Here is a 72,089-nt window from a genome sequence, read left to right as displayed (position 1 = left end):
AGAATGGCGAAGGTGCTCGATCGATGTGAGTTTGACCGAGTGCAGAATATGATGACTTGGAGGTTCGGCACGAAGTTTTTTGGAAACAGCGCGACTTGACGGGTGTTCCAGGAGTGCTGTGGTGGGTGTCTTTATTTTCATTCGCTTATGTCTTATGTTATTATATTTTGGCGTAATTCTTCTCATTCTAAAAGGATATTTCGGGAAAATCCATGAACCTCTTGTAGACCCCTGTTCGCGAGTCTGGGTGTTATGACATTGGCCTGTCAATACATATATTCCTTACTGTCGTTTCTTGTCAACAATGTTAGCTTATTCCCAAGAACTTCCTTAACTCTTGTGCAGAAAGGTGTGCACTGTACTGCTACATCCATTTTCGTTAAGCTACCAGTAGAATTCAAAAATTTTACCAGTAAACCACTGAAGAGTTTCCTCATGGGTCACTCCTATTCTGTCGAGGAGTTCCTTGAAAAATTAAGCTGTTTCTTGCTGTATTGTTGATTGTGCTTACTCAAACTTATGGCTTGACTTTCATCGGGTTCATAAACATTTTATTTTTACCTGTTGTTATTTTTATATTTTAATTTCATGTACTGACACGTCCCATGACCTCGGAGATTTGCTCCTCAATTTGGTCCTACGGAACTTGGCGTGTAAATAGAAAATAAAAAAAACGACCGATGTGGGAGGAGTGGTGACTGGTCCATCGTTTCCACATACTGCTCACATAAAGAGCAGCTGCCCGTGCTCGAACATAAACAGTCCCAGCCATCCATTCCGTAGGGGGAAAGTGAAAGTGTCCTAACGTACTTTCAATATGTGTCCTGTGGGTAGAAAATAGCCGAAGCCGCCTGAAGTCTGCGACCTATCACTGCTGGAAGGGGCAGTAGCTGTGCCACTTAAATGAGTTTTGATGCCATGTAGAGATTCAGATTTTTTACTGGTAGGTTTGATCATCACGCGAGTGTTACAGAAATGCTTCAGGAACTCGGGTGGGAGTCTCTAGAGGAAACGAGGCGCTCTTTTCGTGAATCGCTACTGAGGAAATTTAGAGAACCAGCATTTGAGGCTGACTGCAGTACAATTTTACTGCCGCAAACTTACATTTTGCGGAAAGACAACAAAGATAAGATAAGAGAGATTAGGGCTCGTACAGAGACATATAGGCAGTCATTTTTCCCTCGTTCTGTTTGGGAGTGGAACAGGGAGAGAAGATGCTACTTGTGGTACGAGGTACCCTCCGCCACGCCCCGTATGGTGCATTGCGGAGTATGTATGTAGATGTAGATTTCATACGTTACAGCTGGTTCAAATACCGGAGAAGATTCTGGCGCGTCATCATCAGCACAATCTGTAGTCGATAGACTGCCGCTGACGTTCCGCGCTCATACTTCGTAAACGTGACTCCCAAACATCATCAGTAATTTGGGGGGGGGGGGGGCAGCACACGGGCCGAGATCGTGCCCGATCCAATATCCAGCGCCGCCGACTTGCACTGCAAACTGTCCGAAGCCAGTTCATATCACTCGATCCAGTTTAGTACGCTGGAACGAACCAGCAGTTGCAGGTCGTCGGTGTACGACCTATAGTGGAAGGTGGTGTCCCGCAAAGTGACGCGAAATAGCCAGTGGTTGAGACCCCTGAGGAGTGGCTTGAGTCCGACTGCATGAAGATAAGTAGAAAGGGGACATTTTTTCGTGAGGTCTCTTGATGTGTATTGGGCCTGCCCTGTCGTCCGTCCCTTTGACATGGACCAGAGAGCTGGTTGTTGCCACAAGGCTCCGCAGGGTGTCGATGAGCTTGGGAGGTGTCGGTGAGCCTGGGAGGGTATCCCATACGTTCCATCATCCGTATTAGGAAGCTGTGATGCACTCTGTTGAAGGGTCCAGCTGCAATCGATGGAGACGATCGCCGATATTAGGCGGCATGTCCCTGCAGTCGCCAGTGGCCAGCAGTCGCCAGTGGCCATTTGAGCGTTGGCGTCTCTCCCCTGCGACGTCTGTTCTGGGCGATAGTCCTTGGCAAAGTGTACTCAATGCGGCCTGCTAAAAGCCTGGCAAAGATCTTGTAGTCGAAATTCAACATTGTTACATCGAGCCGCCTTCTACGCCGCGCTTCGTCAACGACTATATGTGAACTTTGATTCGGTGTCATTCTCGTCGCCTGTCCGGTGACGGGGTTAGAGCGTGGAGGTCCCTGAACGCAGAATAGTAAAAGTCTAGGGTCTGCCAGTGCACACAGCCGTGACGCTGCCGAAATGCACAAGTGTCTTGCCGCAGAGCAGACATCACGTAAAAGTTTATTGCTATCGGGAGCGACGTCGTTCACAGTAAGTCTGAGTAGCGGTGACTTGCCGACGGCAGTCCGGGCTCTGGAGGTACGTTACTAAGCCACACTTGTTGAGTGTGGAGATGCATCGTGCAGATGTAGCCACTATGGTCAGGAAAAACCAGAGGATATCGTTTGGCGGCCGCCACTCATAACACATATGCGATCCAGTATGCTCCCCGAATGTCTGGTAAGATGAGTGTGTCCAGAACTGTCGCCCTGTATCAGGTGTCGCACAAATGAAGATCGTGAATCACCATACCCAGTCCCGGGCGAGGTGTGAAGTGCGAGTTTTGGTCTTTGGAATGAAGGACCCAATTAAATTCGCCAGTGAAGACACTGTGATCGTACCGCACCAGAAAAAGGGGTCAACATCAGCGGAGTAGAATCAGGTTCAGTCGCTATGTTTGCTTGTGCCCAGTGGTGCACAAACATTAATGAATAGGCTGTCAAGCGCCGTGGCCGCTAATCCTCGGCACGGAGAAATGCGATATCGGTGGCTTCAATACCGTCACGCACTAAAATCGGCAAACCGGCGTCCGTAGAAGTACGTTGCCTAGCCATTAAAGTTTGGGAGTCTGCTTTTCAGCACGTCTTGCAAGAATGCAAAGTCGACTCCTGTGGCTCGTATTATTTTTCTTAGAAGTTGGATCTTGGCAGGAGAGCTTATCATGATCATATTCACATTGGTTAGGTGGAAAGCCTGTCAATGAGGTGGTTGGTGACGGAGGAGAGAAGCGGACGTCACGAGTGACGTCATATCCCGCCGACTGCTGCCCTCCCGCTATTGTTCAGACCTCAGCGGGCTCCAGATCGGAGTCCCGCTGAGTCTCAACGTCCTGGACCCACGATGTGAGCGCGCAAGTCTGCTCTTTTTCCACAAGGTGGTGGTAGTTGATAGGGAATGACCGTGAGGCTTCGCAGCCTACTATGGAACCTTCCTGTTGACCACTGTTCGCCTCAGAGGACTGACAAAAGGGTTCCTCCCGCTTAGTTTGCTGGGATGGAGTCAGTGGCAATGGCGACAATCTCGTGGTCGGCGTTCTTCAGGAATAATTCTTCTTTCTCCTGCGAGTGGAAGCTCTCGTGATACGACGTGGTCCTAAGGCGTCATTTTCGACCTTTCGGAGGTCGTTTTCATGTGTGGCCTTCCTTGCCGGACGATAGGACTGCCTTACTTCTCTTCTGCACAAAGGCTGCAGTTGGTGCGACAAGTGCGTCGATTGCCGTCCTGCCATCGGTGGTGCCTGCAGTGTCCGATGGTATCGATAGCACTGGACGGAGTTCTGCCACTGACCAGTCTGACTGATCGGCCAGGCAGTCCCGGTATTGCAACGTAGGTCTGTTGCGTCTGGACCAACGAAGACATCCACATAGGTTACTGGAAGGATCATCGGCGTCGGTGCAGGTGCCTCGTCCTATGATGGAAGCTGTGTGATCTGACTTTGGAAGCACTTGGACCGTAAATGACCTTCCTTGCAGCATCCGGAAAAATTTTAGGCTGGCCGTCATAAATCACTGTGGCCCAGCAGCCTCCTATTTGGCGGTAAGATGGCACTTGCCGTCGGAGTTCAATGCCCACCTAGCGTACGCATTTGGGGACTGGATACGTCTTACATTGGGACCACTTTTCTGCCAGGTGTTCGTGTACTCTACTGTAGGGGTGGAGCGCCGCCATGACATCGGCCACTGGGTGTTCAAAGGGCAGTTCCAACATGGGTATTGTCTGCGTCCCAGTCCGCAATGAGCAACCTCGACTTCGCCAACATTTCCGTCTGCGTGGCAGAAGCGTAGTCCTTGTCTTTTTGTTTCGAAGAACCGTGTTGCACGTTGCGTGTACGTTTCACATAAACCGTGTTACGATCGAAACGTGGATGCCGACGATGTCGGCAGCAGTTGTCTTAGCCTCTTCCTTCAAGAAAGCGGCCGACATCGACTGCTTTCGGTCTAGCAGAGTTGTTTCTGTAAGTGAATATCACAGTTGATTATCGGTATTGACTCGCATGATCTTGTAACGCTACGGCGTCACGTTAGTATCAGCCGAAGGAAGTAAGTAAACAAGGCGAGCTGGCCCGCAGTGCATGCGGAAACGCACAGCACGTCCTTCCTGCTCGGCTGCTAAAGCCATACTGTCCCTAGACAATGGGTGTGCAGATGGCCTACAGGCCATGAAATTAGTTTGTGGAAACAAGAAATAACCTCTGTATTTTACTAGTTCTGAGAATAATTCACACAGGAAGTACTGAGCCGTAGCATGGGATACAGGAAGTCATGATATTCATTAACGTATTTGTCTGGAAAGGAAGAGATTTTGGTTCTGAAGTTAAAACAATTTGCTATTTATCCGTGAATGACTTAAGGACTGGTTCTCAGTGTCCGTTTTATAAACAAGACAGATATGTACGTTAAGCGGGAAAACAAACACGACAGCGGCTGCTTCGTTCAGAGACAGAATCGGCACGCGATATTCATCGGTTTATGTTAAGGTAAACATGTGACGTCAGAAAAAGTTCCATATTTTAGTGACACATGTCAAATCTTCCGTGGCTACACTTGTGTCCCACCCTCACCCGCTACGACAGGTAGCAGTTTATCTGTACATTTTATTGTCAGACCAATATTCAAACGTGTTTCATACTGCTATTGACAACATATTTGTTAGAGAACCTGTTTTCACCACTGCCTTTACCGGCATCCGAGGCAATATTGCGTTCTAATGACTTTGTTCTTTGCAGCATTTGAAATCTGATTAGTGTCATTTGTAATCATACCGCCTCGTGACAATCATGTGCAGTTCGCCAATAGTGTGATGATTGGTGTTGATCTAATTGATGGCAGATTGTTCGTTGTGAGTGAAACAGTTTGTTTATGCCCAGAGTAGACACAGCTTTTGAAGGCCTTGGTCACCCAATATATGCAAAAAAATCTATCTGTTTCAGATCCTCAAACGATAGTGTGACTGACAGAATAGTAACTACTCTTATCAAATTTTTCATCAGCTGAAGCTTCTGCAAGGCCTTCATATCTGCAAATATAAGCAGACACTTACGAATAATTACTTAATATAATTCTATCATTCAACACGTCGTTCAGTGTGTACATATACTCTATGAGTATTTATGCCATTTTAACTTATATGTACCGTTTTTGCTCACATGTATTGTCTAATGCTTCCACAGTTCAATTTCTGGGTTTAGAGTTGAGCTGTACTGTCACCTCTCCATTCAACAGGCCTTCATAATTTCTTCCCAGGTCACCTTTTATACTTTCCGTATGTCACTCTCTACACAAAGTGGCCAAAGTATTTTATGAGAAGGAAATCGCAGCTAATGGGTTTCAAGGGTAAGAAATGTTCCATGTTTGAAGAAGGTCTCTTTTTTTAACACATTGAGATATTGATTCTAGAAGCGCCGACATACTTTCCTCTTGAACACTGATGACGGCAATGTAGCGAAAATTGCGGCGTGAAAGAAGGCCAGTCAGCCATTACTTTCAAAGTCATCTAAGGGAAGGGAACGTGAAAGGCCAGTAATGACATCTGAAGTTATCAGAGCTCTCATTGCGTGCCCCACATCTGGCGCACGTAGGTTATGGTTTTATTTTTTAAACCTAGTATTTCTTATTACACAAGCAGACTTACCTAACGGAACAGATATTTCACACTCATCCTACTGAGTAAGCTTCGCACATATTCCAATTGCAAGTAATTAGTGAGTAAGTGACTCAAAAGTGGCCTTCATTATTCCAGTCGTTCTATATTATAGCGGCAATGAAAACAAACTACTATAGCAACGTAAAACTGTGCAATGTTGCTAGTTTGAATAAAAATGTCAGTGATTAATTAGTGACTTTTTTACACAATTATCGTAACGTCAGACAAGGAATCAACAAGTTTGTAAACAAGTCTTGCAGGAGGAAATGTTTATCCTCAATCCGATTGGAAACCACTTTTCTTATTTCCTAAAGATATTCGTAACTCGTAAGACGTGAATTGAGACGTAGTATACTCGGTCTAGAAAGTCTCAAATTTGTTCGTACAGCCTTCTCGAATACTGTAAGATGGTCGGCTGCTAGTTATTGGATGATTAGCAGGATTGCTTACATTTACCTGAAATCATAAATGCTTCTTCTATTTCTGAGAAATGGACATCACTTCCTGGGCTTAGATAGAGGTCTGACAGTAAGGGTACGAGTCTACTTGCGCTACCATAGAAACAGTCGTTGTAGTGGATTAGAGCGCGATTGTTTTTAAAGTTCAAAGTGTTTTCTTACGCCATGACAAAGTATTTTCTTCTTCTACTACTAAAATAGTTCTACGTGTCGTTTTTCTCGATGCTGCTACGGTGTTTCTGCCTCTCGGCTAAACGCAAGGGCACGTCTTCACGTAAATGCACACGTATTTCCAGTAAGGTGAGCGTGCAAGTTGACACACGGCACGGCAAAGGATAGTCGGAGATCGATAAACAGTTTGGCACTAACACGCAAAGACAAATTCACTGCTCGCCATTAAGTCTGCGACACTAAGAAGCGTACCAAATAACGAAATTTTACCCATTGATGAGCATAGTAGTAAAGATACGTGACTAAATATGTAGGTGATGTGGGAAGCATAGAGGGTGTGAAATTTACTACACAAAGCCGCCACCTCTTTCAGCAATAATCCAGCTGGGCATCTGGCAGAACTGAGATTAGCTGACAGATATAGGAACGCTATTCGGTGCTACTTCACCTCTGCGGCAGAATTCATCACCGGTCGTAGCGTCTGAATGATGGTGTGCACGTCGTTCTGCATTTCGCGACTAGATGATTTCACTGGGTGAGAGATTTGGAGAACGTACCAATCTTTCGTTATCTTGTTGGAGGAATATGTGACGGACAACTGGGCAGCAGATCACAGTAAAGCACAATAACTCGCCAGAAACGTAACCCTGTTGTCCGAATTACCAGTTATGTGAACCACATGGAAATCGTGTTGTGTACCCAAAGGAAGCTCACACAATCTCGCCTGGTATTGCGTCCGTATGACGATGATGTACACGATCTGATAACTTGCTTTAACGCTGTGGCAGGTCTACCGTGATGTTGTAAGCAGAGCCGAGACTCGTCCGTCCCTTTTTACCGTTGGAGCAGTGCTTTCAGCGCGCCTCCTTCTGCTGACGCACCAAGACAAACCGCAAAAACGCTCGCCGTGATGACAGGACGAGGTGGTCCAGACGTAGTTGTGCTGTCCTTGAGGATACTTGCATTCATGAAACAAGTCAGTTTCCTTATTCAAAGCACGTGACGCGGTTTTTAATTTTCTTACTGGTTTGACTGATGCAGCACGCCACGAATTCCTTTCCTGTGTTAAACTTTCCATCTCAGAGTATCAGTTACAACATAGGTTCTCAATTATTTGCTGGACATATTCCAGCCTCTGTCTTCTTCTACAGTTTTTACCCTCAAGAGCTTCCTCTAGCACAATGTGTTATTCGCTGATGTCTTTACAGATGTCCCATCATTCTCCTCCTTATCTTGTCAATTTTTTCAGTACGTCCCTTTACTACTCTATGGAGAACCTTCTCATTCCTTACCTTATCAGTCCACCTACTTTCTAACATTACATCAGATGCTTCGATTCTCTCCTTTTCCAGTTTTCCCGCTGTCCGCCTTTCACTACCACACGATGTTGTACTCCAACCGTACATTCTCTGAAATTCCTTCCTCAAAGCAAGGCCTAGTTTTGATACTAGTCGACTTTTCTTGACCAGACTGTAATTATGGCCAGTTACAGTTTGCTTTTTATGTTCTTGGTCCGTCAATCGTGGGTTATTTTGCTACCTAGGTAGGAGAATTACTTAACTTCGTCTACTACGTGATCCCGCAATTCTGATGTTAGGTTTGTCGCTTTTCTCATTTCTGCTAGTTCTCATTCTTTTAGTCTTTCTTCCATTTACTCTCAATCCATATTCCGTACTAGTCGGCCCAGACAGTCCATTCAAAACCTTATGAACGTGTCTTAAGTTTACCACAGCCTTGCTTCCATTCTCAACCGGAACATCAGAACTGTCTGTCTGGTGCCTTCACATTTCCTGATCGTCGTCTAAGAGATCCTCAGTTTTCTTTTCCATTCTTCTGTGTATTAATGTTGTCCGCAACTTGCTTGGATGAACAGTTAAATGGCACAAATGGCTCTGAGCACTATGCGACTTAACTCCTGAGGTCATCAGTCGCCTAGAACTCAGAACTAATTAAACCTAACTAAGCTAAGGACATCACACACATCCATGCCCGAGGCAGGATTCGAACCTGCGACCGTAGCGGTCGCTCGGTTCCGGACTTTAGCGCGTAGAACCGCTCGGCCATTCCGGCCGGCGAACAGTTAAGCTGAATGAGTGATAATTCTCGCACTTGTCGACTCCTGCAGTCTTCTGAATTGTGTGGATGATATTTTTCCGAAAGTCTGAACGCGTAACACCAGTCTCATACGTTCTATGCACCAGCGTTAATAGTATTTTGTTGTTATTTCTCCCGACGGTTTTAGAAATTCGGATGGTGTTACGTATCCTTCGTGGCTTATTTAATTTTAAGTCTTCCAAAGGAAGCTCTTTTAATTGCCGATCTAGTACTGGGTTTCCTCTTCTTTCAAATCGACTTCACTATCACGTCATCACACAAGTCATTCCCCCCATAGAGTCCTTGAATGTACCCTCCCAAACTATCCGCCCTTTCCATTTAACAGTGCAATAACAATTGCCCTCTTAATGTTACTGCCCCTTACTTTTAATTGTTGCACTGTTGATGTTACCGCCCTTGATTTTAATTTAACGGAAGGTTGTTTTGAATTTGAATACGATGAGTCAGTTCTTCCGATAACCATTTCTTTTTCGGTTTCTTCACAGTTTTCATGCAGCCATTTTCCCTTGGCATCTCTGCTCTTCCTACAAATTTTATTCCGAATTGACTGGCATTTCTGTATTCCTGAATCTCCCTGAACTTTTTATGCTTCCTTCTTTCATCGACCAACTGAAATATATCTTTTGTTATCCATGGTTTCCCCCGTTTACATTCCTTGTACCTATGAGTTCCTTTCCCACTTCTGTGATTACCGTTTAAAGAGATTTTCATTCCTCTTTCACTGAAACCATAAGCTCAGACACCTTCAAACATAACCTTCATTCCTTAATATTTACGTATTCCACTTCTTTGTGGACTGATTCTTCCTGGCTGCTCTCCTGAATATCAGCGTATTCTTCATCACTACTGTAATGTGATCTGTGTCGATTCAGTATCTGATTTCGTATTATGTGTCTGACCATGCTGTAATCCAACAGAAATCTTCCCATGTCACCTGGCCTTTTCTAAGTATACCTCCTCCTCTTGTTATTCTTGAACAGAGTATTCACTATTACTACCTGAAATTTACTGCATAAGAGAATTAGTCTTCCCCTCTCATTCCCACTACCAAGCCTATATTCACTCGTAAACCTCCCTTCTCTTCTTCCATTACAACTGATTTCCAGCCACCCACATCTATTAGATTTTCATTTCCCTTTACGTACTGAATTACCCGTTCAGTACCCTCATATACTTATTCTGTCTCCTGATCTTCTGCTTGCGAGGTGAGATGTATAGCTGAACAATTGATGTCGATGTTGGTTTTCTGACGATTCTGAAGAAAACAATTCTATCACTGAATTGTTCACAGAAACACATTCCTTGCCGCACTTTCCTATTCATAACGAATCCTACTTCCAGTATATCATTTTCTGCGTTTGTTGATAATGCCCTGTGCCAACCGCGGTGGCCGTACGGTTCTGGGCACTTCAGTCCGGAATCGCGTGACTGCTACGGTCGCAGGTTCGAATCCTGCCTCGGGCATGGATGTGTGTGATGTCCTTAGGTTAGTTAGGTTTAAGTGGTTGTAAGTTCTAGGGGACTGATGACCACAGCAGTTAAGTCCCATAGTGCTCCGAGCCATTTTTGATAATACCCTGTAGTCCCCTGACTCCGAATAAATTAAGAGAATAATAAGGTACATTATTCATGCGTTCTGCCCTGCTTTATCGTGCTCTAATATAGGATTATATATCCTCTCCTACCTAAATGACACCCATCCCTCCCCCCCCCCCTCCCGCTCCCCACTCCCCCACTTACTTTTCGCATTTTTTGTTTTCTCCACTGTCTTTAAACATTGGAATTACAATTGTTTTTTATGTCTTCAATTTGTCACCTTAATTCCAAACACCACGAAATTTGGTTCAAATGGCGCTGAGCACTATGGGACTTACCTGCTGAGGTCATCAGCCCCATAGACCATAGAACTACTTAAACCTAACTAACCTAAAGACATCACACACATCCATGCCCGAGGCAGGATTCGAACCTGCGACCGTAGCGGTCGCGCTGTTCCAGACTGTAGAGCCTAGAACCGCTCGGCCACTTCGGCTGGCACCACGACATTTATTTTGCCTATTTTTGTATACAGTGAAGCTGTTCTTCGGAAGACGATTTCCTTTTAGTTTTTTTCCCGTTTTTCCTCTACTCGTTACACGTCATCTTCCTACTGATCTCCGTCCCAACTCCTTTATACTACTGTATTTCTCGCTTCGAAATACTGACGCGAATTATTTGTAGATGAATGTAGAGTCTGTAGAGCTGGAAGGAGCAGTCCGATACGACTGAACGTGGCACAAATAAACTGTCACACCGTGACACATAAGAACATACAACTTTCGTGAAGCACTGCTGCACCGTCAGGGTTTCCTCAATTGCTATCAGCCATTACCTGAGATCATACTCGATGGCCCTCCACACCATCACATCAGGAGAACACCGCCGACCGCTGTGGCCGAGTGTTTCTGGGTGCTTCAGTTTGAAACTGCACGACCGCTACGGTCACAGGCTCGAATCCTGTCTCGGGCATGTATGTGTGTGATGTCCTTAGGTTGGTTATGTAGTTCTAAGTTCTAGGGGACTGATGACCTCAGATTTTAAGTGCCATAGCGCTCAGAGCCATTTGAGGCATTTCAACAGGAGAAACCGCTGTGCGTCTCCAAAACAATGGAAATATGACACCTCTCCCCAGCTCGTAAACATATTCGCCTACGACGGTCACCCGTAATGACGTAGACTCAGGATTCATCGCTCAACACAGTGCGAGGCCATTCATCAGCAGGCCATGCTTCCCGAACACGGCACCGCTTCAGACACAGTCGTTTTTGTCGGAGTGTTAACGGCAGCCTATCCATGGGATGGCAATTCCCTTGTCCATCTGCTATTAGTCAAAGACCATAGGTGCAGGATGACACAAAACGTTCTATTACTTATTGTTAGATGGAATGTGCAGATGTGAAGTGGTTACGATGCGCTTGGTGCACAATATGGTGATCATCCCTCGTGATGGTCAGACATGTGTGACCGGGGCTTTAACGAGAAGTACAGCTTTTGACACCATTCCTCACAAGCGGCCTCTAACGAAACTGCTTGACTGTAAAGTATCGCCTCAGTTGAGAGACTGGATTCGTGATTTCATATCGGAGAGGTCACCATTCGTGATAATTGACCGAAAGCCAGCGTTTCCCAAGGAAGTGTAAAGGGCATGCAATGTTCCTAAGCTACAGAGCCCGTCAGAAAAATGTATACACACTTTATAAGGAACGAAAAGTATTAGTTACGTACATATTTTATATTTAATAATTGATCACACATGTTGTACAACTTCCCCTTTAGCACATTGTTCGCTTAAATGTTCAAAATGTTAACCGTTGACGGCTACACACAGACCAGAACGACTAGCTTTTGCCAGAACTACGTCTGTCAATGTTACAGTGAAGGTCGCTGCACATATTCCTTTAATCTCCTGGCGAAGTTCCTCCAGCGTGCGTGGCTTACGTCGATAGACATTATCTGTCACAGTTCCCCCCAAGTAAAAGTCCATTTGCGTTAGATCTGGTGGCCGTGGATGGAACTCAATGGGCCCTCTTCGTCCAATCCGTGCCCCGGAAAAATGTCATCCAGGAAAACTCGTAAAGCTTGGTGGTAGTGTGGTGGCACCCCGTCCCGTTGGTAGAAACCTCTTCATCAGTTCCATAAAGCGCACGTATACCTGGCAGAATTGATGGGTGTAATATTTCCAAGTACACTTCTCCAGTGACAGTAGCATCACAGGAGAAGGGTCCTATTGGATGTTAGTCCACACCACATATGAACATGCGGATTTTACGGTACCCAGTACACACTGTTATGCCGATTCACGATTCCAGTAAATTTAAATTTTGACTCGTCACTCCACACTAACTCCGTTTCAAATTGTTCGTCATCAGTTACCATTTGCTCATACCATTCGCAAAATTGCATTCGGCGATCAGGATCGTCATCATTAATCGCGTGCAGTAATCGTGGAATGTTAACTTTCCACTTTGCAGCTCTCAGAATTCTTCGTAAACGTGTACTGCTAACCATAACTTCACGTGCACATTGCGTAACAGACATCTGTGGAGAATTAGCAAACGTTTCCAACACGAGAGCCGACTAAACATGACTTGTAGCTGTACACTGTCTTCTTGATCTTCCTTTGTGAATGTCAGAAATCGTTTTATGAAAGTCAAACTTGTTAACTATGCGTTTAATTGTTAGGCGGATTGACGGTTCTGTTTCAAACTCCCGCCTCCACTGACGTTGCACTTCAACGCCATTATCAAACCTGAAAAACCATTTCACAATACATTTTCGGTGCTCGAATGTCAAGCGCGCTCCAGCCATCTTGTTTTCTCAATACCGAGATGAAAATACTAACAAATTACTCTGAGCACTATGGGACTTAAATTCTAAGATCATTCGTCCCCTACAACTTAGAGCTACTTAAACATAACTAACCTAAGAACATCACACACATCCATACGCGGGGCAGGATTCGAACCTGCTACCGTAGCGGTTCCAAACTGTAGCGCCTAGAACGGCTCGGCCACTCCGGCCGGCAAAATGCTAACATCTTTTGAGCAAAGAACCATACTGTAACACACTAGTAACTCTTGTCGAACGATAGTATCGATATCTTGATAGAGCCTGACAAAGAGTGTATACATTTTCTGACGGACTCTGTATGTAAATGTGCCAGGACACAAATGGTTCAAATGGCTCTAAGCACTATGGGACTTAACATCAGAGGTCATCAGTGCCCTAGACTTACAACTACTCAAACGTAACTAACATAGGACAGTACACACATTCATGCCCGAGGCAGGATTCGAACCTGCGAATGTAGACGCAGCGCGGTTCCGGACTGAAGCGCCGAGAACCGCTACGCCACAGCGTCCAGCAGTCAGGACACAACCCGAACAGCCCTCTTAGATTGTTTGCACACGATGCTGTAATTTACCGTTTCGTAAAGTCATCAGATGATCAAAACCTATATCGAAATGATTTAGGCAGGATATCAGTATCTTAGAAAAACTACCACCTAACCTAAATAGTGAAATCATCCACACAAGTACTAAATGAAATCCTTTAGGTTTCGCTTACATGATAAATCGCCCCGATCTAAAGGCTGTCAGTACAGCTAAACAGCTATGCACTACAGTTACGAAAAACTTGAACTGGAAGCGTCACGTAGTATGTGGAGAAGCCAAACCAAAGACTACCTTTTACTGGCGGAACACTCAGAAAATGCAACAAATACACTAAAGAGAGTGCCCACACTGCTTTTGCCCTTCCTCGGCTAGACTACTGCTGTGCGATATGAGGTCCTTACCGAACAGCTTTGACAGAGGAGATTGAAAAAGTTCGGAGAAGGGCAGCTCATTTTATACTATCACGAAGTAGGGGAGAGAATGTAATGGATATGATATGCGAGTTCGGATGGCAGTCATTAAAACAAAGCCGAGGTCTTTTCAAGAAATCACCAACATTCTCCTCCGAAAGTGAGAATGTTCTGTTGGTGACCACCAACATACAGGGAAATGACTGTCGTAATACAGTAAGAGAAATCAGAGTTCGCAGGGAAAAATTTAAGTGCTCCTTTTTGTGGGATTTGTTCGATAGTGAAATTATAAAGAAATAGCGTGAAGGTGTTACGATTAATCCTAAGCCAGGCACTTAAGCATGAATTGTAGAAGAGTCACATAGATGTAGACAGTGAAAATAGTATGCACTACATCTATTATGTTGCGATTTTCCCTCTCATGCATGTATTATTTATTTGGCATTCCATGTTAACCGATCGTCAAACATTACAACTACAGTTAGTAACACGAGAATCCAAAGCAACACGTCGTAACTGAATGAACCTCTGTTCTTGAGGGACACATTAAATGCATGACACATTAAATATGAAGGCCTTCTTCGTTCATTTATACCTTTCCTTCCTTATTAGGGACTCACCACTTTCTCTCACACTCTATCATCCGGAATTAACGGCTATCAACTAATTTTATACCACTGTGAAGTCGTAGCCTTCAGATCGTAAAAGGAAACGTATACAGTATTAAACGTCGTCGACTCAGATAACAAGACATGGTGTTAAATCTTCATATTTATTGACTTTCATTCGGGACCTTCGTCTACTCCAAAACACAATAAGTAGTAGATGAAGTTTTTAAGTAAATGTCATTACAGTCGGTTACAAATTCCATGTTTCCCTATTCATTTTTAACTTCAGCCCTTATTTTTTAAATGTAATAAGTTTTCATAGAACCCGGGGTGTATCTGCAATGCCCATATTTTATTGTAAAGGGAATACTGATAAATTGTCCTCATTCTTCTTCTTTCCATTAATTTCACTTGACAAGAAGTGGAATTATACTGATATAATGGGACGCAACATAAATTTATAGGTCTTTGAAGTTTATAACTCAGAGAAATGTAGGAAGAAATACAGCTTGAACGTCAGTCTAATACTGTATACGACATGAGGCTTCCAAAGTAACATGTACAGTTCATAAGCAATTAGTGGTTATATAAAAAGGATTAAGTAAAAAAGATCAACTGTAGCGAATTGGTGCTTCAAGTTTTCATACGAAAAATGAAACGTATTAACAAAGGATTTTCAAGTCTAAGTGGCAACTACCAGGCGTAATGTAAAAATTTTAACTATCAACACGAAATAACAATTTTAAACGCCGAATGACTTCTCGAAGACATTCATTGTACAAGTGTTCAGGAAACTCTCTCCTTTGAAACTAGACGCACCATCAGTTAGGAAAACCTGCAACGCATTGATTTCGCGGTTCGAAGAAGGAGAAAGAAGCTGCTAGTTGCCATATCGTGAGATTATTGAAGGGAAAAAAACTCGTCGGGAAATTGCTTCTATGATGGTTTCCCACTTTCGAGCATGATTTGTTGACACCTTAGCCATACCTTAGACGATGGTGGATGGGCTTTCACGTTTTTCGATTGTGATGAACCCATATGTTTTACAAAGAAATCCACATACACACTACTGGCCATTAAAATTGCTATATCACGAAGATGACGTGCTACAAACACGAAATTTAACCGACAGGAAGAAGATGCTGTGATATGCCAATGATTAGCTTTCAGAGTATTCACACAAGATTGGCGCCGGTGGTGACACCTACAACGTGCTGACATGAGGAAAGTTTCCAACCGATTTTTCGTACACAAACACCAGATGGCCGGCGTTGCCTGGTGAAACGTTGTTGTGATGCCTCGTGTAAGGGGGAGAAATGCGTACCATCACGTTTCTAACTTTGATAAAGATTGGATTGTAGCCTATCGCGATTTAGGTTTATCGTATCGCCACACTGCTGCTCGCGTTGGTCGAGGTCCAATGACGGTTAGCAGAATATGGAATCGGTGGCTTCACGAGGGTAATACGGAACGCCTTGCTGGATCCCAACGGCGTCGTGTCACTAGCAGTCGAGATGACAGGCATCTTATCCGCATGCCTGTAAAGGATCGTGCAGCCACGTCTCGATGCCCGAGTCAGTAGATGGGGATGTTTGAAGACAACAACCATCTGCACGAACACTTCGACGACGTTTGCAGCTGCATGGACTATCAGTTCGGAGACTATGGCTGCGGTTACCCTTGACGCTGCATCACAGACAGGAGCGCCTGCGATAGTGTACTCAACGACGAACCTGGGTGGACGAATCGCAAAAAGTCATTTTTTCGGATTAATCCAGGTTCTGTTTACAGCATCATGATGGTCGCATCCGTGAATGGCGAAATTGCGGTGAACGCACATTGGAGGCGTGTATTTGTCATCGCCATACTGGCGTATCACCCGGCGTGATGGTATGGAGTGCCATTGGTTACACGTCTCGGTCACCTCTTATTCGCATGGACGGCACTTTGAACAGTGGACGCTACATTTCAGATGTGTTACGACCCGTGGCCCTACCATTAATTCGATCCCTGCGAAACCCTGCATTTCTGCAGAATAATGCACGACCGCATGTTGCAGGTCCTGTATGGCCTTTCTGGATACAGAAAATGTTCGACAGCCAGGACATTTTCTAGATCTCTCACCAATTGAAAACATCTGGTCAATGGTGGCCGACCTCCTGGATCGTCACAATATGCCAGTCACTACTCTTGATGAACTGTGGTATCGTATTGAAGCTGCATCGGGAGCTGTATCTGTACCCGCCACCCCTGCTCTGTTTGACTCAATGCCCAGGCGTATCAAGGCCGTTATTACGGCCAGATGTGATTGTCGTGGGCACTGATTTCTCAGGATCCGTGCACCCAAATTGCGTGAAACTGTAATCACATGTCAGTTCTAGTATAATATATTTGTTCATTTGTTCATATTTGTACATATTTGTTATGTTTATCATCTGCATTTCCTCTTGGTGTAGCAATTTTAATGGCCAGTAGCGTATTCTCCGCAAGTCATCCTGCGGTGCATGGCGGCTGGTACCTAGTATCACTACTAGATATTCCCTTCCCTGTCCCACTTCAAAGCGCGGCGAGAGTAAACGACAGTCCACATGCTTCTGAATGAGCCCTTATTTCTCTTCCCTTATCTTGCGTCCGCGGTCCTTAAGCGAGATGTTCGTAGAAAAAAAATTACATCGTCAATAGTAATAATATACCACACTCCCACATTCATATTACGTGTTAACAGGCAGCTTACAACTTTACGAGAGGAAGATTTGTCTCATACAGAACGACATGGCGCGATAGCATACATTCGGAAGACGGCGGTTCCGGAAAGGAGGCGGCTAAAGGTTTAGCCCCCCGTCGACATCAAGGTCATAAGAGACGAGCGACGGTTCACATCCCCCTTCCAGATGTTCAGATTTTGGCTCTCGGTGATTTCCCTAAATCCCTTACGACTAATGACTGGATGGTTGCTTTGAAAGGACGCAGCCTGTTTCCTACCCCATCCTTAAATCAACCCGCGGCTGTATTCCTTTTCTAATGACCCCACTAACGACTTTCCTTCCATTGCAACGCTGTAAGCTGACTCTTAACATATTATGTGGTATTCATTTTGTGTTTTCTATTAAAACGAAAGTAAATACTTTATGCATGATGTGGCTTTTTATTGTTCACGCACCTCAGTGATCATGAGTCATATGTCTTAAAGTATGATCGTACAGTGATATCTACGTCTAGGTAGATTCAGCTGCATATGCAGATACTGTCTGCGAAATACACTCCTGGAAATGGAAAAAAGAACACATTGACACCGGTGTGTCAGACCCAAGATACTTGCTCCGGACACTGCGAGAGGGCTGTACAAGCAATGATCACACGCACGGCACAGCGGACACACCAGGAACCGCGGTGTTGGCCGTCGAATGGCGCTAGCTGCGCAGCATTGGTGCACCGCCGCCGTCAGTGTCAGCCAGTTTGCCGTGGCATACGGAGCTCCATCGCAGTCTTTAACACTGGTATCATGCCGCAACAGCGTGGACGTGAACCGTATGTGCAGTTGACGGACTTTGAGCGAGGGCGTATAGTGGGCATGCGGGAGGCCGGGTGGACGTACCGCCGAATTGCTCAACACGTGGGGCGTGAGGTCTCCACAGTACATCGATGTTGTCGCCAGTGGTCGGCGGAAGGTGCAAGTGCCCGTCGACCTGGGACCGGACGGCAGCGACGCACGGATGCACGCCAAGACCGTAGGATCCTACGCAGTGCCGTAGGGGACCGCACCGCCATTTCCCAGCAAATTAGGGACACTGTTGCTCCTGGGGTATCGGCGAGGACCATTCGCAACCGTCTCCATGAAACTGGGCTACGGTCCCGCACACCGTTAGGCCGTCTTCCGCTCACGCCCCAACATCGTGCAGCCCGCCTCCAGTGGTGTCGCGACAAACGTGAATGGAGAGACGAATGGAGACATGTCGTCTTCAGCGATGAGAGTCGCTTCTGCCTCGGTGCCAATTATGGTCGTATGCGTGTTTGGCGCCGTGCAGGTGAGCGCCACAATCAGGACTGCATACGGCCGAGGCACACAGGGCCAACACCCTGCATCATGGTGTGGGGAGCGATCTCCTACACTGGCTGTACACCTCTGGTGATCGTCGAGGGGACACTGAATAGTGCACGGTACATCCAAACCGTCATCGAACCCATCGTTCTACCATTCCTAGACCGGCAAGGGAACTTGCTGTTCCAACAGGACAATGCACGTCCGCATGTATCCCGTGCCACCCAACGTGCTCTAGAAGGTGTAAGTCAACTACCCTGGCCAGCAAGATCTCCGGATCTGTCCCCCATTGAGCATGTTTGGGACTGGATGAAGCGTCGTCTCACGCGGTCTGCACGTCCAGCACGAACGCTGGTCCAACTGAGGCGCCAGGTGGAAATGGCATGGCAAGCCGTTCCACAGGACTACATTCAGCATCTCTACGATCGTCTCCATGGGAGAACAGCAGCTTGCATTGCTGCGAAAGGTGGATATACACTGTACTAGTGCCGACATTGTGCATGCTCTGTTGCCTGTGTCTATGTGCCTGTGGTTCTGTCAGTGTGATCATGTGATGTATCTGGCCCCAGGAATGTGTCAATAAAGTTTCCCCTTCCTGGGACAATGAATTCACGGTGTTCTTATTTCAATTTCCAGGAGTGTATGTTGCAGTTAGAATTAGTAGCAAAGAGTAATAAATTTAAAAATCAAGCATGATGCTGCAGTTTTTTACGCATGTCACTGTTTATGACGTCATATCCCCTGAACTAAGTGTGGTACCACGATATAATTCTGTAGGTGCATCTACAAGCATACGTGTATACTGTCTGCGAAATTTGTTGCGAATAGATTTAGCAACACAGAAGTAATACATTTAAAAGTCACTCTTGATGCGGCTGTTCACGCGTCTTATTATTTACGACGTACCTCTCCTGAACAATGACATTTAGATAGTTCCGATCCCTACAGCGATGGTTCTCTGACAGTGAGTGATATATGCATGAAGTGTGCAGTATACTGCCCACTCGTCTAATATAGGGTACCTAGGAAGCTGTTTTCTCGGATCGCCAGACAACATTCAAGAAATTCATATTAATGGAGTTTATTACAGAAAGTTAACTTTGCGTACTCACAAAGGTGGGTCGCAAGTAAATGGTGACACGCAAATAATCAATTTCCTTCGGTACATACAATTTCAATGCAAGCAAAACAAAACATTTTATCAGTCACTACTGTAGAGTTTGCATGGCGGCTCTTCTTCCAATCCAGCCGCGACTAGGCGGCGCAGCATTTATATTCTCTTCAGGTAGAGGCCGCTCCTGACTTGGTGTCGACCTAGTCAGCGTACTATTGGCCGACGTCGTCTCACAGCCTTCTCTGCTCGTCCGTTCTTCATCGTCGTGTCGGCGCTTGTCTTTATGCCGGAGCATTCCTCCCCTCAAAGCGACGGACAGTCGTCGTATAGGGAACGAAGCGCGACAGCGGCAGGGTGAGGAGGGGGGGGGGCGTAGGAGGGTGGGCTCTTCTCTTAACTGGCAGCTGTGGCTGCAGGGGACGTCAAGCTTTAGGTCCTACCCTGCCTTCAGGCTTTCGCTCTGGCGTAAACGTCCCCCAAAAAAACGACGAAAAGGGTACGTGTCCACCTCATGATAACCAGATGTAGAAGGGGTCCGCTACTGCGGTTTGGACTGGTAAAACTCCATCGGTAAGACGGGAGGAGGTGGAGGAGGTGAAGGCTCGTCCCCATGGGGTCGTCCCGCGGTGTCGTGATGACACCCTGTGGTGGCTGCTGTGGGCAGTGTCCTCGGGATCGTCGAATCTGGGGGAAGAGGCATAGGTGGATATCGCTGTGCACATGACCGTGGCAAAGTTGATTTTGATATCGGCACTACAGTCTGTCTGGACTTGAAATTAGATACATGCAAGCGTCAACTCGACGGACGATTTCAACTCGCACCCACCGTCTGTTGCCTCTAAAACCCCTGTACAACACAATGTCATGCGGCGCGAAGCGATGCTTGCGGCCTTCCTTTGTCGCCCGATGCTGAGGAGGGTGGAGCAGTGTCCGATGGTGTCGGCCGTGAAACAGTTCCACCGGCGACGGTCCATCTTGTAGGTGCGAACGACAGGAGGCGAGAAAACGTTGCAATACTTGATCCCTGGTGCGTGCGGAGCGAAGTCTGGTCATCTCCTACTTGAACGTTCTGACAAAACACTCTGCTTCACCTTTTGACTTTTGATGGAACGGTGCACTAGTTAGATGCTGTGTGCCACTGCGTTCACAGAACGCTTCAAATTCATTTCACGTGAACTGAGGTTCGTTGTCCGACACTATGACGTCAGGTAAACCTTTGAGGCAAAAAATAGAGGACAACACCTGACTTGTGCTGCGTGACTTGTCGAGTTCATTGGCACATCAAAAGGAAACTTGCTATACGAGTCAGCCAAAATCAACCAACAAGTGTTCCAAAAAGTTTCCGCAAAGTCTGCGTGTACACGTTGCCATGGTGATTGCAAATTAGGCCTAGTATAGAATTTTTTTGGCTTAGCGAATTGATTTTCCGCACGTGTGTGACTCTGTGACGTCATCTTTTCTATTTGGGTGTCCATCCCTACCAAATATAGTGTCTACGCTCTAACTGCGTCGTACGAACATTCGCCCAGTGTCCTTGGTGAAGTAATTGCAAGACTTCTTTTTGAAAAGCTTCAGGGCTCAACACGCATGACTGTCCACTGTCATTTTGAACAAGAATTACACCTTTCTGCATAGCGAGGCTATGCCATCGAGCAAAGTATCGGCGCACTACAGAGTTCTTAATTCTATGCAAGGAACGAGACCAAGATGCGCGAATGCATTTTTGCAAAATATTCATATCTGAATCAGCTTCCGTGGCCTGTGCAATTTTCCAGTACTTCATCGGAAAAGACTGAAACCGTTCAGAATCCTGAGCGTCGAAGTGACAAAAAGATGCAGCTGAAACGTCAAAGTCTGTATCAGGGTCGATCGGGAGACGTGAAAGTGCGTCCGCATTACCATGTTGAGCTGTCGGACCATACACAATCTCGTACTGGTACTGAGACTGCAACAAAGCCCATCTTTGCCATTTTTGGGCAGTTCGTACAGGAACCGGTTTGTCGGATGAAACAACGACTGCAAAAGCTTGTGATCTGTTACTAAGTAGAATTTTCTCCCATACAAATAGTTGTCTAATTTGGTGACCATAATAGCCAAAGCCTATTTCTTAATTTGTGAATAGTTACACTGAGCTTGGGACGAAACGTTTGATGCGAGAGCGATAGTCCTGTATTTAGTATTAGTTCTGTGCAAAAGCACTGCACCGATTCCGTAAGTGGAAGCGTCAACTTGCAATACAACTGGTTTGTCGGGATGAAAGTGAACTAAGCATCGATTGTTGAGCAATGAATCTTTAAGTTTTTGAAAAGCTACTTGACACTCGTCTGTCCAAACAAAGGGGACATTCTAGCGACACAAGACCTGCAGTGGAGCTGTAGTTTTTGCAGCATTCGGTATGAACGGAATATAAAAGTTCATTTTTCCTAAGACTGACTGCAATTCCGTGACATTGTGAGGAGCTGGCAAAGTTCTTATGGCTAACAAATGCGGCTGAAGAGAATTTACACCTTGACTGTCTGACACGACCAAGATACTGTAACTCAGGTTAAAAAAAAAAAAAAATCACACTTGTCCAGTCTGCACTTGAGTCTAGCATAAAACAAGGCAGACGAATTAGCAATTGTACGATCTGTTACGAAGATATCATCCAAACAGTTTGAAGAGTTTGGCACTTGAGCAGGCAGCCGTTCCAAATACCGTTGGAAAATGGCGGATGAGGAACCACTGCCAAAAGGCGAACACAAATATTTAAACAAGCCCAAATGAGTATTTGCTACTCACACTTTTTGAAATTCTTCATCGAGCAGTATTTGAAGATGTGCATCACATAAATCAATTTTTTAAAAGTAGCGACCAGCGTCTAATCTGTCAATGAGATACTCTGGGCGTGGCAGTAGGTAAGTATCAATCGCAGTGTGTGGGTTGTTCATAGACTTAAAGTCAACACAGAGGCGAATCCGACGTGAAGGTTTGTGGAGCAAATCCAGTGGAATTGCCCTCTGACTAGCTTTTAGGGGCGCAATACCGCTGATAGCTTTCAATTCTTTTAAGTTCAGTAGTGACTTTATTATTATTTATAATTGTTTGTTATTATTTATTATTATTTATTATATATAATATAATACTTGGTTTAAGAATCATAAAAGAAGGTTGTATACATGGAAGAATCCTGGAGATACTAAAAGGTATCAGATAGATTATATAATGGTAAGACAGAGATTTAGGAATCAGGTTTTAAATTGTAAGGCATTTCCAGGGGCAGATCTGGACTCTGACCACAATCTATTGGTTATGAACTGTAGATTAAAACTGAAGAAACTACAAAAAGGTGCTAATTAAGGAGATGGGACCTGGATAAACTGAAAGAACCAGAGGTGTAGAGAGTTTCAGGGAGAGCATAAGGGAACAATTGACAGGAATGGAGGAAAGAAATACAGTAGTAGAAGAATGGGTAGCTCTGAGGGATGAAGTAGTGAAGGCAGCAGAAGATAAAATAGGTAAAAAGACGAGGCCTAATAGAAATCCGTGGGTAACAGAAGAAATATTGAATTTAATTGATGAAAGGAGAAAATATAAAAATGCAGTAAATGAAGCAGGCAAAAAGGAATACAAACGTCTAAAAAATGAGATCGACAGGAAGTGCAAAATGGCTAAGCAGGGATGGCTAGAGGACAAATGTAAGGATGTAGAGGCTTATCTCACTAGGGGTAAGATAGATACTGCCTACAGGAAAATTAAAGAGAGCTTTGGAGAAAAGAGAGCCACTTGTATGAATATCAAGAGCTCAGATGGAAACCCAGTTCTAAGCAAAGAAGGGAAGGCGGAAAGGTGGAAGGAGTATATAGAAGGTTTATACAAGGGCGATGTACTGGAAATGGAAGAGGATGCAGATGAAGATGAAATGGGAGATACAATACTGCGGGAAGAGTTTGACAGAGCACTGAAAGACCTGAGTCGAAACAAGGCCCCGGGAGTAGAAAACATTCCATTAGAACTACTGACAGCATTGGGAGAGCCAGTCATGACAAAACTCTACCATCTGGTGAGCAAGATTTATGAGACAGGCGAAATACCCTCAGACTTCAAGAAGAATATAATAATTCCAATCCCAAAGAAAGCAGGTGTTGACAGATGTGAAAATTACCGAACAATCAGTTTAATAAGTCACAGCTGCAAAATACTGACATGAATTCTTTACAGACGAATGGAAAAACTGGTAGAAGCGGACCTTGCGGAAGATCAGTTTAGATTCCGCAGAAATGTTGGAACACGTGAGGCAATACTAACCTTACGACTTATCTTAGAAGAAAGATTAAGAAAAGGCAAACCTACGTTTCTAGCATTTGTAGACTTAGAGAAAGCTTTTGACAATGTTGACTGGAATACTCTCTTTCAAATTCTAAAGGTGGCAGGGGTGAAATACACGGAGCGAAATGCTACTTACAATTTGTACAGAAACCAGATGGCAGTTATAAGAGTCGAGGGACATGAAAGGGAAGCAGTGGTTGGGAAGGGAGTGAGACAGGGTTGTAGCCTCTCCCCGATGTTATTCAATCTGTATATTGAACAAGCAGTAAAGGAAATAAAAGAAAAATTTGGAGTAGGTATTAAAATTCACGGAGAAGAAATAAAAACTTTGAGGTTCGCCGATGACATTGTAATTCTGTCAGAGACAGAACGGAATGGACAGTGTCTTAAAAAGAGGATATAAGATGAACATCAACAAAAGCAAAACGAGGATAATGGAATGTAGTCAATATAAATCGGGCGATGCTGAGGGAATTAGATTAGGAAATGAGACACTTAAAGTAGTAAAGGAGTTTTGCTATTTAGGGAGTAAAATAACTGATGATGGTCGAAGTAGAGAGGATATAAAATGTAGACTGGCAATGGCAAGGAAAGCGTTTCTGAAGAAGAGAAATTTGTTAACATCGAGTATAGATTTAATGGTTAGGAAGTCGTTTCTGAAAGTATTTGTATGGAGTGTAGCCATGTATGGAAGTGAAACATGGACAATAACTAGTTTGGGCAAGAAGAGAATAGAAGATTTCGAAATGTGGTGCTACAGAAGAATGCTGAAGATTAGATGGGTAGATCACATAAATAATGAGGAGGTATTGAATAGAATTGGGGAGGAGTTGACAAAAAGAAGGGACCGGTTGGTAGGACATGTTTTGAGGCATCAAGGGATCACAAATTTAGCAGTGGAGGGCAGCGTGGAGGGTAAAAATCGTAGAGGGACACCAAGAGATGAATACACTAAGCAGATTCAGAAGGATGAAGGTTGCAGCAAGTACTGGGAGATGAAGAAGCTTGCACAGGATAGAGTAGCATGGAGAGCTGCATCAAACCAGTCTCAGGACTGAAGACCACAACACAACAACAAAACAGTGACTTTGTGCCGTAATGCAAAAGGAACTGTTCTGGACCCGCAAAATTACGGCTAAACCTTCAGAAAAGAGTTCCGGGAATTCTTTCAGTAAGTTTCGCATGGAATGCAGACACTGACAACACATTGTCCAGAATGTTAAAGCCAAACAAGTTAAATGAATCAAGACCAAATATTTTCTCACAATCGCATGATTGTTGCACTGTAAAAGTTACTGTTCGCTAATGCGAGTGATACATGGCAAGCAAAGTACGTTTTCTGTGAAGTGAAATGTCTTGTCCATTATAAGGCCTCAGGTGCGTGTTAGTTTTAGACAGGCAAGGGCTGCCTAAAATGTGAAACATGTGATGATTTAGCAATGTAACAGAGGCACCCATAGCCAACTGAAATGTCACACGTTTCCCACAAAGAAGAAATAGAACAAAACGTTTGTTGGAATGACATAGCACTGAAGAAACTGCTCGCTTGCTAATTGCGCTAATGCCTGTTCCACACTTTGAATATACTGCCTTCACGACATAGGCCTTATGACTAAATTTTTGCGAGTGGGCCTAATTCTTATGTTTGTTCCGTTGCAAACATACGGATTGTACACGTTCTTTGTTGCCAGAAGTGTAACACTGTGGTTGTCAGGAGGGGCAGTCTTGGCTTTTGTGTCGTGAATAACACTGAGGGCATGACGCATTTCTGTTCTCCTGTTTAGTCGCCTGTTAAGCGAGCTGCTTTCCATTCCGCCGCCGGCGGCCGTGCTGTACGGACGTGCGGAGCGGCTGTTGCGGTGTTTACATCGTCGCTGCGAGCGGCCGGCCCTGTGTGGTGAGTGCGCGCTTTCTGCGTTAGTCATAGTTCACGACCACATTTCTAGAATGATATAATGGATCAGACAACGCGACGCGATACTTTGAAGTTGATTTTCGATCCGAACTACGCCCGACCGAAATCTTACAAAGTTGAGGCATTTATCGAAGAAACTTTTCAGATCAAAGTGGATGAATTGATTGGAATTCACCTGTCGATTGTCAGTCCGACTGTGTTCCTTAAGTTATCCAGTTCTGACAAGTGCGACCAAATTGTAGAAGCATGTGGTGGGGTGGCAAAATTCAAACATTCAGACCGACACGTAGGGCAGGTCACGGTTTCGCTTGCCGGAATGGGAATAAGAACGGTTCGAATCTTTGAGATCCCCTTTGAAATAACGCTCGAGGATATTAACAACAAACTGAGAGACTATGGCGCCATTATCAGCAATGTCGCCGAAAAATGGTCTAGCTTGCACAAGTATCCAGTATTAAATGGAGCCAGGCAAGCTAAGATTGACATGCTGAAACATATCCCGTCGTATCTCTAGATTGGTGGATATAGAGCGATCATCATTTACGATGGCCAGCCGAGAACCTGCTCGGGTTGTGGTTCGACCCAACACGTGCGCGCGCAGTGTGTTCAACGGCGTGTGACGCAAGTGCCGCCTGGGGAGCGAGACCCGCCTAGTCAAATGGACACGCTGCCCGTGACGTACGCCGCCGCACTTCGCTGTGACGTCGCCCCAGACATGAGTTTCGACAGGGCGGTAGTTGCTTATGCCGACGTTCCCGATGGTAACGTAGCCATAGATACTAGGAGCACAGAAGCTACAGGTCCAGCACGCTCACAAGACGAGGAAACTGAAAGGCGTGCAGAACAAGACTAGGCTAAGACGGCAGAAGAAGGCATGTGCGAATCACTCTAAGAAGTCGGGCAACACAAAGAGGATACGTTTGCCACGTCGGAGGATAATGACCAGCAGCCTTCAACTGTTTCACCAAAGAAACGGAAGAAACGTCGAATAGCCCGTCAGGGAGCAGCAGAAATCGCGCCAATTCTGCGTGAAAAGGCGAAACAAATAGGCCAATAACTGGCGGAGACGACACAGGCAACTCCTCTGGAAGATCGAACAACAAAAAAGAAGACTCGAAATGAGGACACTGACCCCGACCGTGGAATCCACATTCAAGACGGTGCAGCTAGTCTGAAGGAGCTTCCACCTGTACCAAACACGTACACGCGGGAAGTTACGTGCACGCGAGACTGGGCGGCTGACATGGAGGAGCAAAGCCGTGATGCAGAGATGGCTGACATACCACAACTTTCAGGACGGACGGCACCAGACCGTTGACAGGATGTGTCCACCCGGCAACAAACCACCATCAAAGACACTCGTGCAGCAGATGATGTTGCCGACTTCTTTTAAGTGGAGCAAGCATCCACTTCCCTTGGCAAACAGTATCCCACCTGACACGGTATAGTCGACATGACGTCCTTGCAGGCGTACAGAATTGCGACCTTGAATATAAATAAAATTAGCAGCACCCTCAATCTGAGAAATCTCCAAGATTTTCTGTACGCCGCTGATATTGACATCTTATTGCTGCAAGAAGTAACGGCCATCCGTTTGGACGACATCACTGGCTACAACGCCGTCATCAATCCTGGCAATGATAATAGCCTCGGTACAGGGATTATGACTAAATAGGGGATCCTACTTACAGACGTGGCGCAACTGCCGAACAGTAGAGGTCTCGCTGTCACGATAAACAACTCCAGGTTTATCAACATATATGCCCCGTCAGGAACCGGAAACAAGCGCCGCAGGGCCGACTTTTTCAAGGAGGACATCGCCCCCCTTTTCGCGGTGCGATTTGAACAAATAATATTTGCGGGTGACTTTAATTGTGTGCTGAGTCTCATAGATCAGACGCCAAATTTTAACAAATCTCTGCAACTGGAGAACATCGTCAGAGACTTCCATCTGTTTGATGCTCGGGAACTACAGCACGGTGATAGGCTAGGTTTCACCTATATCACCAGCCATTCTGCCAGTCGTATCGACAGGATTTACGCAACATCCAATTTAAGGAGACACGTTTTACAGTCCGAGCAATGGCCCACGATTTTCTCTGATCATATCGCGTACATATGTACGGTAAATTTAGAGAAACAAGACACTTACAGGGCGAGAGGTCAGTGGAAGCTAAACGTTACTCATCTTTCGGATCCTGGATGTCACGCCGCCTTCCACACCACTTGGTCAGAATGTGAAAGGAAGTTCCACTTTTACGGTACGGCGCTGAATTGGTGGCTAAACTGCGTGAAGCCCGCAATAATAAAGACAATGAAGACTTACTCCCGTGAAAACGTCGCCTGGCGGAAGCGGACATTAGACTTTTACTTCAGCTGTCTGAGAGACTTGTGCGTTCGGGATGCTACAGTCATAACCAATTATGGGCAAATCAACAGAATAAAAGCAATATTGCTCACCCCGCAGAGACACCATCTCGAAGGCTGTAAAATACGAACGCGTTTGCAGAACGGTACACGAGAAGAAACAACATCGATGTACCACATCCTCCAAGAGAACAAAAGACAAAAACGGAAAATTCTGACGGAACTCAAAACTTCAGACGGGAGACTCTTGACAGATCAAGCTGCAATACGAGACGAGATCCATCGACACTTTAGTGAATTGCTGGCCAATACACAGACAGATGAAACAGCGCAGCAAGCTCTCACTGCTAGGACGACAGAGGGACTCACTCCAGAAGAAGCTGATGCGCTCGCAGCGAGAATAACGGACGAAGACGTCGAAGATGCCATCTCGAGGAGCCCAAAGAACAAATCACCTGGACCAGATGGGCTACCTGCTGAATTTTATCAAACTTTTCGCCAACAAATAATTGATAAATTGACACTAGTATGCAATGAAATAATAAATGCCGACGCTGACCTTCCGAAGGAATTCTGTGAAGGTACAGTGGTCTTAGTCCCCAAAACACCAGGAGGAAAAACCGTGGAGAATCTTCGACTCATAACACTTCTCAATAGTGATTATAAAATCTTCGGCCGTATCATGATGCAAAGGTTCAATTCTGTTATTCGTACAGTCACAGGAGCCTACCAGACAAGTGTGGGAAAGGACAGAACGATATTTCAGACCTCATGCGACTACAGAGACATTATAGCGATATCGGAAGCCTGCAACATTCGCTTTGCTCTGATGTCACTTGACTTTGAAAAAGCTTTTGATAAAGTTAATCATTCGTACCTGCTCCGGTGTATGACATCCATGCACTTCCTCCAGAAAATTATAGTCTCCGTGAAAAACATACTGACGAATAGCACGTCAAGAATCAGTGTCAACGGACAACTAAGTCACCCGATCAATATGCAGAGTTCGGTAAGACAAGGTTGCCCAATGTCCATGACGCTTTTCGCGATTGCGCTTGAACCTCTCTTAGTATCCCTGACTAGGCAACTCCGTGGATTACATATACACGGACAGAAGATCATATGTCAAGCCTACGCGGACGATGTAGGGGTACTTGTGACTGACGAAAGCGAGGTGGAAAGAGTACTTGAAGTTGTGGCGACCTACGAACTGGCGTCAGGAGCTAAACTCAACCGCAATAAATCTGGTATTATGAATCTTGGTCGGGGTATAGAGATCAGAGCCGCTGGACGTATCAACACTGTGGAAAAAATAAAATGCCTTGGAATAGAATATACGAGTAATATCCGCCGCACGGCCGCTCTCAATTATCGAAAATTACTTGCCACATTACAGGCAAGCATAAAACAACACAGCTTGCGTAATTTAAACGTAATACAAAAAGTGCAACAGGCCAATACATACATCACTTCCAAAGTTAACTATGTTGCCCAAGTGCTGCCTCTGCCACGAATCATAGCACACCAAATGCAAGCAGCGCTTGGTTACTTTGTCAGCAGAGGTCAGATATTTAAGGTTTCATATGATACCTTGACGCTACCGACACGCAATGGAGGGCTGCAACTGACAGACATCTACCTTAAAGCGCAAGCGCTATACGTTAGCAAAACTTATAAACAGTGTCAACGATCACCGCGGACCTTCGTGGCTCATCTCTTAAGTGAAAACACCTCAGTGAGCAGAGATCCACCAATCGATGTGCATCACATATCCCACGAGCTGTACCACTATAAACATTTTCTGGTGGAATACAGCTATGTACGCCATAGAATACCGGAGAAGGACATATATTGGGTTAATGAGGTTTACAACACCTTGCTGGAAGGAAAATTGCGCAATCGAATAGAAAACAAGTTTCGGCATTATAATTGGAAAAACATATGGGACAACATATCTGACCCCCATCTACCATCCAATGTGCGATCGACGTGGTACGTCACAGTCAATAGAAAAATCTCAACTAACTCCAAATTGTACGCAATACGTCTGGCACACACACGAAACTGTTCCAGCTGCAATGTCGACACCAAAGAACATCGCTTCGTCTGTGACGATTTGAAAGACGTGTCGAATCTCTTCAGGCATAAACTAGCACATGTGCTCCGTACGTCACCTAACACAATTTCACCGACACACGTCCTTCTGCCTGATGACGTGCCATATCCTAACACTAAAAGGTCAGCCAACTGGCTCAAAGGACTGACAGTCCCTTACATCTCAACGGCTATGACGAAAAGTGAAACAGATTATTGGATGTACCTGATGACAGAACATCAAAAGCTCGAACGACAAAAGAAATACAAAGACAAATACGCAAATTTCTTGAACCGAACATTGTCTTACCGACAGAGCTGAAGAACGATCAAACGACATTTTGTTCAATCTCAGGATTCCTTTTTTTTTTCTTTATGAAATTATCTATTAAGTTTCTCATTCAGTTTACGCCAACAAGGTGGCTATTTCGTTTACCCTTTGCCCTCGTGTCGCAGCGCTAATAGGTTGCTGACGCACACATGAGACGCCAGCAGGCTGAAGTACGCCTGGCTCTCCTATAAAAATCGCTCCCGCACTATGATGGAAGAATGTAGTGGACCTATTTCCTTTCCATAACCCCAAAAGAATGGATTTTATTTACTTGTATACATTTACTTGTATACATTTACTTCACCACTCACCTATCTCGTATGGACCAAACATAGCTCAGAAGCTAGCCGAAGAAGGCACAAATGGCGAGCGGAAGGACGGGCTGTAGGGGAGGAAGGAGGCCCGATGGAAAAAAAAAAAAAAAATAATGGATAAGGCATCGGTCTCCTAAACCGGGGATTGTGGGTTCGAGTCCCAATATAAAAATAATAATAATAATAATAATAATAAAGCAGCATGGAAAGTTGTTTACTCAGCGTGGCGAACACAAGCTGCTGCTGCTGCTGCTGAATGGCCGGTCGCAAAACAAGTGACTCAACCCGATTAATTACTATATACTTATATGGATATGGTGTCTGTTCTTTCGAAAGAACAGACTCTGTATCCATATAAGTATATAGTTCTGGCAATACCGGCCAAGACCTTCTTCTTCTGTGTGGGTGCACACATATTCCCCGAACTCTTACGGAACTTGGTAAGAAAATCTTGCGTGAGTAATGAGTGTGTTGGAGTGGGACACTACGAATGTAGTGTGTGGACATGTAAGGTGATAATGTGGGTTTCTCTGGAGGCGTGCAAGAGATAGTCCCTATAGTCGCACTATCCTCTGTGCCCTCGTTGGCTCAGATGAATAGAACGTCTGCTATGTAAACAAGAGATCCCTGGTTCGAGCCCCGGTCGGGGCACACATTTTCGCTTGTTCGCGTCGATATATGTCAACGCCGTCAGCAGCTGAAGGTATTAATATAATTTTAATGTCGACAAATTACTGGCTGCTCAAATTTATAATCTGGCAGGTCACCTCACTCGTACTGATCTAGTATTTGCAGTACTTGCTGAAATGATGGATCGGACTGTTTCAAAATCTGTTCCCTGAGTTTGACATCAGTTACATTGCACACATTCACATCATGCAACATAACACTGAATATAAAGCACCACAAGCACATCTGAATTTGCATTCCCTCATCATACCCTGCAAATCCTTATCCATTCGCAATAAGTTTGTTCTGACATTTTTTTTTTTTTTAGGATTAGAGAATTGATGCCTAACTGCTATGACATTCACTTGTTGGTCATAACAGTTTGTTAGCGAATCTACAACTTGACCACACGAAACTTTATTCGGAGTGGCATTAGGATATAACTTTCGGATAAGTCTGAATATTGCATTTAGTAACGAGGACAAGATGTAGAGTAGTTTCACAGTACCTGGTATGTTGTGAGCCGTTTCGTGGGCTTCAAACCGTTGCAACCACTTGAGCCATTCCTCTTCTTGTACATGAAACTGGCGAAAAGGTGGTATAGCGCTGAGAGTGGGTGTTGCTTGTGCTGCTTTAGTAGTTTGGTTTGCCGGGAACTGCTGTACCGTGGTTAGCAGTGAGGATATTTGCTGGCTCTGAAAGTGAAACATCTGCATTAGCTGCACTGCATCTAACACTTCCAGCTGTTGCGCCTCAGCAGTGGATGGAATAGGGGTGGGCTTGTTAGAAGAGACAAATGCAAGAAACAGACAAGGCAAGCAAGAAAAATAAGTATAAAAGCGAAGAAAATTTCTGCAACGCCCACCTGAAAACGCCGATTAGCAAAGGAAAGACAACAAAGAATTAAGGCGCCAACAAAACACAAAAGAAAATTCTGTGGCTGCCAGGCACTCTGTGCTTCTTATAACTTGTCGCCAGTGCAGTATCCTGCACTCTCGTCTAGGAAGGTGTTTTCTCGGATTGCTGGACAACAGTCAAGCAATTCATATTAATGGAGTTTTAATACAATAAGTTAAAATAACAATACTTAAATAATTATATTCACAAAGGTGGGTCGCAAGAAAATGGCTACAAGCAAATAATCAATGTCCTTCGGTATATACAATTTCAAAGTAAGCGAAACAAAATATTTCATCAGTCACTACTGTAGTGTTTGTATGACGGTTCATCTTTCACTACGGCCGCAGCTATTTTTTTTTTTTTATTGATTTTCAATTCCCCCCGAAGGGGAGCGGGCTGGCAGCAGCTTAGTACGCTGCTCTACAGCCTACAGACTTTTTGGTAAGAAAATGAAGAAGAAAGGAACAAGGAAAAACAGGCGATAAAATGATGACTTAAAGTGTGAAACGGCGAAAAATGCGGAAAATTAAAACAGAAAGCAAAAGGGGATGGCAATGTCGATAAAATACACTGGAATCGGACAAGTAACATAGTAGACACACAATTAAAAAAACATGGCGACAGTCTGGTTTCTGTTCGCAAGAGATAAAAAAAATCACACCAGCGACAGTATGATGGCTGTTCGCTATTAGTCCCTTAAGACACACCACGGAACACTCACTGGAAAACACACACTGTAAAACACTGCACGAGAAACGGTGGCGCATATACGACACTCCCGAGCCAAAGGCAGATGGGGGGCGGGAGCTGGCGAAAGGGGGAAAAAACAAGGAGGGAGGAGAGGAGAAAAAGAAAGGGGGGTGAACAAAGGAGGGAGAGGACTCATAAGGGGGGAGAGGGGCAGGGCAGACGCGAGAGGGAATAAGAAGAGGCAGTGGAGGGAAATGCAAAAGGAAGGGAGCAGCGAGAGGGGAGGTGGGGAAAAAAGAGGAAGGAAGGGGGAAGAGAGGGAGCCCAGGAAAAGGATAAAGGAAGGGGAGTGAGGATCAGAGTTGATAGGAGGGATAAATGGAGGAAGAGAGGGCATCATCTGGGAGGGGGAGTTAATGAAAGCCACCTTGGGAAAGCAGATGTAGGGTGTAGAGATGGAGGGTAGGGGGGATACAACAGTGAAGATGTGGTACGGGGTGGGGATGAGAGAGGAGAGGAGCAACCAGGGGGTGAGGGGTTCAAGGCGGCGGGAGGTGTAGAGGATGCGGATATGTTCGAGGAATAGGAGCAGATGGGGGAAAGGGATGAGATCATAGAGGATCCGCGTGGGGGACAGGAGGAGCATACGGAAGGCGAGGCGGAGTGCATGACGCTCAAGGATCTGAAGGGACTTATAGAATTTGGGGGGGGGGGGGCAGATATCCATGCAGGACTGGCATAGCAGAGAATGGGGTGGATTAAGGATTTGTAGGTGTGGAGGATGGTAGAGGGGTGCAACCCCCATGTCTGGCCAGAGAGGAGTTTGAGGAGTCGGAGGCGGTGGTGTGCATTGGATTGGATGGAGTGGAGATGTGGGATCCAGGTGGGGTGACGGTCAATGGTGAGGCCAAGGTAGGTGAGGGTGGGGGTGAGGCGGACAGGACGGGTGCAGGCAGTAAGGGAGAATGAAGGCTTTCACGACCGGGTGACATGACTGTTGATGTACTTTCCGGGATGTGAGGTCGTGGTCCAAGAACTTTTTCTGCTCCTTACGTTTCGTCCAGAACTGCGCTGGACTTCCTCAGAGGCGCTGCTCCGCTGAGTCTTGCCGACTCGGCTCCGAATCACTATCACTATGCTCTGCTGTCAGAACTGCCACAGATCCCTGCCTATCCTGGATTACACAGTGGGAGATTCTCCGACTTCTAAGTTTTGTGATGAGAGTTCGACGTTGAGTTACATACAGCCTATTTTTTACTTCGCCATCATTCAGCCGCTTACCATAGGTTGTAACAACAAAGAATCTGTACTGTTGTACACATAAGTAATTCTTTTCATGTGATTTTACAACAAACTTGTGTAATTGATGTTCTGATTTCATTTCTTTTTTGTTTCATGCCATTATGTTAAGAAAACTGTAAATAAGTTTCAATGTAAAAAAGTAAAAGTAAAAGTAAAAGTAAAAGTAAAAGTGAAAAAAAAAGTATTTAGTTTCAATGTGAATATTAAAGTTTATGTCAAATGTCAAGTTATATTGTAATAGAATTGAAATGTAATAAATGTTGAAACTGTTTTAAGAAGTTTAAAATTGTAACTGTGCGTCTTCTCCATAATGTAGGCAGTGTGTTAGGATACCCGGTCTGTCAGGGAGCGGTAAAAGGTGGATGGCAGGCGAGCGCGGTAAAAGGAGCGTGGGCACTGCACGGCACAACGGGCTCAGTAGTAGTAGGAGTTCGGCATTGGTTTGAGCAACACCTTCTGGAGCTTCACTGAGCCTCGGGTATGTTGTTCCAACGCCCAAACAGCAGGGCAAAACTCCATAGGCACTAAATGGAAAAGTATTGCGATGCTAAGAAGAATTAAAGTGCCGATATGTCAAGAGCGATAGCTGTGGTCGTATGTGTGCTCTGTGCCTCGCCATCTCGCCGCCCGCCAACCGCCGCATTGATACAAGCAGGTAGAAACTTTTAGTACTATATTCGTATGGATCAGAGAGTGAGCTGTGTTTGGTTGGTTTAGTAATAACTTAATTTTGCCAAAATATTTCCATAATTTAATTATCCTCACAGCTAACCTTTCCAAACGATGTGCAATCCGAGTGTCCCACAGAAAAATTAAAAATTGTGTTAATAATAATTATTTACAGAACTAGCTATATTAGAATGGTGTATCAAGAAATGTTTTGTTAATGAACCAGTAAATGAATAGCGAAGGTCTAACGAAGTCGAAAGATAACTTCAGTATTGATATAGTAATGAAGTTTATTATTTCCACACAGATTTAAAGGCATTTAAATGAGCAGTAAATAAGATGAAAAGAGTAGTAACTCATACACTGGAAATCTTGAATGATTAATTCATTCATTAATCATTTTTTTTAAATACAGAGATCATAACAGTTTCTGCCCCCCTCTCATTCATTTGAATTCTGAAGTGTTTTAAATTGGTTTGACCAGCAAATATGTTGTTGTTGTTGTGGTCTTCAGTCCTGAGACTGGTTTGATGCAGCTCTCCATGCTACTCTATCCTGTGCAAGCTGCTTCATCTCCCAATACCTACTGCAACATACGCCCTTCTGAATCTGATTGGTGTACTGAACTCTTGGTCTCCCGCTACGATTTTTACCCTCCACGCTGCCCTCCAATACTAAATTGGTGATCCCTTGATGCCTCAAAACATGTCCTACCAACTGATCCCTTCTTCTAGTCAAGTTGTGCCACAAACTTCTCTTCTCCCCAATCCTATTCAACACTTCCTCATCAGTTACGTGATCTACCCATCTAATCTACAGCATTCTTCTGTAGCACCACATTTCGAAAGCTTCTATTCTCTTCTTGTTCAAACTAGTTACTGTCCATGTTTCACTTCAATACGTGGCTACGCTCCAAACCAATACTTTCAGAAACGACTTCCTGATACTTAAATCTATACTCGATGTTAACAAATTTCTCTTCTTCAGAAACGATTTACTTGCCATTGCCAGTCTACATTTTATACCCTCTCTACTTCGATCATCATCAGTTATTTTACTCCCCAAATAGCAAAACTCCTTTACTAGTTTAAGTGTCTCGTTTCCTAATCTAATACACCCAACGTCACACGAGTTAATTCGACTATATTCCATTATCCTCGTTTTGCTTTCGTTGATGTTCATCTTATATCCTCCCTTCAAGACACCATCCATTCCGTTCAACTGCTCTTCCAAATCCGTTGCTGTCTCTGACAGAATTACAATGTCATCGGCAAACCTCAAAGTTTTTATTTCTTCTCCATGGATTTTAATACCTAATCCGAATTTTTCTTTTTTTCCTTCACTGCTTGCTCAATATACAGATAAATAACATCGGGAAGGGGCTACAACCCTGCTTCACTCCCTTTCCAACCACTGCTTCCCTTTCATGCCCCTCGACTATTATAACTGCCATTTGGTTTCTATACAATTTGTAAATAGCCTTTCGCTCCCTATATTTTACCCCTGCCACCTTCAGAATTTGAAAGAGAATATTCCAGTCAGCATTGTCAAAAGCTTTCCCTAAGTCTACAAATGCTAGAAACGTAGGTTTGCCTTTCCTTAGTCTATCTTCTAAGATAAGCCGTAAGGTCAGTATAGCTTCACGTGATCAAATATTTCTACGGCATCCATACTGATCCTCCCCAAGGTTGGCTTCTACCAGTTTTTTCATTCGTCTGTAAAGAATTCGCGTTAGTATTTTGCAGCTGTGACTTATTAAACTGATAGTTCCGTAATTTTCACATCTGTCAACACCTGCTTCCTTTGGGATTGGAATTATTATATTCTTCTTGAAGTCTGAGGGTATTTCGCTTGTCTCATACATCTTGTTCATCAGATGGTAGAGTTTTGTCAGTACTGGCTCTCCCAAGCCCGTCAGTAGTTCTAATGGAATGATGTCTACTCCAGGGGCCTTGTTTCGACTCAGGTCTTTCAGTGCTCTGTCGAACTCTTCACGCAATATCATATTTCCCATTTCATCTTCATCTACATTCTTTTCCATTTCAGTAATATTTCCCTGGAGTACATCGCCCTTGTATAGACCCTCTATATACTCCTTCCACCTTCCTGCTTTCCCCTCTTGGCTTAGAACTGGGTTTCCATCTGAGCTCTTGATGTTCATGCATGTGGTTCTCTTTTCTCCAAAGGTCTCTTTAATTTTCCTGTAGGCAGTATCTACCTTACCCCTAGTGAGATAAGCTTCTACATCCTTACATTTATCCTCTAGCCATCCCTGCTTAGCCATTTTTCTCTTCCTGTCGATCTCATTTTTGAGACGCTTGTATTCCTTTTTGCCTGCTTCATTTACTGCATTTTTATATTTTCTCCTTTCGTCAATTAAATTTATTATTTCTTCTGTTACCCAAGGATTTCTACTAGTCCTCGTCTTTTTACCTACTTGATCCTCTGCTGCCTTCACTACATCATCCCTCAAAGCTACCCTTTCTTCATCTACTGTATTTCTTTCCCCCATTCCTGCCATTTGTTCCCTTACGCTCTCCCTGAAACTCTATACAACCTCTGGTTTAGTCAGTTTATCCATGTCCTACCTCCTTAAATTCCCACCTTTTTGCAGTTTCTTCAGTTCTAATCTACAGTTCATATCCAATAGATTGTGGTCAGAGTCCACATCTGTCCCTGGGAATGTCTTACAATTTAAAAACTGGTTCCTAAATCTCTGTCTTACCATTATATATTTTATCTGATACCTTTTAGTATCTCCAGGGTTTTCGTCCATGTATACAATCTTCTTTCATGATTCTTGAACCAAGTGTTAGCTATGATTAAGTTATGCTCTGCACAAAATTCTACATGGCGGCTTCGTCTTTCATTTCTTACCCCCAATCCATATTCACCTACTACGTTTCCTTCTCTCCCTTTTCCTACTACCGAATTCCAGTCACCCACGACTATTAAATTTTCGTCTCCCTTCACTATATGAATAATTTCTTTTATTTCATCATACATTTCTTCAATTTCTTCGTCATCTTCAGAGCTAGTTGGCATATTAACTTATACTACTGTAGTAGGTGTGGGCGTCGTGTTTATCTTGGTCACAATAATGCGTTCACTATGCTGTTTGTAGTAGCTTACCAGGATTCCTATGTTTTTTATTCATTATTAAACCTACTCCTGGGTTACCTCTATTTGACTTTGTATTTATAACCCTGTATTCAGCTGACCAAAAGTCTTGTTCCTCCTGCCAGGGAACTTCACTAATTCCCACTATATCTAACTTTAACATATCCATTTCCCTTTTTAAATTTTGTAACCTACCTGCCCGATAAGGGATCTGACATTCCACGCTCCGATCCGTAGAACGCCACTTTTTTTTCTCCTAATAACGACGTCCTGTTGAGTAGTCCCCTCCCGGAGATCTGAATGGGGGACTATTTTACCTCCGGAATATTTTACCCAAGAGGACGCCATCATCATTAACCATACAGTAAAGCTGCATGCCCTTGGGAAAAATTGCGGCTGTAGTTTCCCCTTGCTTTCAACCGTTCGCAGTACCAGCACAGCAAGGCCGTTTTGGTTAGTGTTACAAGACCAGATCAATCAATCATCCAGGCTGTTTCCCCTGCAACTACTGAAAAGGCTGCTGCCCCTCTTCAAGAACCACGCGGCCTCTCAACAGATACCCCTCCGTTGTGGTTGCACCTACGGTACGGCTATCTGTATCGCTGAGGAACGCAAGTCTCCCCACCAACGGCAAGGTCCATGGTTCATGGGGGGGGGGGGGGGGGCAGCAAATATAAAAGTCAAAATTTATCCGTGTTTTGTCTTTATCAAAACTGACATTTTGTGTGTGGCGTGAAAGTACAGTTTCTAGAGTAACCTATGCCAGATTTTAATCAGATTAATTGACAGTATGAAGTTTTGCAGTAAACGTTATAGTGTAGTGTTACGTATTCGTTATTTTTCATATCAGTACAGAATGAGGAACTATCAGTTCAATAGATTTTCTGGTTCTAAAATTTAACTATATTATGCAGTGTTACAACTTGTTGTTTTGCATGAATGTATACCAACTTGTACAGGGGAGAAACTCAGTTAATGCCTAACTAGGCTGGCGATCGTATTATTGTCACATTGCTTTTGATCCATCCTGACGTGTAATTGCGTTTCGAACTTACTTGACGGATCATTGTTATTACAGGTTGGATGCAAGACTGATTTGCCACCATTCAGGTACACGCGGTCGATATCTATGGGATATCCTTTCTAATAAGGTGAATCCCGCTCACTTACCATAGCACGTTCTTTAACGAGTACTGTGTCAGGGATTACAAGGTGTTCACGACGGTAGTGAGCCAATAGGCTTAACCGTTTTAGATATTCTCGTTTCCATCCGCAGCGCCACAATAGTGAGCCTTTGGTCAAAACCACTTATATTAGTGAATTTCCGTAATTGGGGCCCGTAATTACGTTACAATGTCTGCCCATTCATCTCTCTTCCGCTTACATTCTTTTCTTCCTGCAGAACGTGCCCGCAACACCACAAGGAGGAATTGAACCTCCGGTGGGCAGTAGTCATAATGTTTTGGCTCATAAGGGTACGTGGAAATGTAGTGTGTGTGTGTGTGTGTGTGTGTGAGAGAGAGAGAGAGAGAGAGAGAGAGAGAGCAGAGGACAAATAGGGAGGTGCGGAACATGGTCAGTTCGATTGAAGAAAGAAGAGAGTATGTCTGATGAAATATCTGAAACTATATCGATTATGTGGTGAAGGAATAGATCATTTGGAGAGAACTACAGAACAGATATGTCGTACAAAAATTATGAAATAAGATGTTATTTGTTTTTAGAGCCTCAGTGATTTTGAATAGTCACGTAGACCATCAAATTATTATAATGACAGTATTTGTCGCGTTTATTTTCGAAGCAGCGCCTCAAATGTAAAGGCAGTTATGTTACTAACAGCAGTACGTATCTCTTGAGTATAAAACAAGCTGAGAAAATATATTAAACGTAATTAGTACATTCCTGGGAAGATCTTCCGAATTCTTTAATTACTATGGAAAATAGGAAGACCTCTGCCAAACAAATGTTGACCGAATTGTCAGTTTATTACCTGCATCTGACAACAGCAGAAATTTACCAAATTTGTTATTTCAGTTTTATGTTTTCTAATACATGTTATGAATATTGCATTACCAGAACACTTCACTGCACTACTTACACATTCCTATATGTAATGATACGGCTCGTATCTACTGTCGGACGCGCAGCTAGGACGACACAGTACAAAAGTAGAACAGGGCACAAATGATTAAAGACGCCTCTTCCGTATTCGTACCCTTTGTGGCTGTTTGGAGCCTTCTGGTGGATTCATAAATTTTCGCTGCCCACCCTCTGGTTGTTTTACCCGTTCTCGCCAGCTGCAGAGCCCTGCAACCCCCCTCCGGGGACTGAGAAGAAAAACCGGGCTCAATGAACTATATTAAAGATTCATGCTGCCGCGCCGAAGGCCCAAAGGAATGTATAATAAAGTGTCAGCACTGGATTAAAGGGAGATCAAAGGGCCAGTGGGCCTCTTGTGAATTAGGACTGAGGTCTGTGTAACACACACAGCACGACCGCAGTTCTTATGAATACTGCAAGCTTCACGGCCAAGTCTTTGCGGGGGAATTATGCAAAACCTTTGCTTTTTGCTATTTTTTCCACAACTCAATAAAGAATACCTCGTTGTCTCTTATTTGCAGGGATTTTTTCTTGCACCAAACGGGTGTCAGCCTATTAAGCCAAGTTCCATTTTTACTTCTGTAAAACAACACCGGTGTACTTATATCTCAATCAACACATTATTTAATTCGAAAGAGAATATGATGTGAATTTCCAGTTTTGCCAAATCATTACACCGTCATTCATCCTCGAAGCATTTATAAAGTGTAGAACAGAATGCATAAACGAGAGCTAACGCTCCATAATCCTTAGTGACACTTTGGTATCCCACCGGAAAAAGCTACGAAGATTAATGTAGCCCACAGTACGTTGGTAAAGATAAATGAAAGCACAAAGTAGATTTTCAGTAACAGAAATGATCTGTCACCAATCATCCTGCACCAAAATTTAGTTTAATACTGTTTTATTTGCGTCACCCCGGATTAAGAACGTAACACTTCCCATCATGTAAATATAAATCTTTTTAGCACATAGTTTCACCCATTCTCAATAGAGTGCGTTCAGTGTCTTAGACTGACCGAAAAAATTCTAAAATCTTTTTTTGTTTATCTATCGAGAAGAAAGCACAGTCACCTGAGACACTTACGAAATGACATTAGTAGAGGGGATACAGAGAACAGCAGCGCGTTTCGTTATTGCGTTATATAGTAAATGCGAGAGTGTAACGAGGCGCTTATTATACTACAGTTGCAGGCACTATAAGACTGCCATTGTGCATCGTAGAGAGTTATGCTGTTAAAATTTTATGAACGTACGCTCCAAAGAAAGACAAGAGGAACAAAAATTGTATCTGATGAAATGACTGACGAGGTAATACTCAAAATTCGAGCTCATACGCATGCATTTTCAAACATAGTTTTCGAATGGAAATCCAAGGCAAAATGACAGTCTTACACTAAATATCTGTCATAACAAACATTGTTCAAATGGCTCTGAGCACTATGGGACTTAACATCTGAGGTCATCAGTCCCCTAGAACTTAGAACTACTTAAACCTAACTAACCTAAGGACATCACACACATCCATGCCCGAGGCAGGATTCGAACCTGCGACCGTAGCGGTCGCGCGGTTCCAGACTGAAGCGCCTAGAACCGCTCGGCCACCAGCTGCCGCCGTCATAACAGAGACATCTACGCGATGTAGTTGCAGATTCTTTAGAATAAAATTTGTAATGACAGAGTTAATTCAAGACATTAACACAGATATAATAAACACACTTTCAAAATATATAGGCACAACATCACTTTGTTTATTTAATTTGTACGTTTCATATCGCAGTTCTTTGTGAAGTATTTCGATATATACGCAGACGTTCTGTAAAAGTAACAACTGAGGTCATCTGTTAGAGGGACGAGGGAGTGTAAAGACCTTTTTCACGTTTGGCCACTGCAAAGATGTAATTTTGGTTCGAATTAGTAATAAGACATTTCTCATAAAATCTAAAGTAACTTGTAAAAAGTATAATGTATACCATGAAATCAAATATACGTGTAAATATATATTACTAAACCCGGAACCATATATAATAGTTTCAGATTGCAGCCCTTAGCGACTTTCAAAAATGTTGTCTATGATTTCAAAATTTTATGAAACATTTTCTCGCTAGCAATTTCTTACCCACTCCCCCTCCCACTACAAAACGATAAAGGAAAAGCAGTTTACTGCTTAGCACATTTTCCCTGTTTAAAACTTAGACTTAAAAATCAGGCATGACGTTTTAGAGGTACAACTTTTTTTTGTTTCGTTATTTGGCAATTTGATATTTCTTTCTTGTCTTACGTCTTTACTACCGGCGCTTGTCCCTCCACATTTTGCAGATAGTTTCACATATATCACTGAATGTGCTTGAAAAATTATATCGTTGTAAGAGACGTAGTTTAAGAGACATTGACATCATAACAATTTAGAGGCATAAAATCTTTTGCTTAACACTTTGACCACCATCGGGACGTATGTGTCACACGATAGGTTATGAGAGAACCAACAGAAATTCGTTGCATGTTTATGAATCAGTATCCCACTGGTAAAGGCATGTTAGCGGAGTACACATAATTACAGACTGCACCTGTTTATTGTGCTGTCTTCAAGTTTCGTTGCTAACCTCGTCTCCGTATTGTCACAACGAATTAGTTCGCATCTGCAGATAGGCAACCCAGTTACCTGATTCACGAAGCGGGTTGCTTTCGCGCCTTCCAGGCCACACTGTGTCAACGTCTTGCACTCAGGAACTTAAGCTTGTCACATCACAAATGAAGCCCATATTGAGCACCTGTAGTGCAATTTACAAACTTCGAGAGATGCTTCGACCACCGATCTACGTCTGTTTTCTGCATGTGTTGTAGTTTTTCGCAGTCGGCTTCTGAAAGCGTGGTGGAACTTATGCATAATCCTCTATGTCCTACCCCATCCCCAATTCTCTTAGAAAACCAAACGATGTGAAATATTCTTTTCATGTTGTTACTTCTAACTAAAACCTTAATTGAAATAATCATACATTAATGTTTTTTTAAGTGAAATTGAAAGACTGATGCTTAAAATGTCGAGCAATAAAACTTTATCATCAGGCAATGAATTTTAATTTATTGCTTCATTACTACTGACTCTGTTCGCTGCACATTTTACAGATACTATCTGCATACACTACTGCACATGCCTGCAAAATTATATCATTGTACGACACATAGTTCAGCCATAAATAACGAGATACGCGAAAAACTATGGTTAAAAAAAACAGGGAGGGAATTACCCTTACTATATTCATCCAGTGTTTGATAGTGAGAGCACTTAGAGACTTCCAACTGACTTCAAGCATATTTCAAGCCTTTTCTAGATTTGTTCTCTCTTACATGCTTAGAGTAAAAAATTTAACACATTAATTCACTTGTAAAGTCACCAAACGTGTGAAGCTCTTTTATACACGGGAGTTCGATTATGTAAGGACTGGGGACTTACTGGGAATTTTGCTAACATATCAAACAGAATTGTACAGGGTAGGCCAAGGAGTTTAATATGGTAAGTACACAATATTACTCTAGAGAGTAACTGAGTTGTGTAGTTTGGCCTCCCACTATATACTAAATATACATGACATTCATTTAGAATTAATGTATACCTATTTCATTACTGGAGACTAACTTTGCACTAAATCCATTTTTTGAAACAGAGTAAGGGTCTTGTATGAATTCATAATATGAGGGCTATTTAGAAAGTAGGGAACGTTTCCGACTGACGCCGCTAGGCGCGCGACGATCGCATATATTTTCGTATGTTCGTGCTCGGCAGCTCAGTCGGCACCCATCTGTGACAGCGGGAACGTCTCTGCGCGTCTGGTATTTTCGATATTCAAATTTGAAATGTGCGCTGCAATCGAAAATCCCACCAGTTGTGAGGTGCAGTCAGTGATACGGTTTTTGTTGTGCAAAAAACCTTAAACCTGTAGACATTTATCGTGAACTCTACGAAGTGTACGGAAACAACGTAATGGGTGAATGTTCCGTTTGGAAATGGTGCATTCGGTTTAAAAATGGCCGAACCAACGTTCATGATGAAGAGAAAAGTAAACGCCCGAGCATTGTGACTGATGATCTTGTCGCTAAAGTTGAAGAAACGATTCGTTAAAACCGGCGCTTTAATATAACGGAGCTTTCACTTTCTTATCCACAAGTTACACGGACTTAGTTGTTTGAAATTGTCACTCAAAAGCTAGGCTACCACAAATTTTGTGCACGATGTGTGACCAAAATGCTTACAGAGCACCATAAAGAACAGGGAATGGGGACAACGTTGACATTTCTGGAGGCCTACCACAAACATGGCGATTCATTACCGGTGCGAATCGTAACCGGTGACAAGACTTTGGTGAAACACGTCAATTGCGAGACAAAATTACAGTCCATGAAGGGGGGCACACATGGTGCCCCCAAAAACCAAGAAAATGTTTGCAAACCTTGTCAGCAAGGAAGTTGATGGCGACAGTGTTTCGGGAGAGGCAAGGTGTGTTTCTTATTGATTTTCTCGAACGTGGAGCAACCATAAATTCTGCCAGGTATTTTCAAACTTTGCAAGGCCTTAGAAGAGCAGTTCAAACAAATGCCGAGGAAAGCTGACGTCAAAAATTTTGTTTTTGCACGACAAAGCCCGACCTCACATGGCAAACCACACTAAAGAACTCCTTAACTCATTCAAATGGGAAATTTTCGCTCATCCGCCCTCCAGCCCCGATCTTGCACTTGTTTCCCAAAATGAAGAACTGGCTTGCAACGCACCTATTTGATGACGACGCGGAACTCCAGGCGGGCGTAACTAGGTGGCTGAAGTCTCAGGCGGCAGAATTCTCCGACGAAGTTCTTTCAAAGCTTGTCCACCGGTACGATAAGTGCCTCAATGTGTTTGGTGACTATGTGGAAAAGTAGTATGTCAGTCGCTCTTTCAGATGTATTTAATAAAGTGTATTTCTTGTACTTTTTTTTAATGCCAAAGCGTTTTCAACTTTCTGAATAGCCCTCTTTCTGAAAGTTAAGTTTTCATGTGTTCAGTGAACAGTCTTATAGCGTATTTAACTCTTACTTGATTTCTCCGGTTCCGTCTTCTTCTTCTTGGCTGCTGGAAAATACTGTTTCCTGGAAGTAGTGTTATGTGTTCATCAAATTAGGAAAAGCACTTTAATTACTCTTAAGACGGCAGGGAACACGTACGGTGCATATACATTATTCAGTGGAAAGTGCACGATAGCTGTCGATATTAGTTGTGTTGTGGTAGAACAAGTAACCCAGATGAAAGAATTCTACTCTCAAATGAGATTAAGAAAGGGTTTGCAGGTTTTATCTATGATTCATTCTCCCTTGATTCTTGCGATCTTAAGCTACACCTATGTGAAATAACCGGGTATACAGAACCTCATGAATTAAGAGCATTCATTAGAACACAAATCACCGACTTTACTTTCACTAAATCTGTCTACAGGCGGATCTTTTCGTTTAATGTAATTTTCACTTACAATATGACCATTATACAACAATTACTTCTGATATTACATTCATACATACATAGCTACGTCTTCCGAGATAGGTACGAAGTAGAAAAAATACAGTCCTTCCTTTTTATCAATGTTCACATTTTCTAAGATTAATTATATTGTTTTTCCAAGGAGCACTTCACCCACGCTAGTCCTTTTCTTCACTGCATCGTTAATCTCTGGCGCAGCGCTTGCTGCAGTTTCGACACTTAGCTTTACGTTGGAAAGTAACAGTATCTGTGGCTGGCAATCGGTGCGTGTGTGTGAGTGAAGCAGTGCGCGGCGATATAGTTGTGTACGGTGTGGTGTTTGGAGAGAAGCATATGAATTAATGTGTTTTTATTGTTAGTCCTATGAGACTTCGGAAGAAGGGAAAAATGACGATGAACTGGTTAACACAAAAACTGTAACGGAAAGACTGTGGGAGAAAATTAGAAAAAGTCACTCTGTCACTTAATTCACGACGTCCACTGCAACAGTTCAAGTACGTTCAATAATACGTTGTAATGCGTAGCCTCTCAGCGATTCTTTTTCGTATTTGTTTTGATATTGAGTAACTAAAATTCAGTGTAATGAGCACTCTTTTTTGTTAAATATATTTATAACGTATCATCAAAAAGCAGTTGTAATCATTACTTGAAATGAAAGATGAAGTTGAGATAGTTATTGTTTTGGCAGTAATGTTGTGTGAAGTCGTTCCACGAAAACCTTTTTGATAATGAAGGATATCCACAAATTATCCTTGCAAATGAAGATTTTCTTAACTTTAAAATAATGCTAGATATTAGCAAATGCCTTTCAGTGTGTGGTAACTCATAAGACAATTTACCCTCCAGGTGACCCTATTTTGATGGGAAATTTAACTTGTAAACCTGTTTGCATACGGTCGTCACAGGAGAAAGCTCAGTGTGTGTAGTGGTACATACAGACGACGTCCGATACAAAAGTGCAACGAAGTTTTCTAACACGATATGCATATGAACAACGAATTATGCGGGCCTGGCATACGTCATTTATGAAAACGGGTAGAATTTTCCATCAAAAGAGGGCAGGTCGCACATCTGTTTCAGACTCCAACGTAGACGAGGTACGGTACGCATTTACAAGGAGTTCGACAAAATCGGTGCGAATAGCGGCCAGAGTTGGAAATGAGACGATCAACAATGCACAGTGTCTTCAATAAGACGTTACGGCTATATCAAATGGTTCAGATGGCTCTGAGCACTGCGGGACTTAACATCTGAGGTCATCAGTCCCATAGACTTAGAACTACTTAAACCTAACTAACCTAAGGACATCACACACATCCATGACCGAGGCAGGATTCGGACATGCGACCGTATTAGCAGCACGGTTCCGGACTGAAGCGCCTAGAACCGCTCGGCTACAACGGCCGGCACGGATATATCCCTACGAGGAGCAGTTACTACAGAAATTAAAGCTTACAGAGTAACCTGAGGGCGAATAGTTTGCAGAGGATATGCTAGGCATCATTGACACAAAGAATGACTTTTTGGAAAAGATATTTCTTCCGATAAGACAACTCTCACCTATCCGGCAAACTGAATCTTCATAACATTGGTATATTTGGTTTACAGCATCCTCATGTTAGACGCAAATGGAAAGAGACAGTTTCAAGGTCATTGTTTGTTGCAGAGTGATGCACAATTGCATCATTGCTCCATTGTTTTTCATCGCGTCTAGAAGAGTTTGCTGTTCCACAGTTGGAACACCTGAAACTTGACGTCATATTCCCGCAGGATGGAACTTCACCCCACTGAGACTTAAAAGTCCATCAATTTCTAGATGGAAGGTTTCCGGATAGGTAGACTGAACGAGGTGGGTCAATTCGAATGTCACCACAATCTCCCAACCTCACACCGCTACACCTATTCAGGAACGTTTGTAAGAGACCTGGCGGACCAAGGTTAGCGACCTGCAGGACTTGAAGGCTTGCATTCATGACGCATTTGGACAGGTCACAGTCGAGATCTTGAATCATAAGTGGAGAGAAACGATATTCCAACTAGATGTTATTCGTGCCACTTGGTGTCTACGCACTGATGAGTATGAATGAGGAAACAGAACTTTGTGAGTTACTTTATCACATGATGAATACCATTTGTTAATATCAAGCATAATTTAAACCAATTAAAACCTTAAGTTGTAGATATATTTTATGGACACCCCGTACTTCAAATGCCAATAAAGTAAGATTTGACAGCTGCACGATATTATTTGCGGTACGGCCAATGCTGTTTAATACGTGACTAGTAAGGTAGTTTGCATGAGTGGGTGTAAAGATTCTTAATTATTCTTAGTATTATTTCTAACATCCTCTCCCCATGCACCATGGACCTTGACGTAGGTGGGGAGGCTTGCGTGCCTCAGCGATACAGATAGCCGTACCGTAGGTGCAACCACAACGGAGGGGTATCTGTTGAGAGGCCACACAAACGTGTGGTTCCTGAAGAGGGGCAAGAGCCTTTTCAGTGGTTGCAGGGGCAACAGTCTGGATGATTGACTGATCTGGCCTTGTAACACTAACCAAAACGGCCTTGCTGTTGTGGTACTGTGAACGACTGAAAGCAAGGGGAAACTACAGCCGTAATTTTTCCCGAGGGAATGCAACTTTAGTGTATGGTTAAATGATAATTGCGTTCTCTTGGGTAAAATATTCCGGAGGTAAAATAGTCCCCCATTTGGATCTCTGGGCGGGGACTACTCAAGAGGACGTCGTTATCAGGAGAAAAAAAAAAAAACTGGCGTTCTACGGATCGGAGCGTGGAATGTCAGATCCTTTATCGGGCAGGTAAAATTTAAAAAGGGAAATAGATAGGTTAAAGTTAGATATAGTAGGAATTAGTGAAGTTCGCTGGGAGGAGGAACAAGACTTTTGGTCAGCCGAATACACGATTATAAATACAAAATCGAATAGGGGTAATGCAGGAGTAGGTTAAATAATGAATAAAAAATAGGAGTGCGGGTAAGCTACTAGAAACAGCATTGTCAACGTATTACAATTGCCAAGACAGACACGAAGGCCATGCATACTTCAGTAGTACAATTTTATATGCCAACTAGCTCTGAAGATGACGAAGAAATGGAAGAAATGCATGATGAGATAAAAGAAATTATTCAGTTGGTGAAGGGAGACGAAAATTTAATAGTCATGGGTGACTGAAATTCGACAGTAGGAAAAGGGAAAGTAGGAAACACTGTAGGTGAATATAGAATATGGCGAAGAAATTAAAGAGGAAGCCGTCTGGTATAATTTTGCACAGAGCATAACTTAATCATAGCTAACGGTTGGTTCAAGAATCATAAAAGAAGGTTGTATACATGGAAGAATCCTTGAGATACTAAAAGGTGATAGATTATATAATGGTAAGACAGAGATTTAGGAATCAGGTTTTAAACTGTAGGACATTTCCAGGGGTAGATGTGGACTCTGACCACAATCTATTGGTTTTGAACTGTAGATTAAAACTGAAGAAATTGCAAATTTAAGGAGAATTTAAGAAGATTTTAAGGAGAATTTTAAGAGAATTTAAGGAGATGGGACCTGGATAAACTGACTAAACCAGAGGTTGTACAAAGTTTCAGGGACAGCATAAGGGAACAATTGATAGAAAGGGGGGAGAGAAATACAGTAGAAGACGAATGGGTAGCTCTGAGGGATGAAATAGTGACGGGAGCAGAGGATCAAGTAGGTCGAAAGACAAGGGCTAGTAGAAATCCTTGGGTAACAGAAGAAATATTGAATTTAATTTATGAAAGGATAATGTACATATAAAATGCAATAAATGAAGCAGGTGAAAAGGAATACAAACGTCTCAAAAATGAGATCGGCAGGAAGTGCAAAATGACTAAGCAGGGATGGCTAGAGGACAAATGTAAGGATGTAGAGGCTTATCTTACTAGGGGTAAGATAGATGCAGCCTACAGGAAAATTAAAGAGGGCTTTGGAGAAAAGAGAGCCACTTGCAAGCAAAGAGGGGAAAGCAGAAAGGTGGAAGGAGTATATAGTGGGTCTATACAAGGGCGATGACAGTGTTTGAATTATCACCTCAAAGAAAAAAAAATTCTACGATCATTAAACAATGTGATGATCTTAGTCCCTGTCTACACTAACAACCTGCAAAGGCAGCTGCCAGAGACAACTGATTTGGCAGAGATCTTGGTTGCAACAGCCTGCACTTTGGTATTTCGCGAATCATTCTTACTTTGAAATATCAGCGCCATTCGGGTAATGGCTGTCAAAATTGTTTCTCCACCCGAAGGTAGATCTAAAGGCCAGAGGGCAATGCATGACAGGTAAGGTCGTTTGCATCAATGTGTGTGTGTGTGTGTGTGTGTGTGTGTGTGTGTGTGTGTGTGTGTGTGTGTGTGTGTGTGTGCAGGTGCTTAATAATTATTATTATTTCAATTGTCATTAACATTATTAGCAGTGTGCCTTATTTTTGTTATATAAGTTAATGGTACTGTACTTCAGCATAATACCGGGCGGTTAAAAAAATTTGTAGCACACAGCAGCAGGATGGGCGACTGTGTTCTGTGCAGAATGGGTTGAGGCGCTGTCATGGAGAAAGGAAATAAAACCTGGACAATTGTCCACCCACAACGCCTTGAAACCCTAGAATAATCTTGCCACGAGATATCGGTAGTATAATCCTGTGATTGGTTGCCTTTTCCGAGCACAATTTCTTATCATCATATCACAGCAGTCCCAAACAAACACTCAGCATTACCTTTCCCTGATGATGTTTGGTTCTGCACCTTCATTGGTGTTGATGTGTCCTCATGTTTGGTTCAAATGGCTCTGAGCAAAAAGAAAAAAATGGTTCAAATGACTCTGAGCACTATGGGACTTAACATCTGTGGTCATCAGTCTCCTAGAACTTAGAACTACTTAAACCTAACCAACCTAAGGACATCACACACATCGATGCCCGAGGCATGTAGCCAAAGAACACATCTGGGTTTGTCTAATCCCACTGTAACATTTCCGCTGCTGTCTTAACTGGGCAGGGTTTTTGTAATGACATGGGCGATGTGGAACGCAGCGGACGAAAAGAAGGTGTCGGGGCACCAATGTAATATTCAAAATGTCGTAAAAGATGTTGAAAATTGGCATGTGAATGATTTTCACTTTTTCTACTATTGCCTCGGTAATGATACGGAGGGCTCCGCGAACCAGAGACACTATTTATGTTGCAATTCCCAGTTCTCCGTAGAGGACCTCCCACTTCGTTCTTTGGGTTTCACACTCTCTTGTCTCCGGTGGAAGTGTCTCTACCAACTGTCTGCAGTATCATACGATAGGGACTACTGCTGCACTGTTCCCCTTGAAAGGCAGAAAAGGAATTACCGCACGATACTCCACTTTAACAATGATCTGCACCGTTTTGTTTTCAGCCCTCTAGCAGCGTGATACGGTATCTTGGCGCCAGAATTTGAACATGTATCAAGAATGTAGACATATAAATGTAAACAACAAAAATAATTACTAAACTTTTTTTCGAGTTGGTGATTAAAACTTAATGACTGCTCCTCGTAGTTGCTACGCCTTGTTAAAACATTCACATAGGCTATACGCGAAACTGCTCGAAAACGCGCGCTGTTTTTCTTGTGTGTTTAAATGTGTGTGTGTGTGTGTGTGTGTGTGTGTGTGTGTGTGTGTGTGTGCAACAGAGAGAGAGAGAGAGAGAGAGAGAGAGAGAGAGAGAGAGAGAGAGGAGAGAGAGAGAGCGGAGAGTGAAATGGCGAGAGACAGATATACTAGCAGCGAGATCACCTGTGAACTACCCCTGCCTTTTTATGTAACTTGATATAAATATCTCTCTGTTTCAGTCAGTATACGTGTATTTGATCGTTCAACGATATCTCTTTTCAGCGACAGCAGAAGATTCACTGCAGGGGTGGCCAACCCACTGTCCGATGCCGCCCAAAGCAAGGATCAGTGAGACCTTAGAAGTGAGCATCCATCACGGGCAAAAAAATTAAAAAAGGAACCTGTTATGTAACGATAGATTAAATATTTTCAGCGTGAAACTCCTACTACTCGATGTCATTCTCTCATTGGTCCATATCGCTCTAAACATTGCCGCCCGTGGTGTACTTGAATCTCCTGGTCTCGTTCTTATAACTGGCTAATCCGTCAGACGCGCTGGTCTGTTATCTTACGGCTACTTCAGTTGCAACTGCGAAACTAGACATTGTAGGACATATAACGAAATTAAATTATGTAAATCTGAAGAAATTCTGTATTATTTACATTCTATTGTGGAAGTAAGTCACCTCCAATTACAGAAATTCCTCCGCAGTCTGGATGCCGAGTACGGTGATATTGTACATTTTACAGAAGAACTGTGTCTCAATAGAGAACAAACGTTAAAAAGATTTTAAAGCATAGTCTATGAAACCACAAAGTCAATAACAAAATCGGTGCCTGAATATGACAATGTCACCTGGGTGATCGGTTTAGTATTTTTTGTAGGTTTGACTATTCATTTAGGTGACTCAAATAGACGTCTTCAAGGCAGAAGCTTACTTATCACTATAGTGTTTCAGACAAAAAACGCGTTCCAAACGAAAGTGAAACTATAGTGAGGATCCGTAAATGGAATAAATTATTTTAATTTGAACACGTTGGCCATACATAACACTAAGGACGGGATGGAATACACGGCCATATATCTCGATTTGATGAAACAATTTGAAAATTGATTTCAGGATTTTCGAAAACATCATCAAAAGTTCTATATTCATGAGAAACCTTTTACAAGCAACATAGATACGTTGCCAGAAGATTTGCTTTAAATTGCATACAGGTGCAGACTGGCATTGGACTAGAAGAAGAATTTGATTGTGGGCCTTTGTTGGACTTCTATAATTCGTACTTGTCCAAATATACCGTGCTGCATAGTTCTTTACAAACGTTGTCTTTGAAAGCACACATGTCTGTGAACAGTTAAATTCAACAGTAAAGCACACAGAGTACAACAATAGTTTTCTAAATTCAATCAAATGTGTGTGTGTGTGTGTATTTATCAGTGAAATGTCGTACATAAAACGTCAAATTAATTCAGTCTTGCTTTTTTAGAATAAAGAATCATAAACTATAAATTCTGAATTACTCCACTGTGTTAACTGTATACCTCCGACAGTGTTAAGGGGAGTTAGAACAGGAAAAAATTCACTTTTTCGGATTTTTATCTCATTGTAGAATTTGCTAATTTCCGATATATACACTCCTGGAAATTGAAATAAGAACACCGTGAATTCATTGTCCCAGGAAGGGGAAACTTTATTGACACATTCCTGGGGTCAGATACATCACATGATCACACTGACAGAACCACAGGCACATAGACACAGGCAACAGAGCATGCACAATGTCGGCACTAGTACAGTGTATATCCACCTTTCGCAGCAATGCAGGCTGCTATTCTCCCATGGAGACGATCGTAGACATGCTGGATGTAGTCCTGTGGAACGGCTTGCCATGCCATTTCCACCTGGCGCCTCAGTTGGACCAGCGTTCGTGCTGGACGTGCAGACCGCGTGAGACGACGCTTCATCCAGTCCCAAACATGCTCAATGGGGCACAGATCCGGAGATCTTGCTGGCCAGGGTAGTTGACTTACACCTTCTAGAGCACGTTGGGTGGTACGGGATACATGCGGACGTGCATTGTCCTGTTGGAACAGCACGTTCCCTTGCCGGTCTAGGAATGGTAGAACGATGGGTTCGATGACGGTTTGGATGTACCGTGCACTATTCAGTGACCCCTCGACGATCACCAGAGGTGTACGGCCAGTGTAGGAGATCGCGCCCCACACCATGATGCCGGGTGTTGTCCCTGTGTGCCTCGGTGGTATGCAGTCCTGATTGTGGCGCTCACCTGCACGGCGCCAAACACGCATACGACCATCATTGGCATCAAGGCAGAAGCAACTCTCATCGCTGAAGACGACACGTCTCCATTCGTCCCTCCATTCACGCCTGTCGCGACACCACTGAAGGCGGGCTGCACGATGTTGGGGCGTGAGCGGAAGACGGCCTAACGGTGTGCGGGACCGTAGCCCAGCTTCATGGAGACGGTTGCGAATGGTCCTCGCTGATACCCCAGGAGCAACAGTGTCCCTAATTTGTTGGGAAGTGGCGGTGCGGTCCCCTACGGCACTGCGTAGGATCCTACGGTCTTGGCGTGCATCCGTGCGTCGCTGCGGTCCGGTCCCAGGTCGACGGGCACGTGCACCTTCCGCCGACCACTGGCGACAACATCGATGTACTGTGGAGACCTCACGCCCCACGTGTTGAGCAATTCGACGGTACGTCCACCCGGCCTCCCGCATGCCCACTATACGCCCTCGCTCAAAGTCCGTCAACTGCACATACGGTTCACGTCCACGCTGTCGCGGCATGCTACCAGTGTTAAAGACTGCGATGGAGCTCCTTATGCCACGGCAAACTGGCTGACACTGACGGCGGCGGTGCACAAATGCGGCGCAGCTAGCGCCATTCGACGGCCAACACCGCGGTTCCTGGTGTGTCCGCTGTGCCGTGCGTGTGATCATTGCTTGTACAGCCCTCTCGCAGTGTCCGGAGCAAGTATGGTGGGTCTGACACACCGGTGTCAATGTGTTCTTTTTTCCATTTCCTGGAGTGTATGTATCACTTGTAAACTCACATGGGTAGTATTTTATTTTATTTTTTAGAACAAAATCTACACTCGTTGAAAACGTTAAAATTTTTATATGCATTACTTCAAGATCTAACAAAATCGGCAATTTTTTAAAGAAGGCTGTGGATTGTTGCGTTATAAAGTTTAAATTAAGTGTTTGTATTGGCTGAGCAGCCAAAATAGTATCGGGTCGCTTCACAGTATAAAGATGCGTTGTATGTCGAAGTGCTAAAGTTTTTCCGCGGAAAAGTGGCGAACAGATTGGTAAATCTCTCAAACAGTAAAATATGATGCCAAAATGGAGTGTGTTTAAGAAACATGGGTTTCTTGGTAATAAATTTTCGAATAAAGGGAAACATCGTTTTCAACATGTGGCGTGTGAAGTTACAGACAATGAAATACAGGCAAACTCGTAAGTATCTAGAGAAACACCCATTAGTGCTTATAAGATTGAAATAAAACATTGTGATACACAGTTTCCTCAAAACGAAAGTGATGTAAATGGTAGATTAGGTTACATTCTGATAGATTTACACATACTAACAAGGGTGTTAGATGAATGCGTTTGTAGTAAGATATGTGGAGGGCCAGTTAGTTTACATGAAGACAGTAAGGTAGCAAATGGACTAGCCAGGAAACTTATCATTAATTGTGTCAGTTGTAAATATTCTCTTTCATTCTGGAATTCTGATAAGTGTAAAGATAATTATTTTGAAGTAAAAGTTAGGTGGCTTTATGGATTGAGAGCTGTTTGCAAATGACACACTGCCGCAGAAACGGTGTATGCCGTGATGAACATGCCACACAGACCTTGTAAAATATCTGAGTCAATGAAGTGTGCTGCATGCTACGGTGACCAGTTTGGATACTGGAAAGGTAATAGATTTACAGATTTTAGCCAAACATTGTTATAAGTGTAAATCAAGGAATGAAGAAGGGCATATTTGTGAGAGAAATTATGAAGGAACAAGTGGTGGTATGGAGGCCTCTGCAGTTACTGAAATTTGTAGTCGATCTGTGAACGAAAGGGGAGTGTGTTATACGAAGTTCTTAGGTGATGGAGACTTAAAAGCATATAACAGTGTAGAAGTCGCCCAGACTTTTGGTGAGAAGATTATCAAAAAACTGGAATGTGTTGGTCATGTCGAGAAGAGGAAAGGCACCAGGTTGAGGAAGTTGAAACAATATTTGAGATACAAGAAACTTCATGATGGTAAAACCAGAAGAGGCAGGCTGACAGACAAAATGAGTGATGAACTACAGCAGTATTATGGGATGGCCATTAGAAATAATATTGAGGATTTGTTGAAAATGAAGCAGGCAGTGTGGGCTACCTTCTTCCTCAGACTGTCAGCTGATGAAAAACCAGTACAGCACATTTACCCTCCTAGACCTGATTCATGGTGCAATTACCGCAACGCCCAGTACTCAAACAGTGAATACAGCCATAAACATTCCATCCCACCAGCCGTCATGTATATCATAAAACCTATTTACAGAGACCTGAAAAAACCTGAATTACTAAAGAAGTGTCTCCATGGTCAGATTCAAAATCCTAATGAGTCGTTCAATAATCTTATAAGGACTCGCTTACCAAAAAACCTTTTTGTTGAAATGAAGACACTAAAGTGGGCGGTCAGTGATGCTGTTATGGCTTTTAATGATGGCAACAGTGGTAGGTTGAAAATGCTACGGCGTATTGGAATCAATCGTGGGGCAAACTGCATCAGAGAACTTCAAGGAATGGGCAAGGTTCCCACTGATAAAGCAGAGTATACAGCCAAGGAGTCCAGAAAGAACAAAAGAAGAAGAAACTTCGATAAAGATGAAGAGGATGATATACAGGATGGCGCAGGATGCTTCTAAGTGATTAAAAATTAAAAAAAAGTATATATTACGTGAGTTACAGTCTTTTGAAACTCTAGAAACCCTTCCTGAAAAATTAGATTTTCTGTTGCATTTTTCCCCAAATCTCAGGAACCACTTGGAGTAGAGTATTCAAATTTTCAGGAAGTAATAACATACATGTCCTAAGTCTACTGAATTAAAGATGAACATAATATTATGTAAAATTACAATTATTTTGGATAATGTAGAAAAAAGTTCACTAAATTTTAATCGTGTGATTAAAAAATTGTATTTCCGAAAGCAGAGGCTGAAATGAAGTTATTTTAGGTCAGTAGACTCAGAAATTACACTTTAATGTCCTGTATAAGTTTCATGTCATCGGCTACAGTGGTTCCTGAACTACAGGGAAGCCAATTCCCTAAACAGCATTGTCGCGTTGGGCGTTCCAACTCCCCTTAAGTGGATTACGTGCGGCTCAGAAATACTCGTCTGCTTCCAATGTGGCCCAGGTAAGCTGAAAGGCTGGACACATTGTATTTACACCGTCTCCTACGTTACTATTGCGCTACTTTGTGGGGAATCTTGTCGGACGTTCCGATTACTCCTGTTGAATTCGTAGCCAGTCTGATAATCGATCATGTGTATGGAACAAGTGTGAATAAAACAGGTGGATGACGCAGAAAAATTGCACGTAACAAGAGTTAGTGACTTAATCAACTGGAAAAGTGGTTGCATGCCCTGGGGCTATATACGAGCTGTAATAAAGACATGGGAAACTAGTTTGTAGGAAGTTATTAGTCGACACCGTTACAATCCCGGCAATCGCAGCGTTGCAGGAGATTGAGTGCTGAGGAGGAAGTCGTTCGTAAGTGCGATGTCTGGCACCACGCCGAGGCATCTCGTAAACATGACGGCGGCCTTCAAGTGAAGGCTGCAATATGTCCTTAACTTCTTAACGGTACAGCTACGGCTTCAGACAGGATGCTTGATGACAGACACCTCCTCGGGCGTTTCCATATTTAAACGCTAGGACTCTTGGTTATGCTCTCATTTAACACTTGCCACCGTCGAAAATGCATCGGTGCTCGCAGCCGCTTTGCAGACAAAGCTCTGTGCCTACACACAAGAGGAAAGGCAGTGTGAATATAGAAGTACAAGATCAATAACAAATGCTTCTTCCCAAATCAATGCCACGGGTTGTTGTGGATATTACCAATTTTCTCCAATTTTCTTGACTCATTTATTCTTTCAAACTTCGCGCAATGTTTGAGGAACAAGGCTGCCAACTTGAAAAACGCAATTGCTCTTTCTCATACACTGCTAAGCTACTGCACGCTAAGCCTTTATGTAATTTTACTGATTTCAGAGACTTCTATCAGTTGTCCGTATACTGTGATAGTAAAAAACCTATTTACTACAAATTTATGAACCAGAATTGACTTTCCCGAATCCAAATACTGGTTTGGCTAATAAAACATTGATGTACTTTGTTTCTGAATAACTGTGAACTTCCGATTTTCTCTCTACCAAAAACGTGCTATAGGAGGATAAAATATACTCCCGTGCTATGTATGACCTCACTATCAGACAGAAGTGTGAGGCCGTTTTCTAAGCGTAAACGTAGCCAATCGGAGACCAAAAAAAGGCGTCACTTTCTCAATAAAATAATGCTCTGGACAGCCAACGGGATGTGAGGAAACGTAATTCTCAGTCGTTCGACCACGCGCCCAAGCAGTGATCACGATATAATACTTGTGATAAAGTTCAGTTTAACGCTTTATTTGACTGGAATAACTGCAATTCAACAAATCAGCCTCGTGTTTGTGATTGAGCAGATCTCAGCACAGGGCCTATTAGCGAAAATCATTAAAAAGTCTTGTAATTATTATATGGATGAGGCAGGCTTCAAGAGTCCGAATTTAAGCCGAATGGACTTCGATAATTAACGTATGAGAAACGCCACCGCAATTTCTCAGAAGCTGTAACAATTTCTTGTGGGATGATAAATATGTATACTGTAATTGCGATATCTCAAGGGATCTCTGAAATCCTACTCACGTCAGCGAAGACGGCAAATGTGTGACTCCTGAGCAATGTTTTTTAATGCAATTAAGAGAACAGGATATGGCGAGAGACGTATTCGTGACGCCTTAAAACTGGTTCACTCCGTCTCTCTAGCGGGACAGAATTGTTCTTTGATCCTCTTCCACTGCGACTTTTTTTACCATGAGCGACTGTACTTATATTACGTAAATTTCTTTGTATTCTTGTGCTTAACGCGGCATCTGTGTTTCTGTGTTAAATGGTTAAGCATCTATGTAAGTATTTAATCATATTTCCTGTCATTTCCTCTCACTGTAATTAATCTGTGCATTATATTTTCAATTCTATGTCGTGTTTAAATGCTGACACGTTAAAATCGATTTGTAGAACTGGTTCATGAGTAAGGCACGTAGGTCTGTAATTATATTAAACAGCAACGAAATCGGCATGTCGGGAAAGGAGAGGGTGGAAGTGACAGAAGAACTGCAAGGAGTGTTTATGGTACAGTCAATCGGTAGCAGGCATACAAACAGTCCGCATCCTGTATATCGAAGAAAGCAAGCAAGGTAGCGAGAATGGAAAAATAAAGGCTCTGGTGTGCAAGAGTTAGTCATGTCATTTATCGGTTAACCCTAAATCACACAATTATGACACCAAGAATATAATCTTCAGACCACTTTATCCCTTCAAGTGTCATGAATACATCTGTTGCCTTTACTTAACCTAAATTATCCTAAGGCCAAACACACATACCCATGCCCGAGGGAGGACTCGAACCTCCCCCGGGACCAGCCGCACCCACCATGACTGCAGCGCCCTAGACCGCTCGGCTTTTCCTGCGCGGCCCTTTACTTTAGCCACAAAAGATTGCTAACGCCACCAACTGCATGTTTAAAAATAGTTCAGAACTGTATTTACTCACGTAGACCAGTTACGTGCTTTATTTGCAAAGACTAGTTTTTTTTATTTCAACTAGTTGTTGAGAGCCTAGGAACCACTCCTTAGTCATTTACCTAGAGAGGATCCTTTCCCAAATGATTCAATATGTCCGACTGTCCTGTTTCATTGAACCGCCAAGTTTTTGTTGCCTGAACAGGACTCTTAACTTTGTGAAGTACTAAATTCCTAAAGTGCGTAGTTACTTTTGCTTCTGAAAGAGTCCACGTAAATTTTCGAAAGTGAAAAGCTTAAGTTTCCGTAAGGGTAGACGAACAGAAAAGAACTAATTACTTCTTTAAAAACCATTCGTACTAAAATCTGTATTCAACACGTCTATTGCACGTTACAGTTTAAGGGCCAGCTTGATGAATACCTGCTTCACAGGTCTGTAACAGGGTTTGTGTTGTAAAGTAGCCCATGTTGTACCGTGCTAGAAGTGTACTGTTTGGTCTTGAGTCATCCGACAGCACACTTTCTAAGTCCCTATGTTAAATGTTGAGCTATACAAAAGCTCTTTTGTTTAAGTACAATATTATCGGGCTTGTTCTCATTCAGGGGAGAGGTGATCGATAATATCGGAAATACACCACTGGCCATTAAAATTGCTACACCACGAAGATGACGTGCTACAAAAGCGAAATTTAACCGACAGAAAGAAGATGCTGTGATAGGCAAATGATTAGTTTTTCAGGGCATTCGCACAAGGTTGGTGCCGGTGGCGACACATACAACGTGCTGACATGAGGAAAGTTTCCAACCGATTTCTCATACCCAAACAGCAGTTGACCGGCGTTGCCTGGTCAAACGTTATTGTGATGCCTCGTGTAAGGAGGAGAAATGCGTACCATCACGTTTCCGACTTTGATATAGGTCGGATTGTAGCCTATCGCGATTGCGGTTTACCGTGTCGCGACATTGCTGCTCACGCTGGTCGAGATCTAATGACTGTTAGCAGAATATGAAATCGGTGGGTCCAGGAGGGCAATACGGAACGCCGTGCTGGATCCCAACGGCCTCGTATCACTAGCAGTCGAGATGACAGGCATCTTATCCGCATGGCTGTAACGGATCGTGCAGCCACGTCTCGATCCCTGAGTCAACAGACGGGGACGTTTGCAAAACAACAAACATCTGCACGAACAGTTCGACGACGTTTGCAGCAGCATGGACTATCAGCTCGGAGACCATGGCTGCGACTACCCTTGGCGCTGTATTACAGACAGGAGCGCCTGCGATGGTGTACTCAAGGACGAACCTGGGTGCAAGAATGGCAAAACGTCATTTTTTCGGATAAACCCAGGTTTTGTTTACAGCATCATGATGATCAAAAATGGCTCTGAGCACTATGGGACTCAACTGCTGTGGTCATTAGTCCCCTAGAACTTAGAACTACTTAAACCTAACTAACCTAAGGACATCACACACATCCATGCCCGAGGCAGGATTGGAACCTGCGACCGTAGCAGTCGCACGGTTCCGGACTGCACGCCTAGAACCGCGAGACCACCGCGGCCGGCCATGATGGTCGCATCCGTGTTTGGTGACATCGCGGTGAACGCACATTGGAAGCGTGTATTCGCCATCGCCATACTGGCGTATCACCCGGCTTGATGGTATGGTGTGCCATTGGTTACACGTCTCGGTCACCTCTTGTTCGCATTGACGGCACTTTGATCAGTGGATGTGACATTTCAGATTTGTTACGACCCATGGCTCTACCCTTCATTCGATCCCTGCGTAACTCTACATTTCAGCAGGATAATGTTGCAGGTCCTGTACGGGCCTTTCTGGATACAGAAAATGCTGCTCTGGTCAGCACTTTCTCCATATCTCTCACCAATTGAAAACGACTGGTTAGTAGTGGCCGAGCAACTGGCTCGTCACAATACGGAAGTCACTACTATTGAAGAACTGTGGTATCGTGTTGAAGCTGCATGGGCAGCTGTACCTGTACACGCCATCAAAGCTCTGTTTGACTCAATGCCCAGGCGTATCAAGGCCGTTATTACGGCCAAAGGTGGTTTTCTGGGTACTGATTTCTCAGGATCTATGCACCCAAACTGCGTGAAAATGTAATCGCATGTCAGTTCTAGTATAATATATTTGTCCAATGAATACCTGTATATCATCTGCATTTCTTCTTGGTGTAGCAATTTTAATGGCCAGTAGTATAACTAACACCATTGAAAAGGTTTTAATTAAAATTATCGATATATAATCTTTCATCAGAATAACGCCCCCAGCAAAGTAGCTCTTCAGGGAAATCAAGCAGGGCTTAACGTCGCTACTTTGGTTTGTGAATTTTACTATAACAACCATACGCGGGTATTGTTAGTTTTCTTGTTTACCGCGCTCTGGGTCTACGTAGCTGCGGCGTGTGATATAGGTGGCATTTCTGTGTGATATGCTACAGAAGGGATCAGGGCACTTTTGTTAAACTGCAAGAAAACTGATTATAGTTAATTTATAAGGGACAGACTTTTGCCCTAAGGTCACGGAGTAAGAATACCTGAGGAATTGTTTTCGCGAGAAAAAGTATCGTTCAGTGTTAAATTCTATTACATGCCGAATAACCGATAATAGGATCTGTGGACTATACTAAGGGACTTTAAACTGCATATAAGAGCGTAACTGAACACTTAGCTTTGTGGAAATAAAAGTGTACGAAGTTTCAATGATTGTATCGAAGTATAGTTCTTGCTATAATATCTTTGAGTGACGGACTATAAAAACAAGTTACCGTAATCGCTGAGAGTAATTGTAGGACCAACCTTCCTCTTCCCCATATACAAAACACAATCATTCATGATCATTTAATTGTTATTGAATGTTGTTAATGAAAAACTAATTTCCATTAAAGCGTTTGTATTAGTAAATAACAAGTAACAATCCAACTACCTTGTCTTCGGTAACGCATCAACAAACGAAGGGTGATCGACAGAGCAAAAAGTTAACATTTATTATTAGTATTAAAACTCGATATTTAGTCGCCGTTACATTGAAGATGTTTGTGTCTCCTCCATCTGAGGTAAGATATAACGAAAAGTCGGGTATATATAGTGGATAAAAATATGATGAGTATCTTAAGTCAGAGAAGTCGATGACAGCAGATCGGTGGAGGGTGGCCCTACAAAAAAAAAAAAAAAAAAAAAAAAAAAAAAAAAAAAAAAAAAAAAAAAAAACCGTGCCTCTGAGCACTGTGGTACTTAACATCTGAGTTCATCAGTCCCCGAGACCTTGGAACTACTTAAACCTAACTAACCTAAAGACATTTCAAACATCCATGCCCGAGGCCGGATTTGAACCTGCGAGCGTAGTCGCAGTCGCGCGGTTCCGGACTGAAGCGCTTAGTACCACGTGGCCACAACGGCCGGCGGAGTGTAGGTTTAATAATTTTTACGTTATTTAAAGATTAACTGGCTGTAGCTGTTCAGATCACAACATATTCAGGGTCTCCAAATTTCATTTTTCATCTGCTCAATGCAAAGAAGTGAATGCTACCACATAAAACATACAACAATCAGATCAGTCAACGTAATCATTTAAAGATTATCTCTGTTAGTATTTCTCCGTAAATGATGAGTAAAAGCTAACGCTCAGATTAGTTGTAATACTATCTCTTGTATTGTCAAAGGGCAATGCATATTGTTAGTGAGAGGCAGTTGATTGCTAACGGTAAAGTGCTGTTCCAAGAGCTAATAGACGGCGCTGCTGTTTCGTGTTATATTTGTGAAATCAGAGTTTAGTGAACACTTACACCTACTAGGCTGGCAACCGTTCTTCCATTTAAATAATATACAGTGTACTTAAAACCTACAATAACCCTGGTAGTTTTTCTACTAGTTTATCCACTTTTCCTATTAAAACTGTATTCATTCGCTTAACGAAAAATAGTACTATAACTTAACAATTAAATACACAGTCAGAGTCATATTAAATTCCTGTCGTAGGAGTAACATTATCAAGTATTGCTCTTGTGGTAGTGTTAAACCACCTACTGAATATCCTGGCCATAAGGCTGATTGTTTCCTAAAGGAGAAAAGCAAAAGTACACAATACATCAGACGTGGTCGTAAGCATATATTGGCTGTCGATACAGCAAAGGCCAAGGAATCCGAAATGCCAAAATAATTTATATAGCATCTTAGAAAGTGATCATTACCCCAAGAAGCAACAACTAACACAATACTTTTAACAGAGAATAACAAATCGTTACGGAGGTCAACAGGCACTGCGGATGACAATACAGTGCAAAATGAGATCGAAAAGAAAGACGCTAATGACGTAGCTGCTACACGAAAGAAAAATGAAATCGAGAAAACATAGTAACGATATTTAAACACGATAGAGAACCAATAAAAGTTATTGTGATACATGCACATAAACACAGTCTGAGTACTTTGTACAAATAACTACAAGTGCAAATGAATAAACACTGAAACTACTACTGAAGTATAGTAGAACAAAAAAAGAAACGAGATCAATGACCTATTCCTTGAATGGAGCCTAAGACGAATAACCCATAAGACATTAAGAGGAACGTGGAATTTCTTGATGGCCGGTACATACTCGAACTGTCCTTGACAGTCTGAGCTCCGTCACTACCTTAGTGCCTCCATTTCATTTCTACATTGTCCCACAGCTTGAACATGTTACTTTTTAACTAAGGCTCTGACGATGGTGAAATGGTAACACTACAACTTGACAAAAAATTTAATTCCGAGTAACAAGTTCTCCACAAGACTTTAACACCGAGAAAAGAAAGAACTAAGTTCCCCATCTCTTCTTTTCTACGTCAGAGCAGCGACTCATCTGTCCTTGTTATATTGGGTGTTTGTTTTAACTTGAGACAAACTTTCCAGAAAACGACGCAAAATATTCCGGGTAGAAGGTTAACGTTCGTAAAGGAGACATCTGTCCGTACTACAACTGACCACTTCCAAATCACACATCCAGTGTTGGCGGGGTCAATTTTGCATTTTCAAATGGGAACCCCCTTTTATATTGTACATCTGGATTCTGCACCAGAAATACGTCCGATCTACTCAAACCATTGTTTCTCATTTCTGGAAGATGGAGAAGTAATTTGAAAAATATCAAGTGTGCCTGTTTTTGCAATTAAGAACCGACGTATTTGATTCTATATTTTATTTAGGAAGTAAATGAAAACCTTTGTACTGTAGGGGTTGATACTGGTATTCAATCGTTTTTGACTGCTGCAAATGTGACTGTACAGTAGAAATAATATGACTGGACACTGACGTTTCTGGCAGTTAAAGTACTTGTATGGTAGCATAGTTCTCTGTTCCTTACGTAGTTGGTTGTGGAGAGTCCCCAGACTATTTCATGCTTGATTTTGTTAGCTGTCCTCGAACCCCGCCGTCAGGATGACTGGTTCCAAAGTGTATTTCAACCCAACCGCTGTAACTCTCATGATAGCCGCTACTCGGCTACAGTAGGAATACAAAGCACAACCATTGTAAGAAGATGTAATGTCTGTAATGTGGTAGGGACAGGCGCACGTGCCATAGATACTCAGCAAAATAAAGCACCCCCAATGGTTTTAGGTAACGGGACTCACCGAAATCACGCGACCCAATGGTGAGAGGCAAGGGGATTCCCGATGGGAACAGAAAACTATTATATCTACGTCGTTGTTCCTGGATCGCGCTAAACGTAATTTTTAACCAGACACTGAAATGGATAATCTTACTGTACTTTACAATCAAATTTACAGCACTAAAGTAAGTGTCGAACAAAAGTATCAACACTTAGAACACAATGATTTAGAGTGACACCGTAAATGAAATGCACAATCAAATTCGTCAGTTGTTATTTGCAAAACAATGGTTTGAAAGAACTGTAAGTACTTTTTGGCGTAGAATCCGAATATGCAATAGGGTCTCTATTCGAAAATACAAACCTGACCCCGAACGTGCCGGAGAGGTGGATAGGAGGTGACTTGTTGAAGCACAGACAGATATCTCCTTTACAGATATTAACTTTTTACCTAGACCATTTTTTTCGTACGATGCTTCGTTGTCGAAATATTTAGTTGTCTCAAGTAAACAAATTACCTTGCATGTCATCAAAGTATAGATGGTTTGATACTTTCGTACAATAGAGCGTAGCAAACGTTCATCACCGTTCAATTTAAGTATTTTAACACCACTCCTTAGTGACAAAGAAAAAAATAGACGTCATTCAACTGTTGAGAATATAAACAGCAAACTGATTACACAGTTAATGCTAGGGACTCATCCCCGTATTCCATCCCATTTTAAAACGAACCAATCGGCGTTTGCCAGGTTCCTCACCACAAGTCAGACCACCTCTCCTTGTTGCATATACTGACTTAGCATGCAATATTGAAAACTCTGTGTAAGACTCCGTTTCATGCTCTTGTGCTTGGTTTACGTTGTTTCTTGGTCTCATATTGGTACCTCTGTTTTTCGGTGCGTTTCTTAACGTAACCCAGGAGGAGACTAAGCAGTGAATTGTATTAGTTCAACCATAGTTAACATTATGATGCAAACTGCATGTGTTGTAACTCATACCTCAATTTCATACTGCTTGTATCTTGCATTCCTATGTTCCTTCCTTTCCCTCCCCTCTTGTATGAAAGAGTCAGTGGAAGTGCGTGTCTGCTTTGTAGTCCAATGTGGTTATGAATATAGCATTTTTCACCTACAGTGGTGACAATATGACAAAGACTGAGTAGCTTCAGTCGACTGTTGTTAAGTTGGTGGTGGAAGGGACCCGTTACGTCATTTCCGTTAATCTTAGTCAGCGTGTGTGTACGGGCAGTCTGTTGCAGGATTTGGTGAGGAAATATCGTCGACGCCGAGCTTGGTTACTTGCAGCCGTAATGACGGTGTGTAAGTCTTCAGCCTAACTGAAGTATTTAGTAGTATTCTTTTCAGCTGTATTTTCGGAATCAAATTCCTTGATTTATTTAGAGTCGGGTATGGTAGAATTTTCATCATCTATTGATTTATTCAGGGATTTCCTTTGTTCCACTAGAACTATGAGATGTGAAAGTGTGGACTACTTAGCTCGAGGTGTTTAATTTGTGATAGAAGATCTCATTCTTTCGTGTGAATGCATGAGTGATTGTATCCTCGTGAGCTTGTTCATAGTTCAGTATTTATCCGTTTGCTTTGTTCTATTGGTCTCATGTTTTCGTATTTCGTTCAATGAACATTCATCTCAATTTTTCCTGTTTCCAATCGTAATCTTCCGTTGCACTGAATAACCTGTGTTTAAATTGCTTCCCAGTGTGAAATTAATCTTGAATTTTCTGTTTCCTGAAACTTACTTTTAACGTGTGAACCGCTTGTGACTAAGGATAAGTGAGGTCCTCAGCGTTTGCTGTTCATTATTTCACTTGTTCTACTACACTTATCTCAGTCCTTCTCGAACATATTTTTGTTACTCACTCTACCTAAAACCGTTAATGATAATTAGTGTGCTTGCTACATTTGTTAAATTATGCAGTCATTTGAACCCTTTTCTTTCGTTTCCACTTACGAATATTTTTGCATCACAAATTACGGCCTGTACTATGGCTTTTTTTTATTTACTATTGTCAAGAGGTCAGTCGGTACGAATTTCTTTACCATCACTGTGCGTGTACGGTGATGGTGTAACTTTTCTGTGTGTATCCAGTGTGTTAATACATCCTTTCTCTTAATCGAATTTCATGGTCGCTTCAACCAACAGAAGCCTTTTCGACATCTGTCGTGATTTTAATAAAATGTAATTTAATGAGAAAATCAGGCAACAGCAATCGTTAACATTAGGATCTTCCTTCTTACACGTTAGTGCAAGTTCTCATGGAAATAAATTTTTCAGTGTAAAATTTTACAAAATTTTACAACTTATCACACCAAGTGGTTTCTCCCAGTTTTCTCACCTGGGCTTCCTAGGCACCATCCCAAGCGTTCTGAAAGAGCAAATCTTGATAACCGAATGTTTTATGATGTTTACGAGAACTTAAATGATTTATTTAAAATATAGTGAAAGAAACAAAGACTTCTAAGACAGTGTGAACGTCTAAAGGTAATTGTAAAAGAAGATTATATTCAATCCCATCCACTCCCCTCAAAAAGAAAGGATATGTCAGTGCAATATTTGCCCCCCCCCAAAAAAAAGGAGTAATAACTTATTAACAGATGTAGATTGTTATAATTGTAATTAGACTTATCTCTTTATTTTCTTTTTAATGAGATAGTCATGTAACTGCACTGATAATTTGTTTCAGTCGTTTACTTTAGGCAAATTGATTCCAAAATCATATGAGATAGAATGCTTCAGCGGGATTCACCACTCAGCAAACAGCAATATTTGATTTAGTTCTTGCCACAACCAGACACACACATCACAGTCCATCACACAGCAATTAAGACTTTATAAATAAACACTTTTAATATTTATAGAATATGACTCTCACTTTAAGAGGAGTAGTTTAATTTTTGAAAATTCTTGTTACTTCAGGCCGATTAGTGTGCTAGTAATTCAAGATCTAAATACTCTCGAGGATAAGGGAGAGCGGCGGGAGTAACGCTTGTTCTGCGACGGTTTTTTCAATGCAAGAATAGTTTTTGAACGTGGTTCCTCTCGTCATACACCCCCTGGCACTAGGGTCTAGACAGTATTACTACTTGGAGAATACACAAACTGGCAAAGAACCTCAGCACAGAAGGAGAGCAGGAAAATTTCCTGCATATAAAAGAACCAATGCAGACAGAGAAAGACTCTTCAGCCTATCTAGGCACCACATAATATTACTGAAAACTATTTTCTTCATAAAACTTCTCAAAAAACAAACTACATGGGTGTCACCAAACCTGATTTGTGATGAGTCGATACCGTTGCTGTAAGTATACACTCTGCAGTGGAGAAACTCTATGTAAAACTTAACGAGAGCGTCGGTTTGGATTCAGACCATCACCTATCTATCATTAAATTCAAAGTTAGACCAATATTTAGAAAACAGATTTAAAGTTCGACGTACAGTCGTTATCTAGAGGAAATGATTACTAAATATAGTCGGAGAAAAGAATATCTAAATGTTGGGAGCAACTCTTAAAAAGAAATGGAAACATACTTGTGATAAGTTAATTATAAACAGATATCGAGACTGGAACATCTGGCAAGCAAACGAAAAAGAAAAGAACAGCATCAGTTTTATAGAAACAACGAAAAATGCATCAAAAGGTTTCAGAAACATCAGAGTACGACATATAAAACATTAGCTAATGTCAATTTAGACACACTTCAAGCAAAATAACACAAGGAGCTTTTATAAAACATTAAAATTAAAAAAAATAGTTTAAAGAAGTGTGCGCTACCAATTTTACAGTTTATAGACCCAAAAACACTATGTATATAATAACACAGGGAACTGCAGAATAGTTGCGGACTGCTCAATGAACAACACAATTACGATACACCAAAAGAAGGATTTCATTTTTATAATGTAGTCCAAATACAACCAGACTCAGAGCCATGAGCAACAGAGGTAAACAAAGAAATTATATAACAACTTAAAAATAACAAAAGAGAAGGAGAAGACAACATAGTTACTGAACTGTGGAAACACTGTAGTGACAAGATTGTTCTCTGTCTAACAGAAATCATTAATGAAATTTGGACAGTAAACAATTTGCCATCAGAATGGACATCGGCATTAATATAGTCACCGCACAAAAAAGAAAATAAAATTGATAGTGGCAATAACAGAGGGATCTGCCTCTTACCAGTCACATATAAGCTCTTGTCCATGACATTTTTAAACAGCGTTGAAGGAATACTGGACCCACAATTAGAAGAGTATTAAGTAAGATTTAGGAACGAAAGGTCTTGTGCACAGGGAATACTTAATCTATAGGACATAGCAGAAATGAGGAAAATGGGAAAATGAGGATAAGGGTTACATTAGAAACTTTCAGGGTGTAAGAACTCTGAAAAGAGTAGGATGAAATTGTTGCCACGTTATTGGAGACTCTTTAACGTAAGCAGGTGTATCACCCCAGTAAACGGTGTTGTTAAGCGATTGACAAACGGGTAAAGAATTAGGAGCCCATCTCACTGGAATTAAACCAGATGCTATGTGCCATGTACCAATACTTTCGTCTCCTGGACTCGAGGTATCGCAGGTTCTTTATCAACGAATCTCAAGGAGGCAATGAGGGTTGGGCGACCGGGAAATGCTGGATGTTGGCGCCTTAGCGTTGGACGCGCAGTCCTTAGCTGGTCGGACGGAACAGAGCTTGTGTGTGCTGTTGTGCCCACTAATCCACCGGGTCATGAGAAGGAAAAGCTTGAATGTAGATGATGTGGGATTAGTCGTTGATGTTCCTATGCTCTGTGTTAAAGGTAGTAGTATATGAGACATTCTGTGAGGAACTGTAGCGTGCTATAGCGACGAGTTCACTAGTGAAGGTCTGGACTGTTTTAGCGTTGTTTGCAGGAGGCATCATTTGCTAACTAGTTGTGAAAATCAAATTAACTCATGTTAGCTGATAGGTTTGTAATGCGTGTGAAACTGTGGGCTGTTTATTATCATCGTAAATAGTAGAAGAACTAAACTTTTTGGATAATAACATTAGTCACTTCTGCCTGCTAATAGTTGTCTGTTAGGCGTTGAATTTGAGTTTGAACTAGCCATGCAATAAAGATCTACCGATGTGGTAAGCATAGTTCACAGTTAACCGAGGAAGTGGTATCTGGAATGTGCTACACTCCTTGTAAGTTTGGAATAGAGTTATGCATTACAGTAGATACTGTGTCTCTAAAATGTTTCATGATCACGATGGTTTCCAAAGTTGGGGTTTCATGTCTTGATCGGAAAAGGTTCTAAACTTTGCCTTAATCTGGTTTTTAACTTCTCGGTCTTATGCTATGGTTGTAATGGTGTGTAGTTATAAACAAGAAGTTCTATTAGTATGATGCCATTGAAGATTAGTGACCAGTTTTCTGTTTGGAATATATCTTTTTAATTTGTTGTTTTTGTTGTTCACTTTTCCCTTTTGATAATTCTTTTGTCGTTTCTCGGAGGCGAAAGCACTTATGAAGCTAGGTTTTTCTCCTTTCAAGTGATGAATTTCTTGTTTGTGATGTGTTTCCTTTTTCATGAAGTTCTTGATGATGTTGAAATTGTACGTGTTTATACAAAATTTGTTGATGGTTGAACACGATACCTCTGTTGATGACATGAGAGGGAAGCAGACGGGACGGGGGCACCTGGCTCTAGTATCTCGGCCTACCCTAGAGGATAGTAGCTAAGCGCTGCAGCCAGGGACACCAATGAACAACAAACAGTCTGTCACGTGCCCTCACTGCGTGAAAATCTTTGGAGATGTTTGCAACGTGAATCAGGGCTGCGAGGTAAGCGTTAAAGATATCGACTACGGTGAATGATCCAGTATTGGCCTTTGTCATTGAGTCGGTTCGTTGAAAGTGCTCAATCATTGCCACTATGGCTCTGCTAAGCACACAGTGAGCACGCTGTCTTAACTAACATCACCTTCATTATTAAACTGGATCCGATAGGAATCCGATGCGTCCACCAAACCATTAGTGAATCCTAATTTTCTTTATATCCATTGTGGATGACGAACGGTATGTATGAATGAAATTTGCGATTTATGCAGGTATAATATACAACCAATCGATTTTTTAAATTGATAGAAATGCTCACTAACCAGGTTTCGAACCCGTCTCAGATAAAATCCGTAAGATTGCAATGGGTGTAGGTCTCTTCCTAACAGCACTTTGCAAGGTATCCCATATATGCTCAACAATGTCCGTGTCTGGGGAGTCTGGTGGCCAGCGGAAGCGTTTAAACCTAGGGGAGTGTTCCTGAAAGCACTCTGTAGAAATTATGGACGTGTGGAGTATCTTATTTTCCTGCTGAAATTGCCCAGGTGCGTGGGAATGCACAATGGACATGAATGACTGCTGTGATCAGACAGGATGCCTACGTACGTCACCGGTCAGATTCGTATCTAGACGTAACAGGGGTCCCATATCACTCCATCTGCACACTCCCGACACCATTACAGAGCCGCCACCACCTCGAAGAGTCCCTTGCTGACATGCAGGGTCCATGGATTTATTAGGCTGTCTCCATAACCCTACACGTCTATCCGATCGGTACAATCTGAAACGAGACTCGTTCGATCAAGCAACATGTTTCCAGTCATCAACAGTCCAGTGTCGGTTTTGACGGGCCCGGGCGAAACGTAAAGCTTTGTATCATGCAGTCATCAATGGTACACGAGTGGGCCTTCGGCTCCGAAAGCTCATATCGATAATGTTTCGTTGAATGATTCGCACACTAACACTTGTTGATGGTCCAGCATTGAAATCTACAGCAATTTGCGGAAGTGTTGTACTTCTGTCACGTTGAACGATTCTCTTCAGTCGTCGTTGGTCCCTTT

At 42.8% G+C, this 72,089-nt stretch overlaps 1 long non-coding RNA gene across 1 annotated transcript; it reads left to right on the top strand.

Moving 5' to 3' along the window:
- Positions 1 to 25,960: 25,960 nt before the first annotated feature.
- Positions 25,961 to 52,305, top strand: LOC126281740 (uncharacterized). Its single transcript, XR_007551301.1, has 3 exons — positions 25,961 to 26,034; positions 35,036 to 35,374; positions 52,021 to 52,305. It is a non-coding gene; the product is annotated as an uncharacterized LOC126281740 (long non-coding RNA).
- The last annotated feature ends 19,784 nt before the right edge of the window (positions 52,306 to 72,089 follow it).

This window comes from Schistocerca gregaria, chromosome 7 (assembly GCF_023897955.1).
Source record: "Schistocerca gregaria isolate iqSchGreg1 chromosome 7, iqSchGreg1.2, whole genome shotgun sequence".
NCBI classification, from domain to species: domain Eukaryota; kingdom Metazoa; phylum Arthropoda; class Insecta; order Orthoptera; family Acrididae; genus Schistocerca; species Schistocerca gregaria.
The sequence above is the reverse complement of the archived record's forward strand: the minus strand, read 5'-3'. Positions and strand labels throughout refer to the sequence as shown.